Source organism: Phyllopteryx taeniolatus, chromosome 11, assembly GCF_024500385.1.
Source record: "Phyllopteryx taeniolatus isolate TA_2022b chromosome 11, UOR_Ptae_1.2, whole genome shotgun sequence".
Taxonomy (NCBI): domain Eukaryota; kingdom Metazoa; phylum Chordata; class Actinopteri; order Syngnathiformes; family Syngnathidae; genus Phyllopteryx; species Phyllopteryx taeniolatus.
The window spans coordinates 15,975,926-16,046,350 of record NC_084512.1 but is presented as its reverse complement, the minus strand read 5'-3'; the positions used below and the strand labels follow the sequence as shown (position 1 = coordinate 16,046,350).

At 41.1% G+C, this 70,425-nt stretch overlaps 6 protein-coding genes across 11 annotated transcripts in view; 1 reads left to right on the top strand and 5 right to left on the bottom strand.

The window, feature by feature from the left end:
• Nucleotides 1-8,829, top strand: part of wdfy4 (WDFY family member 4) — a 54,330-nt gene extending 45,501 nt beyond the window's left edge. For all 5 annotated transcript variants that reach the window (XM_061789239.1, XM_061789234.1, XM_061789235.1 and 2 more), the window contains 11 exons: nt 1-145; nt 1,349-1,440; nt 2,305-2,514; nt 2,590-2,710; nt 4,269-4,426; nt 4,870-5,028; nt 6,060-6,239; nt 6,392-6,574; nt 7,747-7,840; nt 8,398-8,527; nt 8,622-8,829. The exon at nt 1-145 is cut by the window's left edge and continues 6 nt beyond it. In XM_061789239.1, coding sequence (XP_061645223.1) covers nt 1-145; nt 1,349-1,440; nt 2,305-2,514; nt 2,590-2,710; nt 4,269-4,426; nt 4,870-5,028; nt 6,060-6,239; nt 6,392-6,574; nt 7,747-7,840; nt 8,398-8,527; nt 8,622-8,682 — 1,533 coding nt within the window. In that variant the 3' untranslated portion in view covers nt 8,683-8,829. The remainder of the gene's footprint in view (nt 146-1,348; nt 1,441-2,304; nt 2,515-2,589; nt 2,711-4,268; nt 4,427-4,869; nt 5,029-6,059; nt 6,240-6,391; nt 6,575-7,746; nt 7,841-8,397; nt 8,528-8,621) is intronic.
• Nucleotides 8,830-11,814: 2,985 nt separating this feature from the next.
• Nucleotides 11,815-22,569, bottom strand: vstm4a (V-set and transmembrane domain containing 4a). Its single transcript, XM_061789240.1, has 8 exons — nt 22,221-22,569; nt 19,370-19,810; nt 15,295-15,348; nt 15,096-15,203; nt 14,458-14,491; nt 14,233-14,381; nt 13,707-13,771; nt 11,815-12,385 (listed from the first exon to the last, which is right to left on the bottom strand). The coding sequence occupies exons 1-8, from the start codon at nt 22,267-22,269 to the stop codon at nt 12,233-12,235; spliced, it is 1,053 nt and encodes a 350-aa protein (XP_061645224.1). The 5' UTR covers nt 22,270-22,569; the 3' UTR covers nt 11,815-12,232.
• A 2,341-nt stretch (nt 22,570-24,910) lies between these two features.
• LOC133485930 (uncharacterized) lies at nt 24,911-29,891 on the bottom strand. Its single transcript, XM_061790330.1, has 2 exons — nt 25,880-29,891; nt 24,911-25,047 (listed from the first exon to the last, which is right to left on the bottom strand). The coding sequence occupies exons 1-2, from the start codon at nt 26,939-26,941 to the stop codon at nt 25,039-25,041; spliced, it is 1,071 nt and encodes a 356-aa protein (XP_061646314.1). The 5' UTR covers nt 26,942-29,891; the 3' UTR covers nt 24,911-25,038.
• A 38-nt stretch (nt 29,892-29,929) lies between these two features.
• LOC133485929 (uncharacterized) lies at nt 29,930-38,733 on the bottom strand. Its single transcript, XM_061790328.1, has 3 exons — nt 38,611-38,733; nt 38,036-38,099; nt 29,930-34,881 (listed from the first exon to the last, which is right to left on the bottom strand). The coding sequence occupies exon 3, from the start codon at nt 34,718-34,720 to the stop codon at nt 29,939-29,941; it is 4,782 nt and encodes a 1,593-aa protein (XP_061646312.1). The 5' UTR covers nt 34,721-34,881; nt 38,036-38,099; nt 38,611-38,733; the 3' UTR covers nt 29,930-29,938.
• Nucleotides 38,734-45,810: 7,077 nt separating this feature from the next.
• On the bottom strand, nt 45,811-53,364 carry drgx (dorsal root ganglia homeobox). Its single transcript, XM_061790509.1, has 6 exons — nt 53,201-53,364; nt 52,537-52,637; nt 51,718-51,819; nt 48,662-48,834; nt 46,448-46,560; nt 45,811-46,367 (listed from the first exon to the last, which is right to left on the bottom strand). Exons 1-6 carry the CDS (start codon nt 53,256-53,258, stop codon nt 46,012-46,014), a joined length of 903 nt encoding a protein of 300 aa, XP_061646493.1. The 5' UTR covers nt 53,259-53,364; the 3' UTR covers nt 45,811-46,011.
• Nucleotides 53,365-54,919: 1,555 nt separating this feature from the next.
• ercc6 (excision repair cross-complementation group 6) overlaps nt 54,920-70,425 on the bottom strand; it is a 17,631-nt gene continuing 2,125 nt past the window's right edge. The window contains exons 5-23 of one of the 2 annotated variants that reach the window (XM_061790207.1): nt 70,232-70,346; nt 69,278-69,980; nt 67,885-68,016; nt 66,472-66,630; nt 65,590-65,725; nt 65,261-65,431; nt 64,864-65,040; nt 63,510-63,626; nt 62,287-62,382; nt 60,071-60,289; nt 59,654-59,764; nt 58,578-58,697; nt 58,045-58,139; nt 57,790-57,935; nt 57,624-57,705; nt 57,247-57,482; nt 57,003-57,171; nt 56,847-56,925; nt 54,920-56,010 (exon numbers count right to left, since the gene is read on the bottom strand). In XM_061790207.1, the coding sequence (XP_061646191.1) occupies nt 55,579-56,010; nt 56,847-56,925; nt 57,003-57,171; nt 57,247-57,482; nt 57,624-57,705; nt 57,790-57,935; nt 58,045-58,139; nt 58,578-58,697; nt 59,654-59,764; nt 60,071-60,289; nt 62,287-62,382; nt 63,510-63,626; nt 64,864-65,040; nt 65,261-65,431; nt 65,590-65,725; nt 66,472-66,630; nt 67,885-68,016; nt 69,278-69,980; nt 70,232-70,346 (3,495 nt within the window). In that variant the 3' untranslated portion in view covers nt 54,920-55,578. Of the gene's footprint in view, nt 56,011-56,846; nt 56,926-57,002; nt 57,172-57,246; nt 57,706-57,789; nt 57,936-58,044; nt 58,140-58,577; nt 58,698-59,653; nt 59,765-60,070; nt 60,290-62,286; nt 62,383-63,509; nt 63,627-64,863; nt 65,041-65,260; nt 65,432-65,589; nt 65,726-66,471; nt 66,631-67,884; nt 68,017-69,277; nt 69,981-70,231; nt 70,347-70,425 lie in introns of both variants that reach the window. The other variant, XM_061790206.1, reaches the window with a different exon arrangement.

Genomic DNA, 70,425 nt, shown 5'->3' with positions numbered 1-70,425 from the left:
TTTGATATCCCAGAGCGGATGTTTTATAGTGTAAACAAGGAGTGGGAGTCTGCCTCGCAAGATAATATGAGCGACGTCAGAGAGCTGATTCCAGAATTTTTCTACCTGCCGGACTTCCTGATCAACTCCAACCACATGCAGCTGGGTCAGGCTCCAGAACTCTATCCCTTTTTTATTCAAACGACACTGTGACTTATGGACGGGGTGACCAGTCCTGGGTGTGGGGAGCCTTTGGCCCAAGTCAGCTGAGATAGGCTCCAGCTCCGCGCGACCATAAACAGGATAAGCGCTTTCGAAAGCAGATGTGCTGTATATACATGGAATTAACCTCATCCGATCACTATATTCCATACCCTCCTTCATCCATCCATATGTTCTGTCTCTTCTGTTTAAGAACTGTCCTCAAATTAGTTTAAATTCAAAAACTTTTTTTTTTGCCTAGTCTGCAGTTTTAAAACATTCGTAATGCTCTGGTCCGCCATTATCGCACAAGCTCTACTAAAAAAAAACAAGACTCAGCCTTGTTTCTTAAGAACATGAGACATGGCTTTTAGTGATGTGTTTTTAATAAGTGATCAACAGCAGTCTGCCTCACAGTTCTGAGGTTTGAGTTTCAGATCTCAGCTCCGAATGTCAGTGTGAATGAATGTTTTTCAGTTTGGCCTGTGATTGACTGGCGACTGGTCCCGGATCAGGACTATAGAAAAATGGATAGATATATCAACAGCAGCCGTCTTGTTGTTATACACAATAGTTTTGGTCATCACTTCTTGTTTTAAATACACAGGGAATGTATTTAAACTGCAGGTATTTGCAACAGTTTGATAACTTTGGTCTTATCGTCTTACAATATACCATGTTTAATTCATAAACTGGTGGATTGGTGGGAGACTGGTTAGCACATCTGCCTCGCAGTTCTGAGGACCGGGATTCAAATCCCGGCCTCGCCTGTGTCGAGTTTGCATGTTCTCGCTGAGCCTGCGTGGGTTTTCTCCGGGCACTCCGGTTTCCTCCTACATCCCAAAAGCATACATGGTAGGTTGATTGAAGACTCTATATTGCCCGTAGGTGTGAATGGTTGTTTGTTTATATGTGCCCTGCGATTGGCTGGCGACCAGTTGAGGGTGTACCCCTCCTCCCGCCCGAAGATAGCTGGGATAGGCTCCAGCACGCCTGCGACCCTTGTGAGAATGAGCGGTACAGAAAATGGATGGATGGATAATTCATAAAGTGAACAGGTGATCCGTGTGTTCTCACGCATAGATAAACATTTGCAAAACGTTAAAATGCGATATTGTTTGGTAACACTATTTTGTTGACAAGCTGTCTTCCTCTGCACCGTCTTTAGGCTGCATGGCAGACGGAACTGCTCTGGGAGACGTGGAGCTACCGGCATGGGCCAAAGATGACCCTCAGGAGTTCATTAGAATCCAGCGTGAGGTCAGTGACCTCACCGCCTCACTTTTGGACACTACTACTTCATTACCTTATGAGGACTTTTCCCACAAGACCTATTAATGCGTTTCATAACTGGTGTAAACAGACAACATGGTGTTTTGAAAATATGGAACAAGGTGATAGTGTTGGTTACACACAGTTTTGTTTTTTTAACACATGCACTGTATTATTCTCATTTGTCATATAATGGCCTCTTCTTGCTTTTCAATGCAACGTATCAGCAGACAACAAGCCTATTCAGCACAACCCAAGGCAGGCCTTTTCTTCCCACAATGCATCATGTCTGCAGGCTCCCTCCGCGTTCTCAGCTGGATCACTGCTCTTTGTTCATTTTGTCTTGACTTTCCCTTCTTCCATCCATCCTGGGGGCATTTGAACTGTTATCGTGCCACAATCTACTGAACAATGTTCATATAATTAGTAACTTTTGAAGATTGATTTTCTGCCATTCATAAATTAAATAAGGACAATATATCCTCATTATGAGTTTTTTTTTTTGTTATTCCAGGGTGGAATTATTAATATTTGCAAGATTGCTGCAGGTCATTATGACCTATTTTTCCTTATTAATTCTTCAAAACCAAACTATGGCTAATTCTGCACAAAACTTTCTTTAATGCCACGGTGGTAAGCTCATAACTATGCCACATATGACTTCTAAATGGACCTTTCGAGAAAATCATAGTGTACTTTTTTTTTTTTTTTTGATTGCTTGTGCATTCTAAAACAAGTGGTGCTAAAGTCTGATATTAAAAGTTTGACTGATGACTTTGGCCTCAGTCTTATAAAGAAGCGCTGCATGCCAGTGTAGTGTTTAGTAACAATAGCTTGTGTTGTTTATAACAGGCCTTGGAAAGTGACTACGTGAGTTCACACCTCCATTTGTGGATTGACCTGATCTTTGGGTACCGACAACAAGGCCCCGCTGCTGTTGAAAGTGTCAACACCTTCCATCCTTACTTCTACGCTAAGAGAGGCCGTCAGGATGCTAAGGATCCGCTCATTAAGAGCACCATTTTGGGATATGTCAGTAACTTTGGTCAGATTCCCAAACAGGTTAGAAAAAGGAACACATTAGTCACCCACAATTTTCTTTAAATTAAAACATAATCTCTTTTGTTTTTGCCTTAGCTCTTCACCAAACCCCATCCACCTCGTGGTAGTACAAAGAAAGAGGGGCCATCGCCACCTCATCCAACTCCGTTTTTCTTCAATCTCGACAAACTCAGGACGACTGCCCAACCATTTAGAGGTATGCTTGGAGCACAGCTGTGCAAATTATGCAGCCTGCTTCGTTCTTTTACTAGCTACCGAACATTTACATTTATCAATTATTATTATTTATTATTGTCCTGTAATATTTCTTGCATTCGTTTTTTTACTCACATTCCATTATTCATTTTTATTCATTGTCATTAAATAATTGCTTAATTTATTCATTGAAAATAAAAAAAATATTAGTAAAATAAACCATTTTAAACAGTCAACATTTTATTTAGTTTTTTTTTTTTTTTTTTATCAAATAATGGGTTAATGTAGTTATTGTAAATAAAATAATTAAAATAGTAAAATAAAAACAAGTATAAAGTAAAATTTAAAAAAATGAAAGAATTGATTATTATTTAATTATCAATAATAATATTAAAACTCAAAACCTAATTTTACACTCACATTTCGGGCCCATCTGTCCATTTGAAAAATCAAATGAGCAAAAATGTTTGACCATCCTTGTGTTAGAAGCAGACCTTTAGTTTAGCTTTGTCTTCAGTTGCTCTAAATACCACATCAGAAGAAAATTCAAGCTTTGTACTGGTCCAGACCTAAATCCAATTGGAATTCTATGAGGTGATTATATCATTTATTTAAAAAAAGAAAGTTTTGAAATGATGGGTGGATTGATGGTCTCATTTGCATAAGAAAATCCAGCTATTTTTACATGCATTCTGTCACATTCTATATCCCATGTAAAGATTAAAGACAGCAGTGATTCCAATACTGAGTATAGTTACAATCCAGAAAATAATAGCATGTTCTTATTGTCATCTTCATCTGCCACCACTTTCTGTTGCTCCCCGCCTTTACTTCATCTCACACTATTTGACGCCAATTATTATATACAAGATGTGACCTGGTCTCCGGGGGATCGTTGTAACAGTGCGAGAGCATCCATATTTTAATTTACACTATGGACGGCGGGGTGGAAGGCGCTATCTGTTACAACTACGACACGGAGATGACTCTTTTGCTGAGCTCTACTTAATAATCTGAATATCCCTACAGACCCACTGAGGAAGAGGAGATGAATCTGCAAATGCTCAGGGAGAGATTCCTGCATATTACATTTCATATTAAATCTTAGAGTGTCTGATCTGATCAATAAGCAGATAGAGATGAATAGGAAGAGGAACGCCGGGACTTGGCTTCTTTCTGGGGATTTCCTGAGCAGAGCTGGTGACAGGATGTAATGATTTGTCCCTGTACGGATAGGTCAATTACCGGAACAATTACAACCCTCTCACACACGCACTCAAACATGCAACTTTTGTAGCTGACCAGGATCCTGGCGTCGGCTAAAGGCATACACTTGAAGCTCGGTGTAATCTGGCAACTACCGTTTTCTGTGATTTATTGAATTGACATTCTGTACAAGCATACTGAACTAACAGATTCGGTTGATTAAATTAAATTAAAATGTTTCGACTAATTAATAGATAAACATTACTTACAGTAAGATTTAGGAAAAATTGCTGTATTTTCTTGCTCCCCTGTGGTCCACTCACAGTCACATTATACCATATGACATTCTTTAGAACTGCAGAGAGGTCCAGTGGGTCAAATAGCGTGTTTGGAAAAAGAAGTGGTGATCCTAGAGAGAAACAGACTCCTCCTGTCTCCTTCATTGAGCTGCTTCTTCAACTGGGGTTTCCCTGACAACAGTTGCACTTTTGGAAACTATACCACTGACAAGGTAATTTGTATCAAGAGGAAATTGACTTGTTTTAGTGCATGAGTGAAAGGAAAAGGAATCAAATGCAGATCCAATGCTGGGGGACGTGTTATATGGTGTATAAATACAGTGCATACTCGGCATCGGCATCCAATTTATTTTTCTTTTTTGTTTTTCATTTTTTTGTATGTGTGTGCGGGGGTGGGGGCTAACCCCGAAAACGTATATTGGTGCACTCATAAGAATTTTTGGGTTAAAAGTTTTGTTGTTTTTGGTTTTTTTCTCCCTCAATGCAGTTGTAATGGGCGTCAATTATCCATGGATTTTTGCTATTCGCAGTCAGGCCAGGTCCCAGTCCCCCACGAGTAGTGGGGATCCACTGTATACTGGTTAAAATAAAGTTATGTTCATGAAATCCTCAAGAAAAATACAATATGATCATTTCTTTGCATGTCCATCTCAAGACGTTTGCCGTGTGCGATAGTTTATGTGCCTGGGGGCCAACGATGTGCGCTGCCTGTCCCAACCCAACCACCGTCATCACTGCAGGGAGTAGCACTGTGGTTTGTGTGTGGGACGTGGTACTCAACAAGGATAAAGTCACCCACATGAAACTCAGACAGGTGAGTCTGGTTGCGTTTTTTTACATGCACTACATAGCGACCACGGGAAACTGACACGCTTCATTTTTTTATGTAATTGTTGCAGTTCATTCAGCTGAAAGGCTCACTCACCCAGAACCATATTTCCTCAAATAGATGCTGTGCCCCAATTAGTCACCAAGTGGATTATACACTCAATTAGACAACTCCCCTTTCCCATTAGGAAAAACAAATGGTAGTAACTGTAATTATCTCAGTTCATAAACACTATTATTCACACACAAACATAAGATCTTGCAAACTCAGTTGCTAACCAAAACAGCAACGCCTGCTGAAGCACGTAAGCAGTTTGTGAGTTAAATTAAGTTTCCTGATTAAAGATGATCTCTGTATGTGGCGACAGCATCTTTAAAAAACATTAGTATTCCAATAGAATCTGCCATGTGTTCGTGCCACAATTTTGTGGGCGTCCATGTTTATATTTCGGGTAGACTTATTAGTTTTGTCCAGTCTGCCTTGGTTGTTGTCGTTTCTCAGCATTATTTTCAGCTGCAGTCTCAGTTGACATGCGTTGTAATAGTATTGTCAATGTTATTCTGAAAATGTATTTGTAAAAATAAAGTCCCGCCCCAATAGGCGCCTCCTGTCAACTACCTGGCTGAGGTGAATGAAATTAAATAGACTATATGTTCCAAAAAAAATGATTTCACAAAGCTTTACAAATGTTCAATACCCACCACCGTTTTTGCCCTCCTCTTTTCATTTTTCTGTGCCGTGTTCAAATCTGCTTTCCAGTTGGTGTATTTTTATTGAAAAGGCTTGCTGCATATTTTTGTTTGACCGTGTTCTAGCGTATTCTAATACACATGCTTTCATTTTTCATTGCTAGTGAATGTCATTCTTCATCCAGAAAAAATAATAAGGAAAACATTAAACGTTCATATCTCGTTCAAATTTCAGATCATTTGAGCAAATTAGTTTATGAGACTACAAAAGAAAGTATGTAAAAAATCTTTTTGGACACTCTGTTATACATATAATTTTTTCCCCAGCCGCTATACGGTCACACTGAAGTGGTGACATGCGTGGCTGCGTCTGAGGTCCATAGCTTGGTGGTGAGCGGTTCCCGTGATCTCACGTGCATCTTGTGGGATCTGGAGGAGCTAAGCTACGTCACACAGCTGGTGGGACATACAAGCAGCATCTGTGCAGTGGCTATAAATGACCTCACGGTAAGTCTGACCTGAGTCTCGTCATTTTTGTTTTTGGCTCGTTTCACAGCATGAGGAAGGGAGGCTGCTTGGTGTATATGCTCTTTTTTTTTGTTAGCAATCTGTACATATGTGCGCTGAAGGACGTTTAATGCTGCACTGCTCTGTCCAAGGGTGAGATTGCATCATGCGCGGGGCCTGTGCTTTACCTGTGGACGATGAAGGGCCAACTTTTGGCCTGCACTGATATTTCCTGTGAGTCTCGGGCTGACATCCTTTGTGTCAGCTTCACACAGCGACATGAGTGGGACGCCAGAAATGTCGTGGTCACCGGCTGTGCAGATGGCATCATACGGGTGAGTATTATAGAAGAGATGTTATAAAAGAACAATTAAAAAATAGCCTTTGAAATCATATGTATGTCATATTTTTAAAAAGAATGTACAGTGCCTTTTAGAGGACCTTAAGAAACTTGAGACAAACATGACAACTGCTCGTACAAAAATAAATATAGTAAAATGAAATATAAGAATTGCACAAAATACGGCCAGAAATTTCACGCATATTGCTTGTATAAAAATACATATACTAACATGAAATATAAGAATTGCACAAACTACAGCCACAAATTTCACTCATATCTTGGCACTAATCTTTTTATGAAAGTGCTACATCAATAGTTTTGTCTTCTTTTTGGGATGTACGGGATGCAGACAATAGTCTGAATACTATAGGCAGCAGCGGATTAGTGTTTAGCATGTCTGTCTCACATTTCAGAGGTCGGGAGTTCGAATCTCTGCTACATCCTTCCAGTGTGCTGTTTGTACAGTATGTTCACCCCGTGCTTGCGTAGGTTTTTTTTCCTGGTACTCTGGCTTCATCCCACTTTCCAGAAACATCCATGGCAGGTTCATAGGTGTGAATTTGAGTGTGAAGGATTGTTTGTTCAAATGTCCCCTGCAATAGGCTTGACGACCAGTCCAGTATGTACCCTGCCTCTTGCCCAGTCAGCTGCGGTAGGCTCCACCTCACCTGTGACCCTAATGACAAGCGACATATAAAATGGATGGATGTATAAATTAGTATGCTATCAAAACACCAATGTAATGTTATGTGAAAAGTAAATATTTGTAAGGAAAACAATTACATGAAAAACAGTAAATACCGTACGACAGGAACACAGTGACACACGGTGTACAACTCCATGGTGTTTGGATGCATGGGATTACTTTGCTGTTAGCCTCGCAGGTAGTAGCCTGCTGTCCATCAAGGTAATAATAACAGCATATGGGTTGTGTGTGTTTAATATAAGCATAATGCTGCCTTGCTGCAATCAAACTACAAACTCTTAAATTAGGCCCCCACTAGAGAATATGTGTGCCAATGCCACACATGCTCACTATTGGTATTATTACTTTATTATTACCTTGAGTTATGGAGAGTACACGCACCCCGCTGCGTAAATGTGTGTTTGCTATTATGTTGAATTATGTCTGATTTTGCTACTCGTTATGTGTCTTTCACGCAGATATGGCGGACAGAGTACACCAACACACAATTAACTGGCCCTCCAGAAGAGCCCGTGTCCCCAGGGCGAGACCCAACGGCGCCGACAGAAAGCGGTAATGCTGCTCGCTTTACGATCCGATATAGATCTATTTATAACAGATAAGAAGAAGGGAGTGGCCGAGCAGAAAACTGCACCAAAAGTATTTTTTTATTTTAGTTTCACAAGGAAAACACACCTCTAATTAGATAAATCCTTAAGTGTGAGATGATTATTTTTTTAAGCGCTGCTCTCCGAGCGAGGCGGTTTGCTTTTTCAGATCCCTCGCTAGTGTTAGGGCTAGCAGGAAGGATGTTGTTCTAATGTTATTAAACATAGAGGCAGTAAACACTGATGAGTGAATCTGCTGACGTGCGTGAGCGTGTATAATTTAGAAAGCAATAATACCCAGATCTAATTTGGCATACATTGGTTACAGCCCCACTTCCCTCACTTGAGCATTGTGCTGGGCAAATTACACTGAGACTACTGTTTATGTAACATTTAACATGCATATTTAGGGGATTTTTCACACTTTGGCAGCCTATTGAGCACCAATTTGAACGCTTGAGGAGGCTCATGTACAGATTATCAACATAACGTTCAAGTCATACCGCGATGGTATTTCTACAGTGAACGGCTCGCAGCAGCTGAAACGTTGGAAGAGACGTCTGGTGATGTGTCGGGAGCTGAACAGAAGTCGGACTGTGTCGCAGCATCGCAGCAAAAACAATCCGGCTATCACAGCGTTGGCCATGTCCAGGTATTCACATATTATCACCCACTCACTGAAAGCCGGTGAACTTTATCATGTTGTGTTAATGTGTTGCATAATTTACAAAAGTGTCTTTGTGTAGGAGCCATGTGACACTGTTGGCAGGTGACGCCTGGGGCCGAGTTTTCACTTGGACCTGCTAGTGAGATCATCTGTGACTTCATTTATTCTTGGTGCCTCAAGTCTTGAACAGTAGGGAACTTTACCTCGAATCTGAATATTTCGTACTGTACCTTTATATGTAAATACTGAATGGCAAATGGAATTAAACATGTTTAGCTATTCATGACTATTTGCAGTAATTCGTATTGTCTTCCAACATATCAGAAACCTCAGCAGGGCCGAATGTACTGTAGATAGATAGATATAAAAAAACAACACCAAATAAATCATTTCGAAACTTTATCCAGCATTAATGTGATCTATAACCGATACAAATTAACATTGTTTTAAAAATGTTTTTCGAGAGGGGAATTCAAAATAAACAACTGAGATATCGTGGTCACACGTATGCATACCCTTTTATAACTGGGATGTGATTGTGGTCAGAATTAACTAATAACTTTCAAGCTCATGTGAAGTGGAAGTCTGCACACACCTGCCACCATTTCAAGTGCCTCTGACTAACCCCAAATAAAGTTCAGATGTTCTAGTGGGCTTTTCCTGATTATTTTTTTTATTTATTTTTTTTGGCCCTCCCACTGACTGCTATTTTGCACTGTTCATGATTTCCTTCACCATGTCTAAGGCTTCAGTTCCAGTGAAATAAAAACAGCCCCAAAGCATGATCCTGCTGCCACAATGCTTCACTGTAAGTATGGTGTTCTTTTGTTGATGAGCAGTGTTGTATTTGCGCCAAACATGTCTTTTAAAATTATGGCCAAAAGTTCAACCTTTGTTGTATTGGACCATGGCAAAATCTCCCAAATGTGGGAAGATGTGTTATCGTGTGTACTTGTATGACCACATTTGTTTATCTTTACTTCCCCTCTTGAAAATATATATATTTTTTAATTGAGTTGTACAGCTTATAGGTCACATTAATGGTGGCAAATGTTTCTGCATTTATTTATCTTGTTCTCATTTTTACATCACAAAAACCTGGCATTGGAGTATGTCAGGTTTTCACTGGTTCATGGCAGAGATTTGTGTCATGAAATCCAAACAATGGTGTGCACGCATGCCAGCATTTTGAGCTGCAAGTGTTTAGCTCTGCAAAATGTTTGTGGTGTGTGAGCATTTTACCACACTCATTTGCTTGTGAATTGTTGTACTGAACGCATTGCATTTCCAATAATGTGTTATTAATTAATTTTGTGCCTCCCTCATTCATATTTTCTTATTCTGGCAAGTATGATCCTTTTTTATTTGTGTTTGTGTTGAACAAATATTAGAATTTTAGTTATAAATCTTGTCAGTGCTTCTGATAGTGTTTCGGCCAGCAGAGACAGAGTGGGGACAAAGTCAAATTGTCCACTTTTTGAGGTATGATCAGCGTCGTAGCAGAGTCTTACGGATAGATGTCTGATGTTTGACACTTCTCTCACCCTGATATCACGCAATTGCTTCTGTGTTTTGTATTTTTGTACCAGATGTTGAATCAAGGCTTCCGTGGTCAAACTCGACGTTGACTACACGCATGGTATCAGGATTTCCGATCGTAAATATTGAATAGGTCCAACAAACATTTCAGGTTGTTGGCCCAGAGCGATTTCCGAGCAGATCGGGATCGGAAAATCATTCTTGAACACACCCCCCACCACAGGCTAATCTTTAAGAGACATCCGACAATCGGGCCTTTGATCATAAGGGAGGGAACAGTATGCTTGATTGTCAGTATGTCTCTACCCCATCTTTGCAGATGAGGCCATTTTGCGAGATCTCTTTGTAAAAGACACTTTGTAAAATAAATAAATAAATACATTTTAAACGCCTTTTTGATTATTCTTGAGGATGCTGACTTCAGATTAAGGACATCGCCTGATAGTTTCTTAACTCAAGAAGATTCTGTTCCCTGTGTAGCTGTCTAATTAGAACAACATCCATGGATAGTTTACATAGGCGTTTCCCTACTTAAAACATTAGTAAGGGGGGAAAAAGGGAACTCAAGCTTACTTTGTCTCACTTTTTTCTTGAACATGCTCTCTTCCGTCATGAAGGAGGAGGTTTCTGTCTTTAACCTTTGTGTGTGCAGCTAATTGTGCTAAGTGAAGTAGCTTAATAGAGTGGAAAATAGTCGTCATAATTTTCCCAGAGAGCCGCCAATGACCTTCTCTAAAGACAACGGCCGGCTCCATTCTCTCCACATGGCTGATTTTATGATAGAGATGTCCAAGTGTCGGCTTCTTCACAGTAATTAAATCAAATAAATTATATCGCCAAGGCAGAACCATCTTGTAGCCTAACCCAATTATACTGCACTGTAAAGCTAATTATTAACCATGATTACAATTAGTCTAATTTGAATAAATGTCGTCATTAGCGGGTTCATCCTGGTCGACGAGAACGAACTGGGGGGGATGTTGAGTATCCCCATCATCATCATCATCTCTGCCTCTCCCACTCACACAGAGAATGTGCGTCATTCTCTTCCTACTCTTCTATTTTTCGGCCTGACCTTCACCAAATGCCTCATGACCTTCACCTTTCCTGCCTGCTTGAGCGTGAGCTGGCACCCCCCCAAATGTGTTATTTGCTGCTAATTGCCAAGGCCATTTTGCTAGGATTGACTCCCTGTGCTCCTCAGTTCAATTCAATTTAGTTTATGTGCTTGGCCCCAAATCATAACAATAATTATCTCAGGGTTCTTTCTCTGTAGACACCTGCTCTGATACTGTGCTTCTTAGAATATATTTAAGTGGTAACGAAACAACTTTACACAGCCTAATATCAATAATTTTTTTATCGTGCTTGTTTGAAACATGATCGTTTTGATTTGCAGCTCAACTAGAGTAGAGTAGAACATTTTAACACCTCGCCGGGTGCGCAATCCACTTAATAGAAATGAACGCCTACCCTAAAATAATGTTCCGTCAGGAAAAAAAACCAGTAACTTTAATTATCTCAGTTCATACACGACGTTAGAGTTGCTGCTGAGCCCATTTTAACTGCGTGACTAATGCAACCAGCTCACCAAACCAAAACAGCTGCACCGACTGAGTCACGTGTACCCCACTTCTCGGCTAAACTAAACTCCAGCTCACCCGTGACCCTAATGATAAGCTGTACGAATAGAAAAGCGATGATGAGATGAATGTGACAGAAAGGTCACCAGACAATTTTTAAAACTCTTTATATGAAACAAATATTTTACATGGGCAGATGCTTATTATCTATTGAAGGGTTTCCACAGTAAACTATAGATAAATGTAAATTGCTGAGGGTTGCAGTGTCGTAGAGGAAAAGGAGCATTGACAATGATTTCTCTCCCGAGCATCCACTCAGCAATAACAGTGCATTCTTATGAACATCTGGCTCACAGACCAGAGATGCCTACAAAGCAAACAATAAAATGTAAGACCCTTAAAAATGTCTGTTTTGGATTGGAACCAGGTCTTCAAAGACACATACGGTGAAAACAAAAGCTAATTGTCAGATTGCATGTTCATAAATACACTTCCTCACTCCAGAACCCAATCATCTTCTCTCTGGGAGGTAGCGGGACATCCGTTTGTCCAGATCGAGCTGCTGTGTTTACAACTGCTTCTCCTGGAAGAGGATCTGAGCGTACACCGTGTCTGGGCTGGAGGGGTCGAGGTCGGGACTGGGCGAGGCCGGGGGTTCAACGGTCGGTCGGACCAACTCCAGCTCCGCGTATGTCAGACTGTCCTCCTGACGTGCTTGAGGCTGCCAATGGGACGGGGAAATTGAGCCAGAGATAAGAAAAGACTGCATACATGCACATATTTATCTTCCGAGTGTAGATCACGGTTCGGAAAATATGGCCTGCACTGTTCTGTAATCTGGTCAACTGAGAATTTACTGTATTGTTATCAACAGTCCTGTAATATTTGTTGCATTCATTTAGCTGTTTTTTTCTTTCTAAAATTGATTAATTAGAATCTGTTTATTGGGTCGATGCCACTATAAAGTGCCTTTGGTGTCCTCATCAGAACTACGTAGTCATCATGAAAATGTAACACACTCAGACGTCTTATTATGAGTAGTCAAACATTTTCACACAGACCAGGACGATGATAAATTTGGAAGTCTCAAAGGCACCTTATGCTGATATTGACTCTTCATTTTTATTTTTGTCATCATTATGTAATAGGTTAATGGATTTATTGTAAATGATGTAATTAAAAAATGGCAAAATTAACAATTTTATCTACAGTCCAGCCCTGCCTAGTCACAGTTTGCTATTAATGTACTGTATTTTTCCTGTGGAACCTATTTTCAGCTATTTGATTAAAAAAAAGAAAATCAAGTCGCATTTTTGTGGTCTTATGGTAATGACCTAAGATGCTACAAGATGGTGCCAAACCCCTGGCTAGTAGGAAAGTGGTAATTGGTGTCAAGAAAGTATGTTAAAGTGATGTATTTCAACTGACTAAGCTCATTTGTATATTTGGGGAGGTTGTTTACTTGGGGTTGTTCGTGTTAATGGAAGTTTGGGAAAGTTGTCGCTGGATTTGTACGTTTGTGCTCAACTGAGAAGTTTTTTAGGTTTTTTTCATTCTTTTTTTTTTTCATTCTGAGTTAGGCTGAAAAACAATCGTCAGCCCTCCAAGAAAACAGTCTAAAAAAACAATATATGAGGCATGGGCAGTCAAAGAGTGAGTGCATTTTGTTTGGGACACCTTGTTCATGGGAGTACTGTAGTTCATCACATAAAGAAAAAAAAACACAAAAACATTAGAAACACTGGAGTAGTTTTCTTCCTTGTGAACTTACTTGACAGTTTAATTGTAGAAATAAAACCAGTGAAGCACCCCAAATAAATAATTGTGTTTGAGAAGCAATAGAGATAAATATAATCATCACACTCATAACAGAACGAAGAGAGAGCAATAAACTCCTGTAGACAATCACACGGTCGTAAGGCAAATTCCCTCTTGCGTGAATTTCAGCTGCAGCAATTTTATAAGCGCCTTTTTAAAATGATTAAATTAATTTCATGCTATAACTGACATCAGTAGAGCAGATGTTGAAGTTGAACACTTACAGTAGCAGACCTCCTTGGAGTCTTTGACCTTTTGGGCTTCTGGGGTCTCTTTGAAGCCACAGGAGCTGCAAAAAAACAACAATGTAGAAAATAAAGAATAAGTAATGTAAAGTTGACATTTAGAAAAATAATAATCATTTTTAGCAGCCTATTTTCTTTTACCAACGATGTTTTTAACTTGAATTACCCCAGTGGGACTTTACCCAAATAAGAGTGTAAAGTTTCCTTCTCACTGTTTTTCACTGGTTGCCCATTGTCTCCATGTTGTTTTCATGGTGCTAATTGAATTATGCTACCTCTAATGATACCTTGACGTGCTGTTATTTTAACCCTCTAATTCAGTTTCTGAGCATCACAGGGAACTGGATCCTCAAGTCCTACTGCTGCTATTCTTCAATGTCTCCAGCACATTTGGAAAATATGAGGAAGACTTTGCACACACGGTCCGAACGTTTTGTTAACTAGTTGTTGTGCATGTTTGATACATTGTCCAGTAAAACAACTGAAGCTGTCGCAATGTTTTTACCTTCAGGAGGTGTGTGTGGTGGTGGCTCGTCAGGCACTTTAGGGGGTTTTAACGGCACTTTTATATCACATTTCTGCCCCGTGTGTTTATTCTGTGCTCTTGGAGAGGAACTAGACGAACTGCTGGAGCTGGTTACTGTCTCTCCAGAGCTGTGTGGAACAGAGAAGATGAAACTCAAGACAATGTTATGTCTTACTTCTTATCCAAAAAAGGCATTGGTCGTACCTGCTCTCTGGACACTTGACCAGAAGGTAGCTTGCTTTGGAGAAACAAAAATACCAGACAAAATTTAAAAAATGTGGTAATAATTATAAAAGCAAAACATATCATTTTGATCGCACACACACTTCACATCTCTGTCCTGACTGAGTAGTACAATATGGCTGAATCAACAATGATCTTGAGAAGACAAAAGGAATTGATACTGGAAAATGAGCTGTGTTTTTGAGATGAGACTCACCTCCCAGGCATAAAAGCAGTAATCTGTGTGTTCGCTACACAATCGAATTTAATGGTGAGTGCACATTTTGTTTAGTTTAAGTCATACAGTAGTTCTCTTAATACAATGGTTAACTTTTTTATGCTTCTTTTTGTGTGTGATGGCACATGTCAAGTGAAGTCCATTCACTCATCATGTTTTCTTTTTACACCTGTATGACCAATGAAAATGTTAAAATGATATTTTAATAATTCCTGCATTGTTTAAAAAGCTTTTATGATGGACACAACAGATTGATTTCATTTTCATTTATTTTTGGAAATTAGGTCAGAGGTAGGCCAAGGAAATGCAATTCTATTATTACAATTCAGTACTATTATTCCATAATTGTTTTATGGGAATTGGAGATGGTAAATCAAGTGACCTTTGAGCCTGTGTCTCCTGTAGAAGTACTGGAAGATGAATGTGAGAGTGAAGAGGAAGATGGACAGCAAGCCCAGCGAGCAGATCAGCACGGCGCACACGTTCACATCTGGCGAGACAAAACGCATTGGAACAATAACATTAAAAACCAGCCATTAATGTTGGGCAAACAACATTAGTGCTAACGGCCTGGGGAATACCTGATAACAGACGCCAAATTCCTTCACCGGTACGAGCCTCCAGTGTAAAATGCACTGGAGAGGGGAAAAGAAAGAAGAAACATTTGAGGAGAAAACAGTCCAGACTAAGCATCTTTGTAAATTGCTATTTTCTAAAGAAACTGACCCCCTAGAGGCCAGACAGCCTCTGTGGTTTCCAGAAATATCACAGAAGGCTGACATGGAGGGTGAGTGGCACACACACACACACACACAGCATAAATGAATGAGGGTGTTGCAGTGTCAATGTGTCAATGAATGATGTGGCGTGAACAGGCCAGGGGTATTTAGCAAAAGGTTGAGGAGAATGAATACAGGCTACGTACGTAAATGACTTAATGACTTTTTAATGTCTTTTAAATGCATACGCCGCATAAACTCATAAGATATATCAACTGTGATTGACTTGTCACATGTGAATATGGTGCAAATAAATGTCACAGGAGTGAAAAATGTACATCTATGGACACTTCCTGGTCATTTTCTTGGGTACACTTGGAGAGCCAATGTATAGAAGAAAAAAAAATCGGCCTTTGCATAAAAACAAAACAATTAATGCTGAAAACTGGGATGAATGGGCCCTCGCTCCCCGTATTTAATGGCGAATCCTCAAATTGATCTTCAAATATTGAACCAATTTAGCGTCGTCCATCTGTCAAGGATGCCTGCTTCTGACTGGCTCATTTGGACAAATTCCCTTGTAGGAGTTTGTCAAAGTATACGAGTCCTGTAATTCACCCAAAATGGCTGCTTCAAACCAAAAATGCTTGAGTTCTTTGTCAGTTGCATGCATGGATCCTTGTGATAGACATCCATCCCATCCATCCCATCCATTTTCTGAGCCGCTTATCCTGACAAGGGTCACGCGAGCGCTGGAGCCTATCCCAGCTATCATTGGGCAGGAGGCGGGGTACACCCTGAACTGGTCGCCAGCCAATCGCAGGGCACATACAAACAAACAAAGAACCATTCGCACTCACATTCACACCTACGGGCAATTTAGAGTTGTCAATGAACCTACCATGCATGTTTTTGAGATGTGGGAGGAAACCAGAGTACCCGGAGGAAACCCACGCAGGGACGGGGAGAACATGCTAGCTCCACACAGGCGGGGCCAGGGATTGAACCCCAGTCCTCAGAACTGTGAGGCAGACGCTCTAACTTGTCGTCCACCGTGCCGCCTGTGATAGACATGTGAACCCAATTTTGTTGACACTGGTGCGAGATTTCAAATGGTCACTTCTACAATATTCCCAGGAAATCACAATGTCCTATCACCGGTGAGCTATTTTGAAAACACACCCACAGGCTACTCATATGGTCCATGGGGGCAACCCTGTTGGTGACCCCTGCTGTAGTGGTTTTGGGTGGATTGGCTCAAATGCTCTCGTATATGGACCCCAGATCTCATTAGGTTGCACCAGGCTGCACGGTGGAATAGCAGTTCGTGTGTCTGCCTCACAGTTCTGAGGTTTGACTTTTGATTCTCGTTTTCTCCGGGTACTGCGGTTTCCTCCCACGTTCCAAAAACATGAAAGTTAGGTTCATTGAGGATTGTAATTTGTCCAAAGGCGTGAATACGATCGTGAATGCAACAAAATGCAAATGCGCCTCTTGGCGAAAGTCAGCTGCGCTAGGCTCCAGCTCGCTCGTGACCCCAATGAGAAGATGGCTGGAAGATTGTGCCTGTTGTACTTCATTTTGTGGCTCCTGATTGTATGTACAGTATATTAGATCTATGAATGATGTTTAAATGGAAATAGATCTAAACAGCAGCATCCTATAGAATAATTGGATTTTTCAGACCTTAAAAGATGTGGAAGTAATGAACAGCCACTGTTCAACGTTCCAATTTCAGCCTTTTTCCAGCAGACGGATGAGATCCTAATTTAAGAGTCAGATTTAGCGTTTTGATTTGTTTGCCTTTAAAATGTCAGCCCTTGCTTTTCTGCTTCTGTGGTGTGTGCATGTCAGAGATGCCTGTGGTGGTGTGGCTTCGTCAGTGGGGCACTGGCCTGAATGTAGCAAAGGGCGTTGGCAGATGCCTCCGCCATGCGAATGTTCTCAGAAGCATGTATGCGAGGGCTGCAACAGACTGTTGAGCTCTCACCTCATAAAGATCGTCATCACTGCGGCTGCATCCAACCGCAACAATTTAGTGTACAATAATCCTTTTAGTTGAGCTTTGTTGTGGATTTGGGTGAGAAAATGAATGTTCTGAAGGAGCCTTCAAAATGCTGATGTCATGTAATTCATAGTTGGCGAAAACAGCCAGCTCAGTAACGAACTACCTCGTTCTGCTCGCTCTCATTCACAGTGATATTGTTGCGTGTGGTTTGGTCGTGTGAGCTCATTGTTTTTATATGGAAAGAGCACAGAAGCAGTTGACCCACGCAGAGGGAGGGGCACGACTCAACGCAAATGATCGCGCTGCAGTATAGCGCTGTATTCACTTTTCCAGTGTTTGCTTTTTTCCGTAACATGGTTTTCATGCATGCGGAGCGTAGGGATGTCCTGGTATTCCACACAATATGTTTTCCGTGCAATAGCAGCAGAATTCCCCCTCTTCTCCGTTCCACTCGCTCTTGCCAATGGATATGAGGATTCTGTGTTTGACTTCATTTGCTTGCCAGAAACAACTGATGATTAAAAAAATGTTGATAACTGACTTTTCATCGAACGCGACACGGCAGATTGTTGGATTTATATATGCGTGTGGAACGGAGATGATTGAAAATGTTGGGAAAATGGCGAAGTTGGTCAAAATTTGATTGCGATGTGCTGAACCTTCGGCCCCTCATGTTGATTATGAGAACATGACATCAACAACCATCTTGCCATTCAGTAGAGTAGTTAGTGACATCATCCTTTACATCAGGGCTGGGGAATCATTTTCCAATTTCAGTCCCCTGAGAGTCACAATTAATGTATAGAATAAAAGTTTATTATTATGTATTAAGAGCATTTGTAAAATATCTTTTTTTAATTTTTATTTAGAATTAAATGGCAGGTCAGATCAAATGCTCTCGTAGATACAGTATATCAAGGAAGGCCTTCATTGTTCTTATGCTTTTTGATGAATTGTTGTCCGGTTTTGTTAGAACTGCTGCTATGGCAACACAGTTTCAATTTACAAGCATGCAGCCTTTTCTTTCTTCTAAAACTCAAGCTCCTGAATGGCCCATTCATATTTATTTATTTATTCTGGGACAGGCCACAATCGAGTCATTTTGGGGTTTGGCAAGATGGCGTTGTGAGAAGACACACCTATTCTCATAAATCCTGCCTCTCGAGGTTATTTTGGATCTCAGAAAGCAGCAAAACCTATTGCCAAACATTGCACTTTTGAGCTTTCATCCACAAAAACAACAGTGTAAAGCCTGGTACACGCATACCATTTTTCAAAATCTTTTAAAATACGAGATACTCCACACGACGAGGGGAAAAAAAATAGCGTATGTGTTCTTACAGCTACAGTGGGTGGTGTACTCAAGATGACCAACACAGCCTACAACACACACAACGATACGAACATCGACAATCGCAAGCGTGGCACCAAGACTGATCTGTGAGAGGCACCACGGTGCGTCCAGACCACCAGAAAATACAACGAAAATTAAATGCTAGTATTAGAAGAAGAAGCCAGGCTAACTGTTCGCTTATCTGGTAACTACGTTGTGTTGGAAAACTCTTCTCCTTGTCGTTTTTATTGTGGTGAACAACAAATCTAACCAGTTGCTCGTCTATTTGTGTCCGGCAACAGCACAAGCTTCAAGTTTCACGTCACAATCGTGGCGTGTTGGCCACACCTTTAAGGATTTGCGACCGTAACTATTGAACAAGTTTCACATTTACGATTGTCGGCCCGACCGTTTTCCGAGCAGATTGGGAAGGACAAATCACTCTTAACACACCCCACACCTCAGGATAACCGCTCACGATAATCATTTAGAGACATCCCATAATTGGGCCTTTTGTCTTTGATCGTAAAGTTGGAATTGGGCTCAATTTTGGCCCGATTATCATTACGTGTGTACCTGGCTTGAGCTTTGGTTACCTGTCAGCTGCGTGGTGCTGCTACCATTGGACGATGCCCTCCATATGTTCCTGTATTTTCTTATTTCGTGCACTCGACACGTGTAGAAGCCCTGGTCCGTCCCGCTCATGTTGAGAATCCGCAAGCGGTACACCTCTCCCTCCATTTGCTCGTAAAGACGAAACTTGGGCTGAGGGAAGAGACGGGTGTAGTTCCCGTACACCTTGATTTTCTTGATGCCCATCTTGACTATGAGGAGCTGGGAGGACTCGGGGACAGCGGGGGAAGGTAAAGGAGGCTCGGGGGTGGGAGCGGCTAGAGGGGAGAAGAACCAGCGGAGGACGAGCGTGCTGCCGCTCCTCTTTCTCTGAGATACCAGGCACGACAGTGTCAGGTTGTCCCGCTCGGTTGCCGTGACAATGGGGCCCGGGATCACTGTCACGTTCAGGGCATGACATACTTCTGTTGACAAAGTATAAAAAGAGTAGAGTAAGACACAGGTTCAACACCAGGGGTGGACAAACGAGCCACATTTGGTTTTTAAATCGTACAGATGGGCTGGGTCATCCATAGATGTTAAATAGTTGATTTTAATTGAAAAAAAGATTCATTAATACTCATGTTTTCATTGGTATTTGTAATTAACTTAATTATTAACCATTTATTTAATAAAACATTTTCAATGGCAATATCTTTGGTTACCTGACAGTGCTGCTACCACTGGATATAGCAGCACTAGACAGCGCACCATACTTATTTTAAGCATAAAACATTGATTTAACAAGGTAGGCATCAGCTGAATACTGTATATGCTATATATGCTGTATATGCAACAGGAAGGGGCCATCCCCAATGTATTCCCGTCAAGTTGGGAGCAATGAGTTGTTTAAAAGCTTGTGGTATCCTGAATCCTTCAGAGTTCCCTTCACTGGAACTAAGGAGCCAGTATTTTGGACAATTCCCTGCTCCCAACTTTGTGGGGACAATTCTTCCATTTCTAACATGGCTGTGCATCAGTGCACAAAGCAAGGTCCATAAAGGCATGGATGAGAGATTGTGGTGCAGGTGAACTTGACTGGCCTTAACGGAGTCCAGACATCAACAGGATAAAACACCTTTAAGACGAATTAGAGCGGAGACTGAGAGCCAGGCCTTCTCGTCCAACATCAGTGTGTGACCTCACAAATTCGCTTCTGGAAGAGTGGTCAAAAATTCCCTACACACACTCCTAAACCTCGTGGAAAGCCTTTTCAGAAGAATTAAAGCTGTGGTAAAGGATGGACCGATATTAAACCCTATTGATTACTCATTCTCAACGAATCAGGAAGTAACCATTTTAAGTCATATGTATACATATTGTCAGACAAACAAAATGTTATTTTTCAATGTTGTTCTAAAAATTTATTTTGCCTTTTTAATATTTGAGTCGCGCAAAACTGGATTCTTAGTGTTTCACACGTTTGCCTCACAGTTTGGAGGCTCGGGGTTCGGATCTCAGCTCGGGGCATCCAGTGTGGAGTTTGTATGTTCTGTTTGTCTTCTCAGCTTCAGCTTCCTCCCACATTCCAAAAGATGCATTTTATGTTCACTCTAAATTGTCCCTAAGTGTAGATGAGAGTGTGAAAGCTTGTTTGTCTATAAGTATCCTGCAATTGTCTGGCAACCAGTCCAGGGCATACAAGCCTCCAGCTCACCTGTGACGCTAATGAGGACAAGCGCTATAGAAAATGGATGGATGGATATTTGAGTCTTCATGGAGCCATTCCTCTAGAGTCCCACTGGTCTAATCTCTCCATTTTACGTCATACTCTATGAACCATGAAGTAGCCTGCTAACTAAAGAGTCACAATGGGCCAGTTTTTGGTTTATCCTCATCATCTTACATGCTACTATTTGTTATTCAGTTATGCTTGTGGTTTATGTTGCCTTATATGCACTATAAAGGTCATTCATGAATAGTTAGTGCCTCGTTTTTGTCAGCGCTCGTGCTGTGAATTGCAGAAACTAACAAGTGCCACAATGTGGTTGTACTAAAAAACACAAATAGGGCGCTCCATGATGTGTTTTCCTCTTGTTTGCTTGTCTAGTTTACATTTGTTTGGTCACGTGTGTTCCTCGATCCTCCCTTTACTGATGTAGCATGTTTGATTTCCTGCCAGCTCAACATAATCGCAGCATTTTGTTTACATATATGTACGCCCACAACCGGCTGCACGGGCGCACGTCGCTCCACCTCAAGCTTTCATGTTTTTCTATCATTAGACTGGGAAATTCGGTCCCTATACCCTAAACCGTTCCCTGGCGTGCTGCTGTTTTGCTTCCCTGCAGGTATTGATGTTTTGTTCTGAGGCCAGCTGGGTTAGCTCACTTGCTCACATGGCGCCTGGACACAAGATGTGTGATCCAAAAAAAGAAAAAAAAAAGAAATCTACTAGTGGGAAATAACATAGTAACCCCAAGACAGGCTTAAGAAGACAACAAGATAACATGGACCAGACGCCATCCAGTGCTGCTTTGGTTAGTTTGGGAGTCTCCCTTCGTGTCCGTGCATGATACCAAAATTGAATGTGACAAGTGTTACAACAAAGTAGATTCTCACTAACTTAATACTACAAGTAAACCATTGATTGCAGGGTTGTGTAATGTCTACTTTGTGGAGGTTTTCTCTCCAGTCAGTTGTCAGCACTGTGACAATGATCACTTTCAAAGTTCAACTGCGGTGTTTTTTTTGTTTTTTTTTGTATCTTAAACAAAACCTATAATTTTAGGTTACATATCATGCGCCTTTTTAAACGTATTTTGTGTACTCGTTGCATGCATTCTCACTCTAACTTGGCCTGCCGTATTATTTCAGTAAACAAGATGAACCCACCTGTGAGCAGAGCTTCAGTCAGGACCAGCAGCACTACAGAGATGTACATTGTCCTCTCTCAGTGAATCCATAAACCCACAACACTGCAGCGCTAAAACAAGCGGCGCACGACTGCGACCCACCACAGCCTTTGGCCAAATTAACTCTTCTCCTCTTTCTCTTCTTCGCCGTAATACGAAACACTAGTTGCTCTGTTCCCACTTAGGAACTCCCACTCGTTCTCCCAGTAGTCTCTCTCTCACATTCTCTCTCTCAGTGTCTCTGTGTCCTGCTAAACGTAGGAAATGTCATTTCCTGAGTTCCTGTGAGGAGCCTTGGGCCAAGGCCTTAAACCCCACAAGCCCAGTTGTTCTGGTCCACTCTGGTGGTTTGGTGCGGGTCCACGTCTATCGCAACACGTGTCATTTTTAGAAGCGTATACCGTAGAGTGCTGAACGTGCATTTCCATCATCCGCAATTACTTGTTTAGTTATGCTGCCAGTCAAATATGTTGACTCTTGTGTTTTTGTTTCATGCGTGTGGTACTGATGCATTTGTGCGTGGTGGGATTTCTCCCCTGTCTGGCTGCTGGAAAGAGTGGCACGGGCCTGTCTCTGGCTGCGGTCAGCAGACGCTCTCAGCGGAATGAGGCCTGCTGCTTTATTGGGCGGCCTGAATTGCTGAGGCAGGCGCTTCCAACGCTGCCAAAGCCAAATGGAATTACAACAACAACTTTAACCCTTTGAGTTATGTGTAGGATTGTGTTGGAGAAGAGTGGGTGGTCAATGTTTTTGTTTTGAAAAGATGGTAATACATGCATGAAAGCATGTTGGTGGCGGCAGTAACTCAGCACTCCAGACTATACGCTGTACTGGTCACCAGTCAATCACAGGGCAGATAGAGCCAGACAACAGTTCACACTCACATTCACACCATCACTGAGTTGAGATTTGAACCCACGCTGCCTGCACGGAAGTCGGGCGAGTGAATCACTGTGCCAAATTTGACAGAAAACAAAATAACAGCCCTCATACAGGATGTCACCGTTTGATTATTTTTACATTTTACAACAGAGATTAACTTATTTTCACACTTGTATAACAAGAATGTTAAAACATTGCCTATACAGTTAATAGGCAGTTTTATGCAACATTGTCTCTCACTATTCACACTCAATTTCTTTTTTTGAGGACTCATATTCATATGTGCTACACTTTTCAAAACAATTAACTGCCTCTCAAGAAAAGTGCAGCCCACTTGAGGTCATTATCAGTGTTCAGTTGTATCCGAATTGGTCAGCCTAGGGAAATCAAAGAAAATATATTTTTCTTCTATCATTTCTATCATTACATCCCACTGGCATAGTGGGCAAGGATTCAAACATTTGGATCAGTTCCATGCAGAAATAAAATGACAACACATGTATGCTGCAAAATCTTTCTTTTGCTTATTAACTCCCTCAGGACCTATCGGTGCACTCCAAACAGCCCTTCATAATTGTTGTATGCAATCAGCAGAAAAGATGTTTAATTTCAGTCATTCAGACCCAGGGAACATTTCAAGAGTCAAAACAGGTAACAGTAATATCTTCTTGTTGTTTTTATTGTGTTTTCAAGTCACAAAATGAAATCTCCAGCACTCGGGTGATTTCTGAAAGGTAGCCATTTGGCTGAGCAGTTATTCTGTTGAGTCAAGTGTATTTTTAATACATGTCACACTGCTTTGTTTCACAGCAAAACAGTAAATACCGACTCCTGTATGACACTACAACAGTCTCATATAGTGCTTAATAAAACAATGCTTTACACCATCAGCAGAACCTTCAATGGCTTCACAAGACATGCATCACAAAGCAGAAAGTTGTGCTCTGACAGTGTTAACACAAGAGAGATATTTTAGTATCTCACATTCATAAAGGGCTCTGGAATGGTGAACTCTGTAGCACAAGTTTTAGCCCAATAAATCTAAGCATGAGCAATATAACAGCATTTCACAGGGACAAACTCAAAATATTCTGAAACATTTTTCATATGAAAAACACTATAAATACAATGTGTGGTACTGTATTGCATTCTTTACACTGACATTCACCATTTTCCAAAGCAACAATTTGTTTTTGTTTTACTTTTCTCACGTCACCAGTCGGTCATCTCCATAAAGTCATCCAGTTCACTCATAGTTATTATATCACTTGGCCGACACCTTGAATGGGCTGAGTTATCATTTTCACAAAAGCTTCCTGCAAGCTGGTTTGTGTCGCACTCTGGGAAGGACACATGTGTGTTGTAAACAGGGTTTTGTGTTTTGTTTGTGTCATTAACTGTATCCATGTATGGGGTCTGCTCAGGACTGTACTGTTGACTTTCAGATTTCTGGCCAATTTCATTGGATTGATTTGTGTTGGAGTTATTTTTGAAAAAGGGTTCCTCCTGGACTGAAACTCCTGAGGATGACCTTTGGGAAGGCATAGAGAAGATACCTGGGGGTTTGTGAAGTGGATAATCTTGGTATCCTTTATAAAGTGTGACAGGCTTCTCAGCAGGAGAACCATGAGAGAGAAGCTCTTGTTGCTGCTTGAGCTGCAATTGGGGTTGGAAATTCACCTGAGGGAATAGTGGCTGAGTCAACACAGACTGGAGATGAGGTCGGAAGATGTTCTGGCCAGACTCACGGACATTAAGCTGAACATACTTTCCGGTCTCTGGATCAAAGAAAGTCTTCGTTTTCACCTCAATAGGTGCATCTACAAGAAAATATTGGCCAGAACCAAGGTCTTGTAATACCTTGCGCTGGGTCAGTGGATAGGACTGGGGATAGCTTGTCTCTACATGGTACTGTGTCACCGGAGCTGAGTGGGTAGCATAATGGAGAGTGGGAGAAGAAGGAACATGTTGAACCATCTTTGGAGCAGCAGGGTGAGTGATTTGTGCAGAAGCATGAGTGGGGGACACTGGGAGTAAGATGGGTGCAGTGGCATGAGGGGTGGCAGCTGGATGGGAGACAAGGGCAGGAATGTATGGGAAGACAACTGGATGGGATACAGCAGCAGTGACATGAAGAGTGGTGGGTGGATGGTTTACAGGTGCAACATGAAGGGAGGGAGCTATATGGGTTACAGAAGCCGTGGCAGGAGGGATGGTGACTGGCTGGGATGAAGGGGCAGGGATATGAAGGGAGGCAACTGGGTGGATTAAGGATGCAGCGGAATGGGGTGAGGCAATTGGATGTGCTGTGGGTGAAATCACATGAGGGGAGGAGGCAGAATGTAGGGACACAGGGGTGGTGGCATGATGAAAGGTAATTGAATGCAGTACAGGTGTAGTGGGATGAGGGGAGGGGCTTGAATGTAATGCAGGTGCAGTGACAGGAGGAGAGGCAGAAGGGAGGGAGACGGCGGTGGCGGCGTGAGCAGAGGTGACTGGGTGGGATACAGGTGCAGGAGAAGGAGAGGCACTTGGGTTCGACAAGGGTGCAGTGCAATGAAGGTGTGATACAGGTGCAATGTCACGAGGGGAGGCGACAGGGTTGGGAGCATGAGGGGAGGCATGGAAAGTGAGGTGCGAGTGCTGGTTCTCTGTGGGTGCAGAGCGTAAGCTAGGCCCAAATGTCGGTGCATGGGTGAGGGAGACGGGTGGGGAAAAATGCGGAGAAGCCACAGCATGGCGGTTTGAGGACCATACCTCGGTGGGGGCAGCAGCAGGCCTACTGGAGGCTTCCTGTTGTGGTGTCTCTGCAGGGTTGGTTGCTGCACTTTGTGTCACCTGTTTCCTTATCCTATGAGTAGTGAGTCTTTGTGCCCTGCGCAAGGCTTTGTCACTCTTTGGGGGAACAGCTGGAGGTTTTCCTAACCGGGACATATCACTGCTGAAGCTACAGGCTGATACCGGCCTCTCGTAATCATACAGCCCTCTCAAATCTGCCACGTCAGCTGCACTCGTAGCAAAACTCTGTACCTCCTCGGACATGTTACTGATGACCGATCGAGAGTCATCATCATCCAGAGCATTGCTTCTCCGGGAGAAGGACCTGTGATGTGCAAGAGCAGCTGAATACTCTTGTGTTGTAGATACGGGCTGAGAGATACAGGATTCGTTAATAGGAGCAAGTCGGGTTGATCCTGTGACAACGTCAGGATTGATGGGAGTTCCGGTGTTACACCTTATTATCTCCTGTTCATCCTTTTTTCTCTCTGCTCTCCGTTCCATCGGGGAACCCACTCTGGACTCTTCTGCAAAGTTCTTATGAAAGCGTGGTTTAACTGATTTGGTGAGAGAAGAACCTTTAGTGTTATCCTTTACTCTGAACATCAATGGTTTGCCTCCAAGAGCAGGGGAGGAAGTATTGGAGCGTGGAAGAGAAGGAGCAGGAGATGGTGGAGCTTGAGGCCTGTGTAACCTTTTGTGTGATCCAGAGTCTTCACTTTGCAAAGATGGATTGTTTCTTTGTTGGATAGGTAGCAGGGTGTGTGCTTGCCTTTCTTTGGGTTTCTCATCTGTAGAGGTGATGGTGTAGTACTGAAGAGCATCCATCAACAGTGCTGCTCGTTTCTGCTCCTCCTTCGTTGATGCATTCTCTCTTTGAGCTCTTAAATGTTCTTCTTCCCTCTTAGCTGCAACATCGTCTCTTATCAGCTCTTCAGGTGCACTCACCCTCTCACCTTTAGCTCGCTGCTCCTCTCTTAGTTTTGCACTAATGTTCTGTTTTTCAGCAGCACGACTTGTCTCTTTTTTCTTGTGTGTCATCTGTTCGACTCTTTTCTGCTTTTCTCTCCTCTGCTCTCTCTCGGGTTATCTTGAATCTCTTGAATCGTTTTTATCCTTGTTTCCTCCGCAAGTCTCTCCTCAGTCCTCTTGGGTCGACGTTGCTCCTCCATGAGCACAGCTCTTATCCTTTCTTCCTCCTGAGCAGTTCTCTCTCCCTGCCTCTGTTCCAGTCTCCTCCTCTCCCCAACCGATACGCTTCCTCCCCTTTCCTCTTGGGCTTTTTGTCTGTTTTCTCCTTCCCTTTCAATCCTTCTTTCATCATTTGCTTGATTTGTTCCCCTGCCCTCTATTTGTTTTGCCTTTCTTTCCTCCTCCATTCTTTGTGCTGTTTCTTTGAGTTTTTCCCAACGTGCTGCTTCTCTTTGTGCATGTTTTCTCTCTTCTGATATGAAAGCTCTCCTCTCCTCTATCATAGCTTTCGTGTCATCTGCAATTGTTTCTTCCTTTCTCTTGGAAGCTCCTTCTTGCTGTTGTTTTGCACTCCCCTCTAGCTTGGCTTTTGTCTCTTCTTGATAAGTCTCAAGCTTTTCTTTTCTTGATTTTTCTGATTTTGTTTCGCCTGTTGTGTCTTTCTTTATAACGTTTCTAATTTTCGAAGTCCCATCTTTGTAAACTGGCTCCAGGGTGGGTTTTGTGTAAGAGTCTTTATCCATGAGCACTAAATTATTAATTGTGATCAATCCTGACATTTGTTTATCTGGATTTGGAGTGTCAAGGAGTTTTTGTTGTTGTGACTGAGGGCTTTCTCTTGGTTTACTGATTGAGGAAGATGACATTGCTGCTTGCATAAGAGTATTACTTTGTTGACTCACTATTTGTTGACCAATCTTAGGGACCTCTTCTCTGTGTACCTCATTTTTAACGTGAACTTTATGGGTTGTTTTTCTTTGGGCGAACTCTTGTATCTGTTTTTCCAGAACTCGCTCATGGTCTTTGACATCAAAAGTGTTTTTCTCTCGTTTTTCTTTCTCTCCCAGTTTGAACATACCTGTTCGCTGATACTCTTTCTCAGTAATAGGAAACACAACAGGTTTGGGCTCTTTGTTGACTTTGGTGTTGGCTTCTGTCTTTTTTGCCACACTTCTCTCTTTCATAGAGTGCTCTTGTGGGTCAGCAAAGAACAAAGGGCGTCTGGTATGACGAGACCGTATCAGTGGAAAGAATCCTTCTTTTTTGTGAGGAGGGAATTCCTGAATTGTGTTTTCTCTATCTTCTGAAACAATGACTTTTAATCTGGCATAGTCTGCAAGGGCTGATATCTCAGGAATCGTAGACACTCTGTCCTTTGGTTTTGATTTCACTTCTGGTTCCTCCCTTGTTGGCTGTGAAGTTTTCGAGTTATGTCTGTCTCTTACTGATAAACCCGATCTAAATTCTGACTGCTGTTTTCTCACATCCACCGTTTGGGCAGCCACCATCGTTTCACAGTTCTGCAATTCTGAGGGACGATCAGTTTGTTTCAAAGAGTTCTTATCTATTACACCCCTTGTGCGTGTTCTCTTGCTCTCATCTTGAACACTGCTGGTGGAAGATTCTGACTTACTCTGATCCGACGGTCGGTCAGAATGTTCAATTTCCTTTGAAACATCTGAGACATCTCTCTGTGTGTTATTATTTCTAAATGGTTCTTCAGGTATCCCTTGAACTTGGAAGTAGTCTCCCTCACTGCCTTGTATATTTGATATTGTAGTCCCATGTGCTATGTCGGTCTCCCTGTCTTCTCTTGCTGTATTTCTGCTGTTGTGTGGATCCACGATTTTCATTGAGTCAGCCAATTTTCTTACACTAGCTAAAACATCTTGGACACTTAATTTGCCTTCTAACTTCTCATTTTTCTGCTCCTCACAGCTTTTTGAAGCATGATGTTTAGCTTTATGATCTTTGATTGCTGCGCTCATGTTTTCACTAACACTAGATGTTGCGCCATGTTGATGTTCCTCAAATGCAACCAGTGCCACATCAGAGCATGTTGTGCTCTGACGTTTCTCCACACTGGCTATCTCTATTGCTGCTGGTACAACTCTGATGAAAATGTTGTCTATATGAACATCTTCCAGCTGATTCATTTCTCCTATGTGTGTCTCTTTGTGTTCTGGAGATGCATTCATGCTTTCAGTCTTGATTAAATGGGGGATGGTACTGTCATTTATATTTTCTTCCAGCAGGGGTGCATGCTTATCCTCTATCTTGCTGTTTTTAGATGGATTTATGGCAGGTGTCACATCCTCTTCCAGGAATGATGTGACAGATTGAATTTCGGCAACAACTTTGTCGGAATCCTGGATGTAGTTGAGCCCTGAGTTTATTACTTTGGCTGCAACTTGTTTTAATTGTGGAGTAATTTCTTCAGTTTGAATATCCTTATTGTAGCAGTTCTTTGCTGGGTCAGAGGTTTCAAGTGTGCATCCTGCGTCCATTTCTGCTGCTGTTGTGTCTTGTTTATAGTGAAGGAGTTCAGTTTCGGCTGGTGCTTTATTTATAGAATATAAAGTGAGTGTGGGGTTCACATCTTTCCCAGCCATGGGTCCTTTGACTTGTACTTTGCTTTGTGGTCCTGCTTTGATATTAGAGCACTGCTGCAGGGGAGAGGCCATTTTCTCACTCACATTCTGAGTGACACTTTTCTCTGTGGTTTCCTCATGATGAATATTCATACCAACTTTAATTGGACTTTCCTTCTCTGTAGGATGAGTTTGCTTTGCATGTGTTGTGCCAATATGTATCAAACATTCACTCTTCTTGTTCATTTCTATACTTGCACTGAGGAAACTTGTGTCAGGCTCAGCTCTACTTTCATTGCTTTCGTCAATGTTCAAAACTTTGTGATCATTGTTCACTAATTCAGTGACAATTATTCCCATGATCTGCAAACTGTCCTCTGCCACAGAGGTGTTAGTCTGCCCAAAGACAAAGTCCTTGTGAACTACTCCCTGTTTGCTTGTAGTTTGCAATGACTTCATTTTGTCGATGATTGAATCAGGTTTGTGCATAATTGATTCCAATTTCAGCCTTTTCAGAGTTTTCATCAGGCTTTATCGCCAGTTTTTCTTTGCTGTACTTTGATTCCTGATCCTTATTTGTTATTAGTGACCTGATTTCATGATGATGTGGTTGCTGTTCTGTGCTCACAGAATAACCTGCTGTCTTTTTCATCTCTGGGGGTGCATTTTCTGGTCGTTGCTGGTCGTTGCTCTTCATGGGTTCTGTGGGAAGTTGCTTCTGCCATTGATTGACAGTTTGAGTACTCATTCCCTCAGAGCTGCGAAGTGCCTTGTCTTCCATTACTGATGATCCGGTCTGTTGTTTAGTTGTAGTATTACTGGATATTGAGGTTTCATGGCCACTGAGCACCTCATGCAATAGAGGTTTCTGTTTTAAATGAAGATTCTGTCTTGCTGGGAGTGGTTTGGTGACGGTTTTAGATGTACCGACCTCTCGTAAAGCGAAACCTTCCATCAGGGCTGAAATCTCCTTCTCGGCATGAGCTTTTATTTTCGAAGTAAGAATCTCCTGTTTTGTCTGAGCTTTCTCTTTATGGGGCAATACTTTCAGATGCTCCGATTTATCTTTTCTTTCAGGATTTCTAACAGACTCTAAATGTGCATCATCAGAACGAGAGTCAGGATAAGATGTTTCCAAATTTGTAACTTTGTCATCCTTTCCAATATCAGCAACTATGTCACCAGTTGCTCTTTTATCTGCACAAGGAGGTAAATGGTCTGCTTGAGATAATTTGAATTCTTTGGATGACTCACTGTAGATATAAAGACTCTCATTCCCTTTACTAAATTTTACTTTCTTATTATTGTTTTCACCACTGTTTGTGGGATATTCATCATTTGATTTGTTGTTATTAACTTTTGTATAAATATCAAGTGACAGAGCTGATGGCGTCACATTGTCATCGTTTAAAGAAATGTTTGTCTCTGATGACATTTTGTGTGACAGTGAATTAATAAAGCCATATTTCTCTCTCAGATTTTGATAATAATCAGCCCCATGTTTTTCTTGATTTATATTATATGCTATTTTAGCAGCTGAATTGTCCTTTGGTTGATGTATTTGTGCTGTCTGTTGTATGACAGTCACCTCTGCCAAACCATCTTTGTTTGCAACACCTTCCTCCTTTGGGATAATTGTATATCTGACTTTCTCCGTTTGCTCTCCCTTCATTTTCTCCTTTATCTTTGCTAGCTCTGCTTTAGCGTTGGCTAACTCTGTCTTAACGCGCTCAACTTTACTGGGTTCACTCTTGACATGATGCTGTATTGTTAGAATTTCTGTGGGCTTTGATGATCTTTCCTTTATGTGTTGGTGTTTTACTAGTACTACTTTAGCTAGCTCTATGTTGGTTAGCTCCATCTTAGCCAGCTCTGCTTTTCTGGCAACAGAATTTGTCTCTTTGGCGTCATGTATCTCTTCTTTAGGTTGAGCATTGACTTGTGATTCTTTCTCAGCTTTCTTTTCATTCTGTTTGTCTTTTTCACTGTGTACTTCCATTTTTGCACTAGCATGTTCTGTTTTAGTTTGTAGTTGAGCTTTTTCCATGTTTAGTTGGTTTGCTAACGTTTGGTCACTTTTAACATTATTCGTTTTGACGTTCTCTAACATTTTCTGTTCTCCTTCTTGTTCAATTGTTCTCGGTTTTGCCTTAACCTCATCTATTGTGATCTTGTCTTTTTGAGATGGCTGAGTTTTAACTGATTCTAATTGTCTCTGTTTGCCTTTTAGTCCTTCCAAATCAGCTTGTTCTGCTTGAACCTGTTCAGTCTGCACACCTCTCATCTGTTCAGCTTGTACTTTTACATCATTTGTTTCTTTATCATCTCTAACTTGAGTTGGAGCTTTTGACGGTTTCTCATTGGTTCTCTCTTTTTGCTTCCCTCTCATCTGCTCTTTTCTTTGCTCTTTTGCTTTAGCTTGTTCCAGTTTGACCTTGTCTGCCATTGTTTCATCTGTCTTTTCTGGTCGTGCTGGTTCTGCTTCAACTGTACCATTCTGCCACTGCTGAACATTGGACTGCTCCATTTGTCTCTGCTCTGATTGTATTTGTTTTGATCTATTTTGTACAGCCTTGACCGCAACTGATTGACCATACTTCACTTGGTGGACCCTTTCTTCCATCTCAGGGACTGATGAACTGTTGTGGTTATTATATGTATTTCGTTGTTCAGCTGTTTTTGGCTGTTCTTCCTTGAACGATGCTCCACATACTTTTCTCTGACTTGTTTCTTGATTGTGCATAGTTTTGTCTGTGTCTTTATTCCCATTTCCATACATGTTTTGTTGGAAATAATTCTCTATCCTGTCCTGTCCATAAAATGTTGGGTTTCGTACAGACAAATTACACTGTGGGGTCCTCTTGGCTTCTTGATTTGTGTTCTGCTGGCTCTCTTTTTTGTGGTCATCTCTTTGTGAACTGATCTCCTTTATGGTGATAGCTTGTAGGTTAGCCTGAGCATGTTGGTGTTTTTCTTTGAAAGGTGAGGTCTCTTGTTTCCATGGAGCTACAACTGCTTTCAGAGCCAGTTGTTTACTGTTTGGGGTATTTGGACGTCTGAACCGTTCTTTCGAAACATTGCTATAATTCTGTTTATTCGGATTTCGTTGAGATTCCTCAGTGGAATGCCTCACATCTGCTTCTTTTAAATGGGCACCTTTGCTATTTAAATAGTCACTTATTTGAATGTTTTCACCCGTTGGCCAGTGCATATCTGTGGTGTTGTAAGATAATTTATGTCTGTATGCCTCCCCTCCCACTTGAATGCCCGCCACGTCCTGCTTAAAGGGAGGAAATGATGACAGGTCTTCACTGATATTCTGACCAGTAGTCAAATGATTGCTGGTGTAATTTTCAGGTATGTACCCAGAAATTTGGACCGTCTCACCTTTTCTCTGAGCTGTCTTGTAGTCTGAAATGTGCCCTGTATTGGGCTGAGAATTAATTCCTGGAGATAAAGGTCTGGGGCTGTAATAGAGTTTAACATGTTGATGTGGAGGTGCATCAGTCCAGCTGGAATCCTGAATGTCTATTTGTAGATACTCAGGCATATCAAGCACAATATCTTTGGATTCCTGGAGAGGAAGTTCTCTGCTTTTTTCTAGTGGCTCAAAGCCCTTAAATTTGGCAGGACTGTATGTACTTTTCACTCTCTTCCTGTTGTCTTTGAGATTGAAGAGGAGGCTGCTGGCTCTGGATTTATAACTTGACATCCTTACATCAGGAGTGCCCCCCCTGCTTTCGGCACGCACTGGAGGATGTTCCACAGTTTGGGGAGAAACTGCATTCTCTGTACTTTCTGGTGGCTCTGCTTGGGACACAGGAACCAGTGGCGAAAGCAGCTGGCCATCATTGGAGAGAATACTGGTGCTATGGCTAGCTACGTTTCGCTCTGTTGTGACGGCAAATAGCGTATCATTGCTACAAAGTGCTCCATGTCTCTCAGCTGTCATCTCTGGTTTGGTGTTGTGTTCTGTCATTATTTTAATCTGTTGGTGGAGGGCCTTAACCGAGCTGATGGTTTCCTGAGACATCTCTATGGTGGGGGATGTCATTGATGGTCGTTGGGATGGAAATCTGTTTGTTCCAAGACTCTGTGTCGTAATTCTGTGGGGATAATGTACCGCCTGTTCAGACTCACAGCGCTTCTCCAAAGCAGAAGCTTTCCGTAACCTTGTGGATGTTGAAATGGATTGTAAAAGATGGTCTGGCACCACGGGGGCCATCATAGTCCTGTGGTGCCTTTTAATCCCATCTATTTGGGGTTCCAGTGAAAGCTCCTTGTACATGGGAGTTTGGTCCCACTTAGGGAACTCTGAACAGTGCATAAACCTTGAGACGTCTGCTTGTTGGCAACTGTTATGGTCTCTCCATACTCTGAAAGGACTGAATTCACTGTGTATAAAGAAATTACTGTTACAGTCCAACTGCGTCATCATATTATGGTTATTGTGGGACAATCTCATAAAAGAGGAGGCAGCGTTCATGTGAGACACTGCAGCTGCTTCAGTTGAGTAAAGGTTGGTGTCCTGGGAGGGGAACTGACCAGCCATGGGTAAATGACCATTGGTGAAGTTTTGCTGATATGGTGAAAGCATGTTCATTAGACCTGGTCTATTCCAGTGTGCCTCATCATTCCACTCTCTGAGCTGATCCTCCATAACCGCTCCATCCTGAGAGTTAAATGCTCTGATAAGTGAAGAAACTCTGGAACGGCTTCTTCGATGCTGCAAACTCAAATCGGTGGCTCCATTGGTGAAAGAGCCAAACAGGTCTTCTCCAAGAGACCTGTTCTCCTGGGTCATTTCCATAAAGGATTGTTGAAATGTGGCAGAAACCCTCCCTTGTGTCCTCTCTCCACAGACATCCCACTGTGGATTTCTGTTCATCTCTGCCCCATACATTCCTTCATGGATCAAATCTTGTTCATACTGCTGCACCATCAGGCTGAAGCTCTCATGTGCTTCTTTTTTAAGCTCATTCCTGTCACTGTCCTCTCTTTCCAATCCACTTTGACTGAAGGCCCGCTGTCTGTCCCTGTGGATGCACGGTGACGATGAACCCAGGTCCGAGTCATTATAAACTGCCTCATCGCCAATGCAGAGACTCCTGAAGGCTTTGTCTGTGAGACTACGGACTTCACGGTCGGTCTCGTCCAGAAAGGATCCACCACTGGATGTGTCGCTAAAGCCTCCATCGCTGTGCTTGCGATGTCCACCACTCTTTCGGCTTGAGCGGCGTTTCTCCATTGACGTCATGATGAAGACTCGCCAACAGTGAGCATATTCATTCAAACTCTCACCTCAGAAACCCATACAATTTTTCATTGTAGAGTTTAAAAACCTTGATTTTAGGGTCCCAGCTACTAAGGAGCTGTGCATCTCAGTTGTCCTTCATCTGAACAAATACTGGAAATTCCCTATGAAACAAAAAAATTTGGAATTACCATTTTATCATCCACACATCATGTTTTAATTAAGTGAATGGTGGCTTTCCATCTCATGCAGCCCTGTTTTTGAACACCAAAAGGTATTTATGTTAGTTTCCTGGGAGAGAAGTCTCAGATTTAAAAATTAATTTATTAGCAAACTATGACAGAACAAAGTTTGTTCAAAATTAGTATAAGATGCTAAATCAAGACATTAAAAACTAAACATAAATGACAGGTTGCCAAAACAGACACAATTACAGTGAATCTAATACTGACACTTAAAGTAAGTCTCAGAACAAGACACTATTGAGACATATGAGGGCAGGCTGGGCCTACAAAACACACCAGACCAACATGATCCAAGTTATAAATCAAAAACTAAAATCACTATCAACCAAACACCAAGTCCAAAAATCATAAAATCTACAGTCCAGGCAGGAAGTGTGGCTTGTGTTTTGTTGCTCTCTGATGCATAGCTTTGCCTCCATTACTAATTCTGTACTGTACAGTATGTGATTCCCAAAACAGTCTTGCAAATCCCCCCACTCAATGAGTTTGACCTTACCGATCGTGTTGGCGACAATCTGTACCGTTGCTATGTGCACAAAAGACATGCTCACGTGAGTTATTTTGGGAAAACCAATTTTCTGTACCAGCCTTCTGCACTTAAACGACCCTAACCATGCACACATACATGCTTTATCTTAGATATATTTTGACCAAAAAATACATAATTATTTTACTAATGTACAATAGGTTGAAAAAAAAAACAACAAACTACATTAATATATTATTCTTACAGTCTCAATAATAACATGCTGTGAACTAATTTTACATTAGTCTCCTATTTGTTTTACCCAGTTTTGGCATAGGATCCAGCACACCCGTGACCATAGTGAGGATAAGCGGTACAGTGAATGGATGGATGGGTGATTAACCTCACACTAACATACTACTCAATTAGGTACATGTGTACAATCAGATGAGATCCAATACAAGAGCAGTATGGAATAGTCTTCATTTACATTGATAATAATGCGAATATTTGTATACAACTGCACTGCATCATACAATCCTGCTCACCAGTATTGGCACTCCTTTATTTTTTGCATAACCTGTAAAATATCAGAAATACATTGAAACTTATATCATCGGGATCTTCTAATTGGAGGTCCAAAGAAATTTAACGAAGAAATGTGGGTTTTTTTCAACTTAAATATTGTAATTTCAAAGAAATAAACAAAAAAAGCAGCAATATTGGCAACCCCTCAATATTTTTTTTGTTGCACACCCTTTGGCAACGATGACAGCCTCCAAACGTTTCTTGCATCCATCTATAAGCTTTTTGCACTTCTCAGGTGGTATTTTCTTCTACTCTTTGCAATTTGTTCAAGCTTTTGGACATTTGCAGTGTTCTTTTCCCCAATGGCCGATTTCTGCTCCCCCCAAAGATTTTCAATTCGATTGAGATCAGGACTCATTGCTGGCCATTTTAAAACATTCAATTTTTCCCTCTTCAACCATTCCTGTGTACTTTTGGATGTGTGATTTGGCTCGTTATCTTGCTGGAGGATCCATGATCTTCGACTCAAACCAAGTTTTCTTGCACTGGGTAAGACATTTAACTATAAAATCTCTTGATCATTTTCTGATTTCATGATACCTGTGATACAGTCGAGGCCTCCATTGCTCGATGTAGCAAGGCAGCCCCAGAGCATTATGGATCCTCCACCATGCTTAACTGTTGGCAGAGTGTTCTTTTCCTTAAAGCTTTTTGTATCATCTGTAAAGATACTGTTTGTTTACATTGCCAAAAAGCTCTATTTCTGTTTCATCTGTGCATAAAACATTTTCGTTTGGTGGCTAATTCATATCAGATGGGCACAGGCAATTTGTCACTGGTGATTATTATTTGTGATTTACCACAAGTCTAATTGGGTTTCCATACTGATTTACAGCTAAGGGAGCCAATACCAGTGACACAGCAAGCTTTACGTTTTCTATTTTTTCCTCCCACTGTTTAAAAAATGTTTTTATCATTTGCTCTTTTGTATCAAACAGAAGTTCTCCGTAGAAAAATGTTGTTTCACTTGATTCCTTTTCTCCAGGAGATATTCCACACTTAGTACTTAAACTTCATGGGTGCCAATAATGGTGAGCAGGACTGCACCATGAGGTGTTTCTAACATTCTAACATACTGTATAAAGACACACGAATTATTAGAAACAGCTGTCAGTATGATGCATTCCAGTTCCCCACCATCACAAACAACTCCAATAATAAAAACATATTGTTAAATAAATAAAATTGAGCACTTAGAAGGCCCAATTGCTAAATTTAGCATCTATATTAGTATATGACAATTATTTGATCAAACCCTATGAATTGGAATAAATCAAACCATTTATATACACGTAGCAACTTAAACAAATAAAAGCAATGACACATTGAAATCCATCTTATCCATTTTCTATACCATGTGTTGTCCTCATTAGGGTAACACGTGAGCTGGAACCTATCCCAGCGAATTTAGAGAGAAAGGCGGTGTACACCCCGGATCGGTCGCCAGCCAATCACAGGGCACATATAACCAAACAACCATTCACACTCATATTCCCAGCTATGGACAATTTATAGTCTTGAATTAATTATACATGCATATTTTTGGAATGTAAGAGGAAGCTATGGGGAAAACATGCTAAACCTACAAGGGAAGGTCGTAACCAAGATTCAAACCGGAGCCTCAGACCCGTGAGGCACCCATGCTGATAACTAGTGCAGCCTGCTAGTCCACAATACAATTCATTAGTCCATTGTTGTGGCTAAACAACATAATATGCTTCAACTTACTTAACACTTGTATCTAATCAGCGATTTTAGACAGTAAAAGGGTCATGGTGAATAGTTTAGAATCACTTCTATACCTGCTGTCTATTTGTATCAAAAGTAATTTTACATTGACAAAAAACATTCGAACACAGTTGCCTGATTTTCTTATAAGATGAAAACAAATCGTGAGACTTTTCTTTGTCAAATAAAACAATGCGTTAAGGAGCAGCAGTAGCATCACAGGCATGCCGTTTGGTTTTATTTGAACTGCCAAACTGAGGAGGATCTCCAAGTTCATTAATATCTTCTTACCTGGAAGCCATCCAGAAGTATTTAAAGAACATCTAAGCCCTGGAGCTCTGCTGCCATGGTGCACCTACATCACATAGAGTACTTTAAATATACATCATTTTTACATCATTTTAGGTGTAAAAGGATAATAGGGAACACAATACTGTTCACACACAACAAAAAAGTACAGTTAAATGTAGTTGTCGTTTACAGTAACAATCTAAAATGAGCACATTTTTTTGGGTAATAAAATCAAGTTGTGGGTTACATCTGTGTTCATTATTGCACGTGACTGGTTTATTTTTGTGCAGTGAGCGGCCCCTGACTAGAAAACCTGACACCACAGTGAGAGGTCCAAACATGGACAGAACTGCAACCATTTTATTGTTTCTAGCAATAATATATTACTTTATTTACTTTTTATTATTTCTAAATGGCAGCAATCAGTTGTCAGATTAGAATCAATCTGTGTACACTGCTTACATTTAAATCTCAAGATTTTGGTAACATACTAAATAAGATTTAATAGATCTTTATTGTCCTTCTAACCATCTAATTGGAATATCTTGAAACAAAAATGTCAAATGAGATCTTACCTTCCAAGTTTATATTCCATCATTTGGGCCTTCCAGGGATTCCATACCTCCCTCCCCCAAAAGGGCCTTATTGATGGGAGGGGGATTCTGCCTTATCCCCTCTCTGGCCACACGGTCTTCAACCACCCCCCCCCCCCCCCCACCCCCCACCCCCCCACCAATCCAAATCCTCTATGAGGTCCTCTTGGAGACCCGAACGAGGAAGCCGGTCTCGGGCCGCGGCGCAAACAGAAATAGAGGAGCTGTCCCAGAGAGAGTTCCCATCATAGGCGGGACAGAATGGGGGGCTTGGAGCTGGCGTCCAGGTCTACGAGATCCTGTGGTGTCGAGTATCACATGGATGAAACAAACAGCCTGGCAACTATTTATAAATGAGGACAGCTCACTCAGGAATAAGCTTTGGGCAGATTGGGAAATCTTCACTGTAGACATATGAAGAAATATGCTTCCAAAAATAACCCCCCAAAAAACTAATCCTATATCGTGTAGTTATTATTTTGACAGTAGGCTTCTAGTTGTGTGACATAAATGCCTTCACACTTACTGAACTCCACGGAGTCTCAACAAGCGGCCAACTGCTCGTCAATACAACTCAACGGAGGCTTCATATGCTGTCTTTTCCATCTTCCGTCAAACCTTATCACGGTCTAATCTACCCGACTACAGCTTCTCCCACCTCGCCACGAGCACAAAAGGCCGTGAGGGAGGAAGGTGGGCGGGCCTGTGCCCTCCCACAGCCTGCTGCTATAATAGGAGATTGCAGCAGCAGATCGTTTCCTGGGATTCTTGGCGGGTGCATGGCTGGCGTGGCAGCGTGATGGACACTCACACATGGACTGCCCGGACCCACACACTCTCTCTGCACACTTACTACTACATGTACTGTACACTTAGGTCCACAAGTATTGGGACAGTGACTGTTCTGGGGATTTATAAACTTCTACTATTGACGATCTAAATGTGACATTTACCATTTGGGAATTACAGACATTTTACACTATCAAAATGTTGGGAATATTCAGTTTTCAGGTGAAATTTCAGCACTATAACCTTTTCGGCCAGATGAACTTAATTTGAGCATCTTTAAACTTTTGAAGGTGCGTGTAACTGTTCAATATTCTAGTACGTTTTGCACAACTTGCTGTTCTCTAAGGGACTGAACAGCAAAATGCACAACAGGTGTTTGATCCATCAATCCTCCGATAACTTTCCTTGTTCAATTAGAATCGGTATTTAAACAGTCCTCTTCATAATGCTGTTCAGATTTTGACATCATGAGAGTCAGACGACACCCACATTTAATCAACATTACTTTGCTATTGCGAGGCTTCAAACAGGAGACGGGAAACACCCTAGAAAGGCATCCAATCCCACCCAGCCTTATTTGTTTTGTTGTACTTTAAAAACAAAACAGTTGACCAAATTGCTAAAGGCAGCATAACATAAACAAACAAACAAAAAATAAAAACATAGCAAAGAACAATACATATAAATGGATGAAATACCAGTTATATGACCATTATAGAACAAAGGTAAAAACACCAATTGGAATGAATAATTGAAAAAAAAAAAGTTTCTCAAACTGAGGTCAAATTAAGCCTTTTTTCCTTAAGCCTTCACAAGACTTCTCTGCAGCCACCTTCACTTTTTTTTGTCTTCACTAAGATGATTGTGGCAATGGACAGAGACAAAAACCTGCTCTGGAGCGCTCTTGACCTCGGACTGGGGCGACGGTCCTTCTTTCAGCTGGACGACCTTAAGCACACAGCCAAGATGTCAAAGCAGTGGCTTGAGGTCAAATGCAAGTGTACTTGAGTGGCACAGCCGAAGCCCGGACTTGAATCCGATTGAACATCATGAGCATGTAGAATTTTAGGGAGGGACAAATGAAGTTATCCCATTTTGGAATACGGTTGTAACATAACAAAAGGAATGAATGTGAATACTTTCCGGATGCACTGTAGAGTTTACAGTATATATCTCACAATTCATGTTGTTACAGCTGTCATCAGTCACATCAGTTGTCCTACAGTATGAGATGGCCTCCCTCCACCATGTGTGGCACATGATGGAGTATGCTTCGACTCATAAGCCGTTCCTTCCCTTCCCTATTTATTGTTGGCTGTCCTTCCAAAACCTTGGAAGCTTTTTTTTTTTTTTTTTTTTTTTTTCCTGAAAAAGAGTTTCATAAATGTCAATATTATGATGATGTATGATGTATTTTTGTAAATTGGGGTCTAATGGAGGAACCTTTTTTTTTTTTTTTTTTTTTTTTTACTGAAAAATAGTTTTAGAAATGTCAATATGATGATGATGTATGATGTATTTTTGTAAGTTGGGGTCTAATGGGGTCTTTTTTTTTTAATTTGACACACATGTATGTATGTATGTATATATATATATATTATATAATTCAGCATAATTTATCATAGTATGCATTCGTTAGTTTTATTAATTTTCGCTTATTCGCATACCTATATAGTTTTTCAGTTATATTTATTTAACATATATAGACAATTTGTTGACGGTATAATATTAAATATATTGAATACAATATTTAAAGCAAATTTGATCATTTCTGATGTTATCATAATGTGCCGTATATACAGTCTACAGTTTATAAATGTTATTTTGGATTTGCTGTGCGGGATCTGGATTAAGAGTCCTGCTCACTAGTTCCCTCTAGTGGAAAAAAATACCACAAAAAAAAAAAAGACCCTCAACGTTTGATTTGATTTAGTTGTAAATGTTCACAGTTTTAGCGTAGTTGGACCTTGAGCATTGATCTCAAATTGCTGACAGTGAGGCCTTGAGTGTGCTGAGAAAGGAAGGAGTCAAGTGGAGTTAATGTGGCACACGGCCCACCTGCACATTAGCGGTCGCTGCATTAAAATCTGCTTTGTTTGGAATATCACCATTCAGAGATGAGTTTAATTGATCATAATTGATTGCGTTATTGATCAGGTCTGGTGCAGGAATTAAAAGCAGACATGGTAATATAGAGCGGGCAGTTTCATGGGTGCTGCCTTATGAACTACAGTGTAAATTCAGGTGGTGTGTGCATGTGTTTGTGTGTGTACGTGTGGTTTCAGAACACTTTTGACCACATGTCTGCAAAAATATTTCATTACTGCAACAAAAGAAGGCCATTAACTGCAATGTAAGAGCTTCTATCAGCCACATTCTCACCATGTTTGTCTGCTTTTCTGGCTCCCCTCCAGCTAATTTGATATAACAATGCAACACACAACGACTTGTCCAATCATCAATGATGCCACATGCTGCCGCTGAATGTCAACACCAACTTGACTTGTTTATGAAATATTAAAGCCGGGAATTACGGGCAGAACTTAATGATGATCGGAGTCATTAGAACTCCAGCACGCTTTGTTTTAGGTTGTAATGATTCAATTCCACAACAACTGTATTCAATTTTGGGAAGCCGTAATGTGTTTTCCCACATCTTTTGTGAGAATGGGATTGGATTGTGGTATATACATTGGTACATTTTTTGGGGTGTGGGGGGTACATTTGTGTGAGGATATTAGCTGCCATGCCACTCTCCTTGATGCCTCATGCATATTTTGGTTCATAAAATTGGCATATATATAAATATATATATATATTAATGATTCATACATATTCAGACCAATATTAGTTTGGTAATTCACGCATTAGTATATTCCTTTTAGTTGTGTAATTCAGAGTCATAGTTAAACAAATCCGATTTTTGGAAATTCATTCCGTATTGATTCATTTTAGTTGAGTTATATTCAGAATAATATTAATACAAATCTGAGTTTGGCGTGGGGAAAAAATCACTCAGTATCTGTTATTTAGTGAAGAATAATAAAAATCGGAATATTTTTTTAAAAATACACAACTCAGTATCTTCTCATTTTAATTGCATATTCTTGTTTTACAGAAAAGCAATTACAGACTATTTAAATGACTCACTTTATTAGTATATTTACATAAAACATGTAAATGGTGTCTTTATACTTCCGACCTGATCTCCCTTCTCCTTGTCTCAGCAGGGTGTCACTTCATCAATTATTGAAGCTCTACTTCACGGTAATACATAATTTGTCATCAATTATTCACGATAATGTGTGTGCAGTTGACTTAATTGTGTTATTGACTTATCAAAAGTCATTTCCTGAAAATCCTGCAGGATGGGATGTGTTGTCAGCTGATGTTGCATCACGGAAGGGGAGGAAATAATAAGAATAAGAATAATAATAGTTAATACATACCGGCTGTGATGAGAGGTCATCTTCTTCAAATGGACCAAGAATACAGTGAGTTGATCATATTTAATTGGCTTTATTAAGAGGCAAGAAGAAGATTGCTCAAAGTAAGTGAATGATAAACATCAGTGCGATGCTCTCCTGACTTTAAAGAGGAGCTGCTAAATAATGGATAAGAACAGATGGCTGCAGCAAGAGCAACATGAGCGACTACATGTTTAATTGTTTTAAAGAACATGTCACAACAGCAGCGGCGCTGTGTTCGCTGTCTGTCGGTAACACGGGCGTCGTGCAAACAAAAGAGAGACACCCAGGCTGCTTTTTACTCCCCTTAACTGGCACATGGACACACTTCCACTGATGGCTGATTTGATATTATTACATTAAAGTGCACTTTCACTTCAAGATCAACAATGATTGATTTGTGGAAACACAAAGAATGCAGCGAAGCACTGCCCATTAAATTACACTTTACATGCATCAACATTCACAATAAGTAAGCATACGCCCACTGAAGTGACATTCACATTATCCATTGGGTATTACTGGGAGGAACATATACAGTGGATGTAAAAAGTCGACACACCCCTGCTCAAATGCCAGGTTTTTGAAAATGGGCTCAAGGTGAATAATTTCCAAACTTTTTTTTTTTCACCATAAATGTGACCTGTAACCTGCACAACTCAATTCAAATAAATCTTTCACAGGGAAGTAAAATAAACAACGGAGATAATGTGGTTGTACAAGTGTGCACACCCTCATAGCTGAGGATGTAGTTGTGTTCAGAATTAACCAATCCCATTCAAGCGCATCTTAAATGGGAGACATCTTCAGCTGGAACTGGGGCCTTAGTCAAGATGACGGGAATTACAGTATGAACGGTTCAAAATAGCAATAAATGTTTGGCACAAAACTTTCAGGCTTCTCCGAGAAAGCATGAAAAAGTGTCAGGAAGCTCCTACTGGAACAGCTGAAATTGATTTGGGGTTAATCAGAAACACTTTACATGATGATGTGTGTTGACTCCCATTTAACATGCGTTTGAATGTGATTGGTTAATTCTGAACATCGTCACATCCCCAGTTAGAAGAGGGTGTCCACACTTGTGCAAGCAGCTTAGCTCAATTGTTTATCTTTTACCTCCCCTCTGGATTGATTTATTTTTCTTTCGTTTGAGTTATTGAGCTTATTAGTCACATTAATTGTGGAAAAGTTTTTAATTGATTTCTCTTGGTCTCATTTTTTTATGTAACAAAAAAACTGGCATTTGAATAGGGGTTTGTGCACTTTTTATATTCACTTCATAGTTAAGACCCAAATTATTCATACATACAGTATATACATTTCTATCTGTTCAATTGTTGTATTTTAGCTAGAAATGACATTAGAAAGTGGTAAAGGGCTGAGACATTGTTTTTCAAATGTTAACAAAAAGTCCAAAATGTACTTTGCCAGTACATAAACAAACAATATTCTAAATGTTTAGTTGATAAGAATATTCGCAATCCTCCTTATTATGACCAAAGTCAAAGCAAACAAATGTCGTTTTTTTTGTTTCTGTTTGTTTTTTTGAAAACAATTAACCAACGTATGTCCTCTTATCCCAACACAACTAAACATTACATAATTACATGTCAAACAATCATTTCAGACCATATTATTAAGGAAGATGATAATTACATGTAGAAAATAAATACGAATCAATAAATAAAATAGAAAAAGTAAAAAAAGAAATTCGAAATTAAATCTCAAAATTCCACAAAATAAATAAGGCCACAAAATTTGATATTTCACTTCTTCCTTTACCTGTCAAAATACTTTTTAAAGACAAGTCTGACAGCTTTCTGTAACCCAGTTTTGAGTCCCAAACCACCAGTTGAGAATCTTTTCTCGAGACTATTCTTGAAGTTACCAGGATACTTTAAATGGTGCTCAAGATGGTTATGAAAAATATTTGCTCCTTTTCTAAAGAAAAAAAAATAAAATTAATTCACATCCCAAATCAAGTCAGACAATTTTGAGGAAAAGCAATCTTTTGCACCATCCAACTAAATGGTTCGTGTAATTTCGAGCATAATTGAGAACATTATAATCAACGATACAAATAGAACACCAGATGTGCATGTATTAAGAAAGGGTTTAAATATATCCCCTCACTCACAACTCTGGTCCTACAAATGTTTATAATTTACATTTACACTTCCACCACACTTCAGTGACCGTTAACCCCTACAAGACTCGAATCCAATGCGTCTTCGTACGAGGTATATAATGCTTTACTTTCCTCATCTTGTTTACAACTAGTGCTTTGTCTTTTGCTGTCTTCTTTTCCCATATTATTTAATGACCTTTTCACTCTCTCTCCTTTGTTTTTTCTGTCCCTCCCCTTTAAAATCTTTGTTCTGTTCGACTGAACAACTAATTCTCAATAAATATCCTCAGAAACAAAGAAACAACAGTGGAAGCTTAAAAAGTCCAGTGTGATACAGTTAAACTGCTCTATCATAAAAGGGATACAGATCTTCCTTTCTGCTTGGCCTAACAGCAGAACAGGACAAACAAACAAACAAATATTTCCATTTTCAACACCGCTTATCCTGGTTAGGGTCGCGGGACGCTGGAGCCTATCCCAGCTGACTTCGGGCAAAAGGCGGACTACACCCTGAACTGGTTGCCAGTCAGTCGCAGGGCACATATAGACACGGACAACCATTCGCACTCACATTCACACATTCGTCACTGAGTGGGAACTGAACCCACACTGCCTGCACCAAAGTCAGGCGAGTGTACCACTACACCATCGGTGACATTAACAAACAAATAAATAACTAAAATATAATAAACATTTTTGCACATGCAGATTTTTGTCACAGCGTAAACAAACAAATTATGATAATCCTACTTTCTTGTGTCATTTCCAGCCAATTCAACACACAAAACAAAATGTGTCCAGTGCATGAATCCTATAGGACTTAACTGCAATTGTCCATCAGCGAGTGCAGAAAAACAGATCCAAACTTGTGCTTTCGTGGGGTCAACAAGTCCCTGTACGTTTGTCACAAACAGCAATAATAATAATAATAATAATAATTCAAAATTGTCAAATAAATAGATCTCATTGTGCTTAGAAGAGCACTCAGTGTCCGCAAGCTCACTTCTTCTCCACGGCTTCCTTGTTGGAGCAGTGCGGGCGCTTGTCAGGGGTGCCCCCCAGCACCTTGGAGGTCAGGTTGGGGCTGGAGGCGTCCCCGGCTCTTGTCCCGCTCACTTCCGCTTGCGCCGGAGCGCCCGTGGGGGCCCTCACCATGCCCCCCCCAGTCACGACCCCGGGCCCGGACGAGGCGGCGGCGCCGAGCAGGTTGGCCGACTGCAGAACGGCCTCGGAGTGCTCGCGGGCCTTCATCCGTAGGGCGGCCACACTGGCTGTGCGGTTGCCCTGGCAACCGTAGGGGGGCAGGAAAGACAAGCCCATGGGGTCCGAAACGCAGCAGGAACACAAAGCGTTACCTGAAAGGGCAACGACACGTTGGGCGTCGTACAATGGTGTAGCTATGAATTTTGATGATCATTGTAGTTGTGAGGATTACCTTTCAAAGTGGCCACCTGAGAGAGGGCCTGAGCATAGGTGGCCGAGTTGAGGAGGGTCCCCGGTAGACACGATGGGAAGAAGGGACCACCGGGCCCCACTGGCCTGTTCATACTGACAGAAACAAACACGCTTGAATCTCCAGGTAACATACGATTGCATATGCATTCTCATTGAAATGGCTTTTTTACAAAAAATGCTGTGGCATGGTTTGATTTCTCAACTTCCTCATGAATGTGAAATATTAGATTAAAGCCATCCGTCCGTTTTCCAGTGGCCGGCCATGCATTTGGTACCCTTCAGTAAGGACTTACCAAACTCAATCAACCACGACTATAATGTCACGATTAGAAACCATTAATTTTCAATCATGGAAGCAGTTGTCCCTTTTTTTAAAAGAAACAAATAAAAAAATCCCATTGACTCATCCGAAACCTTTCCTGCTGGGAATGTATTCAGAAAAGCACAACTACTTACCGTAAAAATGGGCCAACTCTCGTATATCTTAGTTTAATGACAGCAAATCAAATGTATTGAATTGCTTCGGAAGCTGAGTCACAGACCTAATATCAAACGATAGATGAATCAAATGTTGTCAGTGTTGCCCATAAAGAACGTATTATATACAGTCGACCTTTGCTATTCACGGGGCTCCACTTTGTTATGGACATCTACGTTTATGTACCTACGAGCTATGTGACTTATTCACCTTGTACATTTCACCATAATAGTTATTTTTTAAACTCCAGCTATAGGTGACATATACTGCCATGTGCATGTAATATTGTTTATTATTATTACACTGACAAGCTAAAACTTTAGATACACTTGCACACAAGAGCTGTATCCAAAAAAATACAATTCCTTCACAAAGACAATAATGCTTACCTTTTATTGACAGTGCCACAGCTTTTCATTTTTATAATACGTTTATTATTGTGGTTGTACTTTACATTGGTGTTGAACTGCACTGCATCATATTTTGAGCTGTTTCTAACATTCTAGCTGTTGTGTTGCTGCTATGAATGTTTACTAAACCTACTGTAAGCTGTCTAGCTCCATGACAGTGGTTCTCAAACTTTTTACACCAAGTACCACCTAAAGAAATACTTAAGGGAGCTCCCCAAGTACCAACATTAAGATACAGTAGCGCAGTCGGCCTAAATGTTCATAAAAAACGGACAGATGTTTTATTCCTAAAAAAAAAAAAAATAATCTATATTATTGTGTAAGCTACTCAAACATGATACACAGTTTGAACATAAGCACTGTGCTCAAATTCAGGGAATAAAACTGTACTGAAATATTGATTCAATTATTAAGATTGCACATAAACGTTAAGCATTTCACCTAAATAAATGTTTCAAAAGAAATAGTTCTACGAATAAACCCAAACGTATTGAACTTAAGTTAAATACAATTGAACTGTACTTATGCACTGATTCTGTCGCATACCCGTGTTGTCATATGTGTGTGTGTTCCGGGTTTTGTCTTCCCCCCCTGTTTCACACACACCTGCTCATGTGAGCATCTTCATCACCTGTGCCTCGTTCACCCTAATTACCCCTTGTATATAACCTCGTGTCTCATTTCCTCTCGTTGCCAGTTCGTTGTACCTTGTCGTCGCGTTCCAGCATTCCTTGTTTCCACGTCATAGATTCACAGTAAGACCTGACCCTGTTCTGATTATCGACCTTGTCTCTTTGCCTCATGTTTTTGGATACTGTTGCCTCTCTTGGATTGCCTGCCTGTGTACCGACCTATGCCCGTCTATTAAACCTCTCTTTTTGGAAACTGTCAATTTGTTTTGGAGTTGTGCATTTTTGGGTCCTATCCTCTGTTCCGTTCATGACCCGTGTAGCACTACCACATTCTGAGAATCACGAGTCTATGGCAATCAAAAATGAGAATTACACTGCAACAGACCTTTCAAAATATGACATGTCCAAACACTTAGAATTCCCTTACTGTTTGTTTGTCTACTGTTCACGCTCAACCTATTATTACATTTTAGAGCGAGTACTGTACTTTTTGTGAGCATGGCAACTTTAGCGTCATTTCCGAGTTTAATGATGCGTGACAAAAGACAAGATGCTTGTAGATGCAGGATGTGGATCAAGGTGAAAGTGTACAATTTGGTGTTGATCCAGTTTGATTGGTGCTGAAATGTTCCTAGGTGAAATGAAACATCAGGCTTTTGGTGTCGTGATCTCACCTCTGCTGCATGTCCAGCGGTTCTTTGTGTTTCCTGCTGGGCTCCACGGGCAACTGAGAGTTGATGCTGCGCACCGGAGGAGCGCCCTCGCTCATCTGCTCTTTTCCTCCTTCTGAGTCTGTGCTGCCTCGCTCTGTCTTCCTCCACTTGGCCCTGCGGTTCTGAAACCAAACCTGCAGTCACACAAAACACAACCAAAGACATTTGAATCACGCAAAGCCGTACACAACTGTACTGTGTAAGTGTCCACAGCGGTTAGGAACCTACGGCCCGTGGACCGTACTAGGCCCGCATGTGTGTTTGAACCGATCCACAGTGCAATTGTAAAAACAAATAAAACCCCTGTCAATCAATTCATTATTCAATCACTGTGTATTCGGTAACTACAAAACACACACAAAAAGACAAAAATGCAAGCGTGTCAAGTATTTTGTGTACCATACATATGAAAAACAAAATGCAATAAAATTTATCAGATAACTATCTGCAATATCTTAAAAATAGACACAATCAAGACAACAATGTAAAGTTAATGGAAGTCAAATATATATAGTATTGTATATATATGTAATTTAGTGTAATATACACTATGTAAGTAATGTAGTGTATTATATGAGTATGTCAAATAAAAGTAGTGCAGTATGTCACATATAAGTAAAGTATTGTAGTATATCAGTGTGTCAAATATAAGTAATATAGCTTAGTATGTAAGTATGTCAAATGTAACGTAGTGTATAAGTATGACAAATTAAAGTAGTATGTTAAATATAAGTAATGTAGTGTGTTATATGAATATATCAAATAGTAGTATTGGGTAGCATACAGTATGCAAGCATCACAGGGTGGGTAAATCACAAGTCTTCAGTAATATAGTGTAGGATATGAACATGTCAAATATAAGTAACATAGTACTGTGTACGAATATGTCAGCTATAAGTAGGCCTAATAGAGTGATCAATACGAGAATGTCAGATACAAGTAATGTAGTGTACTGTATGACTGTGGAAAATACAAGTAACAGTGTAGTATAAGAGTATGTTGAATATTAGTAGTATGGCCATCCGTTCATTTTCTACACTGATAATCCTTGATGTCAAAGTATGTCAAATATTAGTATTATTGTGCAGTATACAAGTATGTTAAATATAAGCAATGTAGTGTAGTATACGAGAATGTCAAATATGATTAATTTGTCAAGTATCAGTAAAATATTGAAGTATATGAGTGTGTCAATGAGAGGTAATATTATGTTGTGTACAGGTTTGTCCAATATAAGCAATTTAGTGGCGTGTACAAGTATGTCAAACATAAATAAGATAGTGTAACAACATGTCAAATATAGCAGAAAGCCGTAACAACAGTGTAGCATATGAGTATTTATGCCACAAATATGAGTCAATATCGCCACAGGTACCTTTGAGACATCCCCATTGCACCCAAAAAGTTGGGATTTTCCATTGAACTTCATTTTCTGTGTGTTAAGTATAGATTGTATGCTGTTATAAATGGATATTGAGAAAGCTCCCAGACCAAAAAAAAAATAGCTACAAGCTCTCAATGTACAGGCCAACAGCAAAATGTGTGAGCTTGCTGCTGACAGGGTGGACATTTTTGGCTAATCATTTATCATTTAATGAGCACTTTATGGACCTTCACTCCATTCAGTTAGCAAGCTGACTGGGTACTATTTAACAAATATTTTTCAAATTTCTGAAAGTTTTTTTTTATTTATTTATTTTTATCAATTGATATTTTTCTATGACAGAGCGGACATATTAAAGTTGACGACATCCAACTAACCACACAATATGATGAAAATGACAAAACATAAGTGTAAATACTAAATGCAACTATCCACTGATTCACCAGAGAGTCCAAACGCTGCTCGTAAAGTCACAGAAAACAGCTGAGGTTTTCTTACAGGGGCTGTTACCCCATAATGACAGGGTGGACAACAATATCAGGGACACATGCAAAATGTTCAACATGGTTATGGTAATAGAATATACCTGACCAAAATGACTACTTTTATGTAGGTCCCATGGTACAGTCTTGTTGTAGCTGTACGAGTAAGTGTGTGTGTCATATGCAGAATTTATGCGTGTCGTAATAGTACAGTATGAGCAAAAGTTGCAGTATGCACACGTGTGAGAACAAGTCGTGGTGGTATCTTAATCGAATGAAGGTCAGAGCCTATAAGAACATTTAATTGAGCCATTTTTCATTATCATATTTTAATGACTTCCCGCTGACAGTTGCGCAGCCCGCATGAAGTCGTTTATTTGCCCATTTAGGGATTGTTTGACAACATCACATTCGATTAGGAGCACATTCGAGCGGGCATTAATCATCGTGCCAATGAATGGAGGTTACCTCTCCATTGTGTCATGTCAACAAGGCCGAGCAAACATGCAGACGGGACAACAATGCAACCGACGGACTTATCTCACCCCTGCACCTTCCTGCTACAAGTCAAGCCCCCCCCCCCCCCCCCCCCTCTCTCTCTATGGCCTATAATTGCCCCATTCATCTCCATTTGCAGCGTGCTCTTCATGCGGGGGAGGCCCATTGACACTCTACCAAAAAATAAATAAATAAATGGGAGGGAGGATGCATGAAGGGAGGACGGGGACAACACTGCCACAGAAATGACATTTATTTTCTAATAATAATGCAACTTTAATATCCCTGCTCGCACCGATTGAATAATAGCAATGTGATAATCGGATTAGGGGCAATAATTTGTTGACGCGTCCTAATTTACAACACTGGATTCCATTATCGGACCTGAAGCTATATCGGATGACCCCCACCTCTCCCCTCCCCTCGCCCACCAACCATTATGTTCTCCGCAATTACAGACAAAGCAGGAAGTGACGTTCAATTCAATTCAATTGTGAAGGTGATCATTTCTGTATTTTGACGCTTGCCTTAAAATGGATTCATGCTTGACAAATTACAGAACCACTTTATTAGTTATGTATGATGAATCAATGTCATTAGTAAGACCCCCCCCCTCTCCCCCATTAGTGGTGAGTGACGCAATGGAGGCCCACCTGAACCCTGGCCTCGGTCAAGTTGATCTTCATGGCCAGCTCCTCGCGCGTGAACACGTCCGGGTAGTGAGTCTGCGCGAACACCGCCTCCAAGGCTTCCAGCTGCACGCACGCGCATCAGTCGCACGCGTCACAAAAATAGCAAACACATCATCTCATTTGCATGCGTGCAAAATGAAAAGACAAAGACGAATGGGATACATTTATTGAATGATCGTTATTATGAGGACAAAAATATATATATATATATAATATTATATGAAGTGAATAATAAATTGGGAAAAAAATGAAATATTGATGTTGATGTTTTGTAGATATAATTTTATACATTCATATTGTGAATGTATACAATTTCAAATATAATAAGTTTCAAATATAATAAATAGGTTAGTATCTACAGAGGTTTTGAGTTGACTTCACGTACACGAAGCAATTTTCAAGTTTTCAATTCTTCTTCTTCTTCTTCTTATTATTATTATTATTATTATTTTGAATATGATATATTTCAATATATACTTTCAGTTTTGAACACCAGCATCACAAACACAGCAGGGTACAGTGATTCATTTGGCTGTGTAAAAGTTTGTAAAAGCACCACACCACGTCTTCAACAAGGAGAAGAACAAAACAAAAGCAACATATTTCAAAAATAATACAAATAAATAAATGAGACAAACTATATAAAGTAAACAGTACGTTTGGATATTGGTTTGAATATTATATGAAGAAATATGTATATATTTCCAGATGTTTTTGTAGGTTTTAAAATAAGATGAATTTACAGTCGTATGTTGATTTTGACAATGTGAAAATATATACCTGTTGCAGCGTGAACGTGGTCCTGTTCCTCCGCTGTTTCCTCCGCAAGAAGCCATCGTCGAAGTCAGCTGGGGCGTGGTTGGGAAAAGTGCTCGAATTCACTGAAAAGTACATTTTAAACACACATTTAGTCACTGTAAATTGCATTTAAAAATATATATATATTTTTGGTAAACATCACACGAGGTGCCCTATTTATACTTATTTCTTTGGGGTAAAAAAAAAAAAAAAAAAGATTTCAAGCGCAACACCAAAATTAAGAGAATGCAATCTACTGACTTTGGCTTTTATACTGTAGTTGCAAAATTAAAACACGGATGTTGTTTGGAGTCTGAGGGGAGTCATGTAGGACTTAAGAGCATTTGACAGCCAACCATCATCTGTCTCCCCCCCGCCCCCTCAATGAGAGCTGCCCCCATGGGCCTAAGCACCAACGCGTTACTGTATATATCATTTAAGTGTGAGTTCCTCTTTCATTTTCTACTTTTTTCCACAGCACAAACCATGCAGAAAAAGTGAACGTAACATGCAAAGAAAGTATCAGTGACAAACAAAATACTACACTTAGAGATAGACGTATTTCAATGTATTAAAGATAAAAACAAAAATAACACAAAAAAAAAACCAAAAAAACATGCATCACTAGGTGCAAAAAGGCGCTTACGTGTGTTGGAGCGACAGCACTCAGCATCCAATTGCGGAGGACAGTGGAAGTAGAACATCCTGCAAGCAAGAGTTTCACCTCACAATAAAACAAGCAAAAAAAACAAAAACAAATATCCACCCGCACGCTCAACACATAAAACATGGACGTCAAAGTTGGGATGTGCGCTGCAGGAGCATCCTCTAAAAGATGAACGCTGCACTGCGTGCGTGTGTGTGTGTGTGTTCAGCGAGTGTGTGTGTGTGTGTGTGTGTGTGTGTGTGTGTGAGAGAGCGAGAGAGAGAGCGAGACCGAAAGAGGGAGATGCTGCTCTGGAGGGAAGAAGGGTTTGGCACTAACTGGAAGGGTCCACTTTTCTCCTCTCTCTCTCTTTCTCTGAAAACACACACACACACACACACACACACACACGCGCGCGCACTTCTGGGAGTGTCCAGATGTCAACCTTTTTCCTATTGGGGAAAGTCCTGGGGGGCATCGTAAAATCATGAAAAATAATCAAAGCACATTATTCTCATAAATTATGAGTATGTGAGGTTTTATTAATCTGTATCTTTATTATTGTCTTTTGATTTAGTTGTCGGGCCGCATCTGGCCCACGGGCCGCGGGTTGCACACAGGTTTTCAGATGGTGTCGCACAATCTCACGCCGAATTGCTCCTAATCGGATTAGGTTTGTCTCGCTGTGTGTGTGTGTGAGATAAAGTGCAGAACACGCTTATTCCCAAACCATAAACACGCGCACGTGCCAACGGAACTTTTTGATTTCTTTCATATATTAAAAATGAAAAAAAAAAAAAAAAAATAGCACGGAGTTTTTTGGGTGTTAATTGCACGTCGGGGGTGTGTTAAGGGTCCACTTTACAAGGGTTTGCGCTTCTCCAAGGCTCGCAAGGCCAAATTTTTGATTTTGTTCACAGCAAGGGGTCCCGCGATTTATTAGTCGGGCTGAGATGAATGACGTGCCGCGGGAGCCTTTCAATTAGTTTTAAAGCACATGCGGGACGACGCCCAGCAAAATGAGGCTGCAGAAATTTCCAAGAGACGCGCAAAGCACATAAAGTGCGCCAAATCCCTTCTAATGGCGCGTAATTGGTTCTGTAATATCATTACAGGCGGATAATGGCCAGTTACACGGCCCCGCGCTATTAAGGCTTTCCCCGGCGTGCGGCGTTTATGTTATTAAAGGGGGAATATAATGATATTTTAGTTATTAAATGCGCGTAATTAATTTATGCACCGCTGAAAATAAAGTTGTTATTATGACCTGCATGGCGAGGTGCGTGCAGAAAATTGAAATCAAATAACTTCAGCCCAATATTTGGTCGGGAAGATTGGAGGGGGCCTCAAGTGGAGCTCATCCCACTCGTGCAGCGTTTTCTTTTTAAAATATATATTTCATTGTATGTCAAACACGCCCCCAAATATTACAAGTCTTGTCATTCTCTATAAATTTACTTTTGGGCCAGTGCAGTGCCAATTCCGTCTTGCACAAATCTGAACAACAATATACTGTTATGTGTACTGTGTACAAATAGTACCCAAAAGTGGTTCCCCTATGCGTAAAAGGAAAAGAACTGTATTTGAGTACTCTCAAAAAATGAGTCTATACAGTTCCGTGGAACCTCCAAAGTCCCCAATTCAGATTCAGTATTCAAAGCAATAACCTTTCAGTCACTGGATAACCTGCTCAACCAACTGAGCCACACACATCCCATACTCATTAAATGAATAGTTGTACTTTATTTTTGATTTCACACTTAAGACTGTATATATTTCTGTGAAACCATTCGGGAGTCAGGTAGCATCACAGATGGAGTCCAACCGTAAGGCAAAACAAACCCATATAAGCCAAATAACCCGGCATGTTAAAAAGGTTTATGTATTGCACATCCCATTCCTGCACAGATCAAATCCCAATTTTATTATTATTATTATTTTTATTTTACAAAATCATGACATTTAACCAATTGGATTATAAAAGACCATATTCCTTCACAAATACGATCAAAATCTGAGGTAATGACTGTAGTGAGTAAACAGTGCGAAAAACACTTACATACATAAATTCAAATAGAATAAACTTAACGGACAAATACAATAAAGGAACCAATTGGCAGAAGTGCTTGATCAGGCACTGGAGTCGATTCCACAATTTGTGCCGGAGTTGAAGACAAACTGACTGAGATCATGCTGTCCACTTGTTCGTTGTATTCAAGTTTCATTCGTATAAAAGTTGGCAAGAACAAAACAAAACAGTATAAATAGTGGAGCGGAACCTCAAAATACAGTATGAACATCTCATAAATTTTACATCACAGAATGGATTATGATCCACTGTACTGAAATATTTGAGGTGGTAGCGGTTGTCTCTGCTCTCAGCGGAAGTTCTCCTTGAGCCTCCAGAGGCCCTCCTGTCCAGACCTCCTTTGAAAGTCACAAATGCTCCTGAGCAGTTCTCTGAAGACGGGCGCCTGCTTCACGCTCAGTCTGGGTTTGAAGTACTCCAGCACTTCCTGTGTGCTGGCCTGTCCGTCCACTCGTGCCTGGAAGGCCACAAAGTTGCGCAGGTCCGCCAGCAGCTCGTCGTGCTCGGTACTCAGAGCGGCATGTGAGCTCTCGGCCCCGTCCTGTTCTCCGTCTTCTTCCTCCTCTCTCACGGAGGGCTGGCTGAGGTGGTTGCGCTTTCTCATCTGGGCCAGCAGGGTGGATGAGGATAGAGGGGCTGGACAAGAGTCACTTTCAGCTACTTCCCCGCTGAAATGAGCCCTTGAATCAGGCTTCTTTGATTTTGTTACGATAGCAGCATCCTAACAGCGAAACAAGCACATTGACACTGTCAAACTCAGTAAACACTCATAGGAAATCAGGCCTACCGCAAACAGTGAACTCCCACTCCCTAAATTTTTTCTCTAACTGACTACGGTGGTGCCTTGATTTAGTAGTTTAATTCATTCTGTGTCCACGCTGGTAACTCAGAACACACATCTGAAATCATCTTTCCCAATCGAAATGAAAGAAAATGTCACCAATCCGTTCATGCCACACATTGTGCTCCTTCGGGCACCATACCTTGGCCACCAGGGGGCGGTATAATACAGATTAGCGAAGAAGAGTTTCACAACAAAGTGAATCAGTAAACTGCAGTGTATAGGTTAAACCATAAATATACTTCAAACTATGACCCTCAAACACATTAATAATTTCAAACTCATAAAGTGTTACAGATTATTTAATTTCACTTCTTAATAGCCACTCAACAGAGCAAAAACATACAAAAGCTGCAAAGACTAACTTTACTTTAGCTAACAACCTGGGCTAAACTTAGCTTCTCCCTGACATAAAAATATCTTAAACAGCTGAGATTCATCACTTTAAGATACAGACGTACCTTAACTTAGTCGTGCCCCTACTCACGAGTTTTCACGATATGAGCCGTCGCTTTATTGATTTTTGCCTTGATTTACGAGTGAGCTTCAGGCTCTCCACAGCTCCAGTGGAGTGAAAAAAAAAAAAAAATCTAGAAATTAAGGTCTGGCAGGAATGATGGTCCAGATTAAATGCTGCCCCCCCCCCAGTGCTGCCCCCAAGGTACAATGAATGATCTGCACCCTAAAAACGTTCCTAATAAAAACACTCCAGTTACCTTGCACTTGTTGGAATTGGGGAGCGTCTGCACAGATGGTCCGACCAGAAGAGAATTCTTCTTTTGTCCAAAGCGTTTCCTGGAAAGCAAAGTGAGCCAAGCTGTCATAAAACAGCAAGTGTGTGGACGCCATGATGTCCCGCTGAGGGTCAGTACCGTGCGGGCGGTGGCGGGCCTCGACTAAGGACCAGCCTGCACTGCTGACGGGACACTTTGAGTGCCTTCAGGGCATCTTTGGCCACCTTGTTGGCTTCTGCCTCAACCAGAACATAGTCTGGATTTGAGGACTCGATGATGGAGTCGTGCTGCATCACGCTGTGGATTCCTGAGAAGACATGAATGTAATTATGCATCTGCACAAAAAAAGCACAAGACTTGCCAAATAAAGCTGAGTTTGTACCAGACTTTTTGAAGAGCTTCGACAAAACGTAATCGTCAGATTTCCTCTGGTCTTCAGCATGCTCTTCAGCATCTACCTTCCTATAGTCTCTTTTCTTTACCAAATGAGAAATGCGCTGGCCCTCGAAGCGAGCGTCCTTTTCACGTTTACGCTTCTTACTTTTGTGCCTTTCTTCATCATTGAGCTCACAGTGCTTCCTCTTCTGCCTGCACTTCAGGCCCATGTCGTTCTTTAGTCTGGAGGATGATAAATGCGAATCTGTATCCATGCCATTTTGTTGGTTTGGAGCATCCGTGGTACTATTTGATTGACCCTGAGATAATTTTCTGCAAGTAGATGCAGAAATTTTGAATAAAGAATGTCTGTTGTTTGCATACGTTTCATTCTGGTCGGATTTGGAGTGTTTACTATGGTGCTTTCTGTCAGTTTTTTTAGGTGCCTTGACATCGGAGCCTGTACCTGTAATGAATAAAGGGAAAAAATGTTCTCAGCAAATTGTTGTGGAGTCCTTTACAGTATGTGGCACACAAAACAATTTCATACCTGCAAATATAGCACTGGTCTCTGTGCCCTGCTTTTCATCAGGGTCAGCGAGAGTGAAGAGTTCATAGATATCATTGGACTTAAAGAAGCGGCGTTGTTTGGGGTCCTTCAGGACACGGTTGGTCAGAAATTGTTTAAAAATTTGCCTGAATGGTACAAACAGAAAAGTGTTTGATTCAAGAGTGTTCATTAGCACAAAAACAAAACCGCTTAGCCATCAATTGACTAATCCTGAAAACAATGGCAGTGTCTGACCTGTGGTAAATTTTCTCCTCAATGGTCCCTGCAGTGAGGAGCCTGTAGATGGTTACTTGCTGCTTTTGACCAATCCTCCAGGCCCGCTCCTTTGCCTGTGACCACAAAAAACAAAAGGCTGAACCAAGGCTGGGTGATGAACCAACTAACCAACTGGGGCAGCTGTGGCTCAGTTGGTAGAGCCGGTTGTCCAGTGCTATTGCTTTTTCTGAAGCAAATCTCTACTTCACCAAAGCAGTATACACTAAGTAGCTCAAATAATGTAGTTTCAGGCTATGCACTTATATTTAGGTTATTGGCTCATTTTGATGTCAGTCTGTAACTTGTGTGGTGTGTAATGCCAAGTAATGTGTACAATTAAGCTAATGCACTTTGGTACTGTGGATAAGTAATATTACTGCCACTCACCAGTAAAAAGTATTACCTCGGCACCATTTAATTTTAGAGGTCCCACTGTATTTGTATTTAAATTTAGCCAGAATTGTGGTCACTGTTAAAGCTGACAAGCAGAGGAAAAGAGGGGAGTGGCAAACCTGAATGTCAGTGCTGGGGTTCCAGTCTGGGTCATAGATGATGACCCTGTTGGCTCCAGTCAAATTGACTCCAAGACCTCCCACTTTAGTCGTCAACAAGAAGACAAATATAGATTTGTCCTGGGTAGATCCAAAAAAGAAAAAAAAGAAAACACAATGTCATATTCTAAATTGCACTTTTAGGATAAACTGTTTTGGGCTACAATTGTCACATTTCTTCTACAAAATAGTGAGAAATCCAAACCTTCACGCTTACTGGCAACTTTATTAGGCACATGCACAATCTGATGAATGACAATACTGACTGATAGTGGGCACTGTACTTTAACTTTGTAATATTTTGTTCTTATTTAACAAAAGGAGAAGGACATGGACACGGGGCACGGTCGACGACTGGTTCGCACATCTGCCTCATAGTTCTGAGGACCACGATTCAAATCCCGGCCCTGCCTGTGTGGAGTTTGGATGTTCTCCCCGTGCCTGCATGGGTTCTCTCTGGGTACTCCGGTTTCCTCCCACATCCCAAAAACATGCATGGTACGTTTATTGAAGACTCTAAACTGTCCGCAGGTGTCAATGTGAATGCGAATGCTTGTTTATTTATATGTGCCCTGCGATTGGCTGGCGACCAGTTCAGGGTGTACCCCGCCTCTCGCCCAAAGATAAGATTTTAGTAATTTTTACCAAATTGCTAACTTTTTGTAAAGCCACTGTTTTATACAGTAGCTGTTGTACTGGATTTTGCTACAGTGTGCAGGTGAACCTAATGTGTTCAGTAAGTGTAGATCTATCTTCCTGTAGATTGACTATAAATTTGTGGGGGCTGTCATTCGTAATTGTTAATCAACTTGACAGTGGAGGCTGGTTATGACAAATGGCAATAAAGCATTGTTTTCTCAGCGAGCGTATCCATGTTTGTGGAGTTGAGCAGGAAAGAGCATCCAGATGAACAACAGCTTGACATCAATTAGTGTCTCCACCTCAGGGTGAACACGGATCCTCGGAAGCCTTTTTGTCCCTCAGGAGGGGATTTTCATGGAAAACACTTAGTGCCATTAGGGATGACTAATCCGTACCTCGTTGTAGCGGGCGATAAGGGGCTGTCGGGAAGCTATGGTGGTAGTGCCGTCCATTTTCAGGTACGTGTAGTGGTTCTGCCTGACAAAAACCTCCAAGATGTCCAACATCTGCAAGGGAAGAGCGAGGGAGTTGAGGGTGTGAGAGGCGAAACAGGAAAAAAACGGTCAGGGTTTGGATTATGGCTAAACGGATTAAAGCAGATTAATATTACATGGACAGAGATACCGACAGGGAGGGTCTCAGGTTTCCTTTGAGGTCTAATCTCATTGGTATCGACTATGACAACAGATGCCTCACATTCTCTCTCTCATACGCACTCACATCAATTCTACAACCACATGCATTGTCCATGGAGCAAAAGATTGGCAATGTCATATTATATACAGTATATAAAAAACAAGCTTGTACGTTACCTGTCGAGACTGCGTGAAGAGCAGGACTCTGTGGCCCTGTTTCAACCACAGGCGGAGAAGAGACTCCACCACGATCAGCTTGCCCGAGCGTTTCCAGTAGCCAAAGTGCTCCTCTTCTGTCAGTTCCTCCTCGCGGATCCCCCTCAGCAGTCGGGGGCCGCCAGAGAAAAGATCCGGGTGGTTGCACATCTTACGCATTGCTATTAAGCCGGAGAAAACCTTAAGAGAACCAACAACAAGTCAACCTACAGTGAACCCTCGCCTGTTCAAGGTTTGCTATTCCTGAACTCAGAGCTGCCAACCTATAGAAATTCACTTCCAGATAGATCAATTTGTCCAAATTTGTCTGAATTTCCATATTTTCAAAATTTTGTCAAGACCATTTTCGCAAGAGAGCTATTGCAGTATATTATGTAATAGGATAAAAATAATTCTGCATACTGGTCAATTGCATAACATAATCATTACTCTGTAATCGTTAATAAGTTATGGGTTCAATGGTTGTTATTTTAATCTTTTTTTGAATCAACCTTGTAATGGCGAACTCAGTTGCAAAGTATATGAGATTTTGATGTGCCATTGTCAAAAATATCTGCGTCTTTGGAATAAATTGCCTTTACTAGTTCTGTTTTCAACCTTGTTTTTTTTTTTTTTTTTCTAAAAAGGCAAATCTTTTAAATCAGCTTAATCAGATCTCAAAAGTCAAAACTCAGCACTCTATTTTGCCAACAAACAACTTGCGGATAGATTGAATTGGATAGTTTAAGCTTGGACAATACTTTAGATTTCTAAGTTTGTGAATGTACTTGTGTAGATGTCTTCTCTTGCATGCTATTTCTATTTTATATTTCCTATATCCATTACGGCTACGGATATCATGGAAATCTGCCCATTATGAGACCTACCTTATATTACAAATATTTATTAATAACAATATACTTTTAACCCGACCGTGTTCTCAGATGACATCTCCAGTGACGTATTAATTTATTTCCAGTTTAGAGGCCGTGAATTATAATAGGGGCGGAATAAAATAGCGTGCCCCCAAGCAGACCGCCCCCCCCCTTATTAAAAAAAAAATAAAAATAGTGTTTATTTCATCAAATTCACTTATGAGATTTTCAGCACAGTGGCCCGGACACAGCGCTGTACTGGCTGGTAATGTAAGACGCTGGATTCCAATACTCGGAAAAATACGGGCATAACGGGTCAGCGTTAAGTGATTTCCGTAACAAAATATGGACGTTCCGTAACATTTAGCAGCTCTGCGATTTCACATTCATGTTTCATTTGTGTGGAACCTCTTACCCATTTGCTTTTTCTGTAGTTTTTTAATGCCACAAGATGGCGTCAAAGCCCTGGCTAAACATAAAGTAGTAACTGCTGTCAAGGAGGGATTGTTGAAATGATACATCTTCACTGGAAGACTAAGGGCCTGATTTACTAAAGGTTTGCACGAGCAAAAAGGGGCACGAATTTGGAGCATGGTGTCTTATCACAGGGACGACTTAAATACGGTATTTGTTTTTACAATTTATAGTATATTTTTATTATTTATCTATTTTTTTGATCGGTACTGTTGAAAGCTTGTAGAATCTTGAGAAGGACGCTAAATAATTAAAAAGCTTTGTGTAAACATTGTCATTGTTTTTACAGTGCTGTACCTTTAAACAGATAAACACATACATGGATGAGTTGCATAACTTATTTACGGACAATTAGGGCCATGTTTTTTGAAGAAGGCACAGCGGTCACTGCATTAGTAATGGTGGTTAATGGACTCGGAGTGACCACTGAATATGTGTGTGTGCAGTCTGCTGTGGTCACCCTCGGCTCTCCAACCACGTCCATTTGGTTACTGGTGATAAATGGGTTGAGATTCTCTCCAGAGTCTGGCTAATGTGAGAACAGCATCTGCACAAACTCCACATCTTTAAAGACAACTAAAGTAAGCTTGTTATGGAGCTGACCAAAATGTATGATTACAAAAAGAACAATCATGTCACCCAGTCTCTAACCTTAAAAAAACACAACATGAATAAATGGCTTTAAGTGATTCGCTAAAATTCATTAGTTTAAGGGGGTTAAATAATGAATAAGGTTGTTGTGTTCCTGGAAGTCGTCTCCTTGACCGCAACTTGCGCCCTCCTTGTCCTTTTAATGCAATGTGCATCAAATCAACCGACGCATAAAAGCTGTTCAGTTACTCTGCTCACCTGCATGTCCCCGTTGAGTATCTGGTAGACTTCTTTGGAGTCTAAGAAGCTCTGATAAACCTGCCGCTGCTCTTGCGTTAACCTGCAAAATAGAACCTACGCATATAAAGGGGACAGTGTGAGAGAGCGTAATGAGCGGTGAACATCTTCTTTAAAGCACCTTGTTGAAGTGGAGCGTGCGAGTGGAGAAATTACAGTGGAAGAAAGGTGTTTTGGAGCCACCGGTGTCTCTGGGGATGGACTTAATGAGTTATACTGAGGAGTACTGAGGAGTCAAGCAGATCAGACTCAAGGACAGACCAGAGACTGGGCCACATTAATGAATACTTGCTCCTTTTACTTTAGCAGGACTTTACTAGCTGGCTTCACCTGGAAAAGCCATGCAAAGTCAATAATAATTAATAATAAGAATAATTAAGACTTTGCACAAGTGGCCCCCTCCAATATGATCAACAGACCTACCACTAGCCAAAAGAGGCCGTTTAAAACTTCTGCAAGTTTGGTAGGTTACAACAATTCTTATTATTTTTTAATAATTCAAAAATGTACAGGATACCAAAATAACTGTACCGTGCCCCTTTCTTGCACCCTTCCATTGGGGTGCCAACAGTAGAGTTGCAACATTGGAAATGTTTAACTAAACAAAAACCAACAGGATATGAATGGATATTACATATTTTGAGAATACATATGCACCCTCTGCAACACAATATTTTCCTGGATGTTGGCCAACCTTCATTTTGGAACTTTTCAAATTCTTCATTCATACAAGCATAAGAATAAGTTCATTACTGTTAATCTTAAAACAAAAACAATGAACACTCAGTATTCACTTTGATGAGGAATGGCAAAAGTTAAATGCAAATTAGTGGTGTTGCAGGCCCCGCTCATTCATCTTATTTTAAAACTTCATAAACGGTCAAGTGGAAAAAGAAGTTAATGCCTGTAATTGGTTACAATGTTGTGATTTATTTTGTGTAAATATTGTATTTATATATATTATATTACATTAAGGAATTGGGTAATTATAAAAAATTCATGTAATAAAAATTTGAATGAATTATTTTATTATTGCATAAACTTATTTAAATGGAAATTTGTATTTCTTTTTGTTTTCTATCTCATCTACAAATGACCTAGCCATTCTCTCCATTTTAAAAATCAAATGTAGTTCACAAGTGTTTGGCCACGTCTGCTTTATGGCAAATGCTTTTGAGAAATACCTGCTCATTTTTGTCAGGTAAGGAAAGGTTGGCCTTGATGTCTGCCTTCATTCTTCGAAGGAGGTAAGGATTGATGGTGTCCCTCAGCACGCATGCACACTTGAACGCCGTCTGGACCTGAAGGTGAACAAGTGACCGGGCTCATTAAAGTATGAACAGACATGCAGCTAAAAAGAACAGACCATCCTGTCAGCACTAACACCTGTTTGTGTGAACGTTTCCTGGAGGCAAGATTGTTATTTAGGCCCCTTTCCACTCCTTTATCACCTCCTCTAAGCTGTACAAGCCATTGACAACTGAGCATAGTGTTGTCAGTCCTGAGGGACACAACTGGAGACCCTCCCCACACCACTAAAATGGCCTTCTTCACCTTATGCTAAAGGCCAGTTAGCTTTTTCAACATTAACTCACTGGGGTTCCACCGAGGGATCAGAGAGACCGCCTGTCACAGCTGGGAGGGGAGTGGGGGGGGGGACAATAATACAATGAGGATGAGGTGAGAGAGGGCAGCAGATGATGCTGAGTGGGTTCACATGGGGGTGTAAAGGCGTGCTTGAGTAATGGATCCCAGAACCATACGTAGAGAGGGCACCACCTCTCCCATATGTTTTGATGTACTTTCAATTATACACACACATGCCACTCACAAACAGACACACAACCCATGGTGCTCTGAGAATTTCTAGAAGAGGACAAGGTAGCCGATCGTAGCTTTCTCTGACCATTTAATAACATTAATAATTAGTAAAGGTTTTTATTATCGACAGCGGAAGAAGCATCGATAGCCATCTTAAATAATTGAATCCATTCAGTCCGTGAGTTATTAACGAGTGGACACTAATGACAACGGGATACAATTTAGCTCTCCATTCTTGCCGCTCTCTCACAAATGCCCACAAAACAAAAACACACACACACATGTACACACAAACGGGATGGAGTCCCTTTGCGTGGCTCTACATTATAATATTTGGCTCTTAATGGCTCTTTTGTCCCCTCTTGAAATGTGTGTACATAAACGTGTAAATAGTGATTTCAGGTGACAAACACCTCCCAGCCCTCTTTCTCTGTCAAACTGTGTCAATCATGCATTAGACATCCTTCTAAAAATGGAACCATGCTTGAGTAAATTACAACAAAGAGAAAATAAAACGAGAGATGCATAGCACTCCACAATTACTACCTTTTTCAGCTCAGTTGAAACTGTCAACCGTCTTTGGAATTACATCTAATGTATGTCATCAAAACCTTCTGCACACAAAATACTGTGAGTCAGGCCAATGTATGCCAAATGTTTCTGAGAGGGATACGGTGATTCAGGATGAAAATGTAACAACTGTGCATGGTTCAGTACCTGGACAGGTGAAGCATTGCTGTATCCTCCCATGGTGATGGGCACAGAGAACTGCTCCATGAAAATGGGTAAACTGCCCAGTTTCCCAGGAAAGACAAAGTCAAACAGAGACCAGAGCTCCTTCAAATTGTTTTGCATGGGTGAGCCGGACAGGATGAACCTGTGGGGGGTGCGAAACTGGAGCGAGACAAGGAAAATAAAAGATGTCAATGCGAGTGAGATGCAGCGATTAAACAAAGAACATTGGAAAAATCTTCTGTGACACCTGTATGCAGTAATCATACTAAAGATGGTGGCCCATAGACTACCATTTAAAAGCAACAGATTCAACTTAGCATAAAGAAACAAACATGCAAGTGTCTATTCGTGATGTATCCGTCAGTCTGTTGCACTTCACCTGTTTGCAGGCTGTGGTGACTGCAGCATTTGGATTTCTGATCTTGTGGCCTTCATCCAGGATGATGTAGTGCCAGTCGTAGCGTTGCAGGGTGTCCTGCAGCTTCCTCACTGCACTATATGAGGTTATCAGAATGCCGTGACATGATGCTATCTCAGGAATCAGCTTTTCCTACAACAGCAAAAAAAAAAAAAACATCTTACAAAAATAGCATCTTCTCTTGTGTGTCTTATAGTGCTCTAGTGCCCCCCAGAGGAAAACAAGAGTCAGTTGAAAACTTAATAGCTAACCTAGGACAATAAAGCTACAAACAAAGAAACAAAACATACCTTGTTGCTGGTGAAGGAGCCCGTTTCATGAAGAACAGAGACTCTAAAAGGTGGCCACCAGGTGTGGAACTCCTTCACCCACTGGTGCATGACCGTAGCAGGACACACAATGATGGTGGGGCCCAGACCAACATACCTGCAAGCAAATGCAGAATATGCATCAACAAGGGCAGGGGCATAGGGTTTAGTACTGCATAAAATATCAGCAAATTTCATTGGCAAACTAAAGTAATAATTCTAAACTAAACTAAATAAAGGCAAATCCCAGTGAGTAAATAAAGTGCTTGCGTGAGGCAGAAAGGGAGTGTGGCAACAGAATGCTTACTTAAATGATCACTTTACAAATTTACTCTAGTGAAAATCTACAGAAAACACACACACACACCACACACACACACACAGCCTTGAAGATGCACTAATGGCCTGGTATGAACCTCAGCATCAGTGGAAGCTATTGATATTGGCCCATAATTGAGTTTGCAAGCAATCAATTTGTGGACTTCTACAGCAGACAAAATATTGACCAATGGGGAAGCTCCGCCGACCAAATGCACAATTGTTACTTGTGTAGTAAAACCAGATCATCACCACCCCTGCGGCATGTATTATACATTTGATTTATGGCCCCGGTCCCGCTGCGTAGCCTTTTCATGACTCTGAGATTCCTCTTAAGTGTTCATGAAAAGACTCACTCAAACGGTGTCAGTGTATTCTCTGATGTCTGCAGGACCAAAGTCAAGAGTCCGATAATTGAAACACGTTAAATAATTCAGACGAGCACACTCAAGCAGAAATCCTCCTAATCAAATATTCATACCATACAGACACTGAGTCTCTGGCTAAGCTTGGTGTGCATGTCTTTTTTTGTGCGTGTGCGTGCACCTGTAGTTGGATCCCCGGGTCCTCAGCTTGCTGTAGCTCAGTCCAGCCAGGAAGCAGATGATCTGGATGGTTTTACCCAAACCCATCTCGTCTCCCAGGATGCCTCCTGCCTGCTGACAATGGAGTTCCCACAACCACCGCACTCCAGTCTGCTGGTACCTGACAGTCAAGTCAAACATACGGGCGCAACTTAAAACGAGTACAATTCCTGTCGATCCAAGGGAATAGAATGTCAAATCTGAACAGGATCACAGATCTGAATAGGTTTGAGAGAAATGTGACAGTGTGTATATGTTTAAATCTTCAAATTGGTGGCCAGAATTCTGGCATCAGATCCAAATAAAACTTGGCTTGACATTACAGATACTGCTCTCTTTTAAATTCGATTTGGAGCAGAGTTTGTCCCACAAAAACACTGACTCCTAGGAGTATAACGGTACATGTACAGTGAGCCTTTGTTTATTCCGGAGTGTACGTTCCAGGCTCAACAGCAAAAGGTGAAAGCCTGCGATATAGAGACCATACGGTATATATTTTTAGAGGTGGGGCCCTAGTGGGGTTGTGTGTGATGTCAGTGAGTGTCTGGGTGTGATCTGTGGCGGACAACAGCTTCTGCGTAAATGTGTTCATTGTGCTCATTGTGTTTTACTGTTTTTACAGTGCTCAATAAACAGGTAAAAATCCCCCGCTTATTCAAGAACCTTCACCTTCAATGCAATTAGAATGGGCGTCAATTATTTGCGGATTTCTGCTATTTGCAGTCGAGCCCGGTGCCAACTCCCCACGAAAAGCTGGGGTCCACTGTACTGTAAAAATATATCACTATAAATGGCAGACTTCCACAATATAGCAAGAATTTCCATGGTGGAAAAGTAGATGTGTTCCACAAAAAAAGCCACGATTTAGCAGGACAACACTGCATTTGCATGCTGATTTTTTGGGTAATCACTTGGAACATATTAGGTGTAACTAGCTCGCATTCTAGCCACACGTCTAACTTGCAAAGTCTAGCTCAGCTTCCGGATAGTCGACATTGTGACGAACGACATGCTTTTGTTAGAAACTCATTTTAAACGGCATCAGGCGGCATGAAAAAACATACCTAGCTGCCATCTGTATTTAAGCTGCTTAAGAATTTTACTATTTTTTTTGTACATATTATTTTGTTTATTTGAGAATCTTTCTGTAACGGGAGAATTTACTGTGAGCAGTATGCAGTTTTTTGTTTGAATTAGGAATGTCACTGCTCCTGTTTATACATACACTTTTCAGTGTGTGTGTGTATATATATATATATATATATATATATATATATATATATACACACACACACACACACACACACACACACACCTCACAGACGAAAACAAATTGATAGCACAGGGCGACTAAATGCACATTCACACAACTTACTTGTAAAGTTTCTTCCAGAGGAAACCGGGCACCTTGAAGCCTTCATCAAACTCTGCGTCGCTGTCGTCTGTCAGCTCCTCACCTCCTTCCCTCCTCTGCTCCCTTTCTATAAGACGCTGTCGCTTCCACCTCCTAGCAGGAAAGGTACAGCCTAATGAAGTTACAGTATGAAAACAAACACTGTAGTTAATGAGTAAGGAGCTTGTCTGGAAGCGTTAATGACGTTATTAAGTTGTACAGAGGCTGAGACCGATTCATAATGCCTTTTAGAGCTAATAAATGGATGGATGCCCCACAAAAGATGTGCGGAAGGCAACTGTTAGGAGTGATCCCTTAAGATTTGGAAGCTCAATGGACAAAAAAAAGAAGTGGTAAATGTAAAGGAGAAAGGGTTTAATAGCGGTGCAGCAAAAGGCAGTTAGAGGCAAAGTCGTCACGCAGCAAATGAAGATTGATACAGACAATTAGTAGTGCGAGTTCCCCAGAAAGGTGTGAGGTGGAGGGGATAAGAATCCATCTTCATTTGGGCCTAGTCCTGTCACCCTGCCACAAAACTGCTCCTTTAGCTGGGCCTGTGAGACCATGCTCTCTAATTAAGTCAAGACTAAGCATTGGCTCAGTTAATTACACTTTTCTGCCCCCTCTGCACCAACACCATCGCCACCTTACCGCCTCCGCCCAACTGCTCTAATAACATCACTCCTCGCAAGGCCGGCCTCACCCAGCCGTACCGTGTTTGCGCTGCTCAACTGACATCCAATCACAGTAGTGCAGAAAAAGGACACATGCCAACACAATTTATTTGGCAGCTATAAATATGAAATCTCATTAGGGGTGCTCTTCCCCTAATTTGAGCATGAGAGGAAGTGAGTGAGTGCGCTTATAAAACCATGTGCAGGAGGATAATTAGGGCAGATCGAGAAGGAGAAAAAGAGTGAATTTGCTTCGTCAAGAAACAGCTGCCAATCTCATCTGGGATTAACACTCCTCTGGCACCGTGCAGCCAGCACAAACCAACTAACTAACTAATGCCAATAACAATAGCACATTTTCTCTATGCCATTCCATGTGTGCATAAACTAAAAAGGTTCAATCTTGTCAATTGTCCACTTTCCTAAAAAGATTTACTGCTGAAACTTTGTTATACAGAACAACAGTGGAAACTCTGGAACCGCTGATTGTGTTTCAAAAACATTTTTAATCATAGGAAATAATAATCAAATTCAAAGAAACAGCAAAACACAGTTGTTAAGTTAAGCCACTGTGTTGCCAAAGTCTCACGAACTACGCTGAGGTTTTGCGGTGATGCAATACAGGATTGGTGGCTTGACCACTATAAAGTTTGGCGCAAATTTGGAATTTATTGTCATGTTTGTAGCAGTGAAGATTGTACCTTATTCGCTGTCTGTAACAGTCCACATCCCCGTCATCTTTGCATTTCTTCCCTTTACTCTTGGTGTCATTCTCTTCATCTGAACTTTCAGCAGAATACTCATCAACACTCTTCTGTTTCTTGACCGGCCTCCTGCCCTTTGCTTCATTCTTCCTCTTGAACGCTTTCAACTCGTACTCATCATTGTCACCTTCTTCCCCAAAGCCTTCTTCTATGGCGTCTCGTTCCTCTTGGTCAGGATCAAAGCATTCGTCGCTCGGCAGGTACTCGGAGCCGTCACTGTCGACCTCGTCGCCTTCAATTTGAGGTGTTCTCTTTGGCTTTGGTGCTCGTGGCTCAATCTTTGGTCTCGCCTTGGGATGAGCCTTCAGAGCAGTTATCTGGAGCTTTCGCATGCGCTTACGCATTTTCTTATCCTTCGGAGAGGATTCGGTTCCTTTGGATCCTTGCCCGTGAGTACCAGAGCTCCTCTTTTTCTTCACAAGAGTCCTCTTCTTCCTTTCAGTCGCCAGCTTGGCCTGGTCAGCCAGGTACTGGTCAAATGCAGAGTTCTCGGCCAGCATCAGTTTGCGAGGTTCCTTCTTCACCTCCTCCTGCGGGATTCGCGTACCAAAAGGTGTCATGTGACCTGTCCGAATCAGCGCCTCCCACTCGGTCTCCTGGGCTGGCATGAGCATGCTGCCCAGCGTGGAAGGCCCAGGCTCTGGTACAACACAAACAAGTATTGGCCAGGATTAGCATTAGCCAGATAATGGTGTGTTGCACAAAAACAAGGAAGTCGGACATTTTGGTGCATTGGAAGGTCACATGAATTTGGACTTTTTAAAAGAACATAATGTTAATTCTTATGGAACTTGTCCCCGGTGCCCACAACAAAGCTTTTTTTTGCTTCTGTTCATGAATTTATTTCAAATTTAGATTTTCAGTAAACAGCATTTGTAGACGTGCTGTTACCTGCGTCTTCGGCATCCACTGGCAAAAGCTCATCTTCAAACCTTTGGGTAACTTCGCCTCCCAAAATAGCCTGAAGTCGCTTCTGTTTGGCTTGAACCTTTTTGAATTGCTTCTCCTGAATCACACACACATACACACAAAACGCTTTTCAGCATTACAGTCACTGTAAGATTGATTCAAAAATATCAGTTACA

What these genes read in the sequence shown, in the direction of transcription:
- vstm4a (XM_061789240.1), bottom strand. Translation starts at nt 22,269, where the DNA reads ATGTACATCTCTGTAGTGCTGCTGGTCCTGACTGAAGCTCTGCTCACA. An exon ending in GACTGAAGCTCTGCTCACAG is followed by an intron (nt 19,811 to 22,220) that starts GTGGGTTCATCT and finishes CTTTGTCAACAG; the next exon opens with AAGTATGTCATGCCCTGAAC. An exon ending in CAGGAGACACAGGCTCAAAG is followed by an intron (nt 14,492 to 15,095) that starts GTCACTTGATTT and finishes GTTTCTCCAAAG; the next exon opens with CAAGCTACCTTCTGGTCAAG.
- LOC133485930 (XM_061790330.1), bottom strand. Translation starts at nt 26,941, where the DNA reads ATGACACACAAGAAAAAAGAGACAAGTCGTGCTGCTGAAAAACAGAAC.
- LOC133485929 (XM_061790328.1), bottom strand. Translation starts at nt 34,720, where the DNA reads ATGACGTCAATGGAGAAACGCCGCTCAAGCCGAAAGAGTGGTGGACAT.
- drgx (XM_061790509.1), bottom strand. Translation starts at nt 53,258, where the DNA reads ATGTTCTACTTCCACTGTCCTCCGCAATTGGATGCTGAGTGCTGTCGC. An exon ending in GTGCTGTCGCTCCAACACAC is followed by an intron (nt 52,638 to 53,200) that starts GTAAGCGCCTTT and finishes TGTACTTTTCAG; the next exon opens with TGAATTCGAGCACTTTTCCC. An exon ending in CCGCTGGACATGCAGCAGAG is followed by an intron (nt 46,561 to 48,661) that starts GTGAGATCACGA and finishes TGTTTCTGTCAG; the next exon opens with TATGAACAGGCCAGTGGGGC.